Genomic DNA, 72,089 nt, shown 5'->3' on the forward strand with positions numbered 1-72,089 from the left:
CACTTTTGTTTGAGCCCCATAGTTGATGATGATAGATAAAGGATTTGTATTTAAAATACGCAAGTAACACTTAAAACTCAACAGTAAGGAAACAAACCAATTAATTATTTAATGCAATTATAAATAGTATTTATATTTTAATGTAGGACTCATTACTACTATAAAGAAATGCAATTGATGTTTATATATTGCTTTTGTACTTTGTTTCTTGCCCAAACTCACTTAATAGTTTCAGTAGCTTCTTTATACATTACTTAGGATGTTCTACATAGATGACAAATGTCATCTGAAAATAAAGAAGATTTTACTTCTTTTTCAGTCTTAATGCTTTTTATTTCTTTCTCTTGCCCCACTGCATTGGCTAGAAGCTACAGAACAATGCTGATTATTGTTAAGTGGTGAAGGTAGAGAGCTTTGCCTTGTTAGCTGTAGCTTTCTTGGTAGATGATCCTTATGGGATTGAAAAAGTTCCCTTCAGTTTTACTCAGCATGGGCTACTATAACAAAGTATCATAAACTGGATGGCTTATAAACAATAGAAATTTATTTCTCACAGTTCTGGAGGCTGGAGTCTGATATCAGAGTGACAGCATGAGGTGCTATGAGACTCCTTCAAGGCTGCAGACCGCTGACTGCTTGCTGTGTCCTCACATAAAACAACGAAGACTAAGAGCACCTGGGTGGCTCAGTCCATTAAGCGTCTGCCTTCAGCTCAGGTCACAATTGCAGGATCCTGGGATCCTGGGATCGCATCGAGCCCAGCATCGAGCTCAGCGTCAAGCCCTGCATTAGGCTCCCTGCTCACTGGGGACTCTGCTTCTCCCTCTCCCTCTGCCTGCAGCTCCCCCTGCTTGTGCTCTCTCTCCCTCCCTCTATTCACTGTCAAATAAATAAAATCTTTTAAAAAACAAAAACAAAGAAAACAAGAGAACTCTCCTTAGAGAACTCTAACTCTCTGAGAACTCTTCCCTCCCTTTTATGAGGGCAGTAATCCCATCCCTGAGGGCTCCACATTCATGACCTAATCACTTCCCAATGGCCCCACCTCCTAACACCATTAAGAGTTAGGATTTCAACATATGAATTTTGGGAGACACATTCAGTCCATCACACCTTCCATTTCTAGTTTTCTGTGAGTTTTCATCATGAATCAATGTTGGTTTTCTTCAAATGCTTTTTCTTCATCTACTGAGATGATAATATGTCCATTTCTATTTTTAGTCTATTAATAAGGTCAACTACATTGACCAATTCTTAAAGTTTCAATCTGCCTTGAAGTCCTGGGATGAACAAATTGTTGTGATGTATTATCATTTTTAGATATTGGTGGATTTGATTTTCAAAATGTTAAGCGATACTAGCTTGTGTTTTTCTTTATCTGCAATGTCTTTGTCTGGTTTTAGTATGAATAGTGTTGGCCTCATAAAATGACTTATGACATAAGTCACTTATCTTCTATTTTCTCAAAGAACTCACGTAGAACTCGTATAGTTTCTTCCTGAAACATTTGCTGAAATTCACCACTGAAGTTATTTGCTCCTGCAATTCAATTTGTGAGAAGGACTTTACCTACAAATTCTATTTAATAGAGTGCTATTTGATAGGTGTATTTCTTATTTTAAAGATATTATTTATTTATTTGAGAGAGAGTGAGAGAGAGCATGAGAGGGGAGAAGGTTAGAGGGAGAAGCAGACTCCCCATGGAGCTGGGAGCCCGATGTGGGACTCGATCCTGGGACTCTGGGATCATGACCTGAGCCAAAGGCAGTCACCCACCCAACTGAGCCACCCAGGCACCCTCGATAGGTATATCTCTTGAGTTGCCTTTGACAGTTGTGTCTTTCAGGGAATTTGCCCATTGTCAACTAAGTTTGTCAAATTTATTGACATAAACTCAGAGAAAGACAAATACCAGATAATTTCACTCATATGTGAAATTTAAGAAACAAAACAAATGAACAAAGGAAAAAAGAGGCAAACTGAAAAACAGACTCTTTAACTATAGAGACCAGCAGGGAGGTAGATGGGAAAAGGGGCAAAATAGGTAAAGGGGATTAAGAGTACACTTATCATGATGGGCACTGAGTAATGTATAGAATTGTAGAATTGTACATTGTATACCTGAAACTAATATAACACTCTATGTTAACTATACTGGAATTAAAATTAAAATACAAAATAAAATAAAATGGTAAAAAATTTCATACTTTTTAAAAAATCTATTGCCATAAGGTTGTTCTTAATATTCATGTGTTACTATTTTGATAATTATTGAATAGACAGTGATGTTAACTACCTAATTCCTAACATTAGCAATTTATGCCTTCACATTTTTTTTTATCACTCTGGCTAAAGACATCAATTTTATTTATCTCAAAGAATAAGCTTTTACTTTCACTGATTTTTCTCTATATATTTTTATTACATGTTTAATTTCTTTGCACTATAATCCTTGGGATTTCCTTTCTTCTAATTACTTGGAGATTGTTTGCTATTTATTTTCTAATTTTTAATTTGGAAGATGAGTCATTGATTTGAGACCTTTATTCTCTCCAAACCTAGGCATTTGACATTATAAACTTCCCTCTAAGTACTGCTTTAGCTTCTTGGATGCATAGGCTTATAAATTTCATCAAATTTACAAAAATGAGGGGCACCTGGCTGGTTCAGTCAGTAGAGCACACAACTCTTGATCTCAGGGTCATGAGTTCAAGACTCATGTTGGGCAAAGAGATTACTTTTAAAAAATTTACAAAAAGTTAAACTTCTTAAAGATATTCCACTAATCACTGATGATCTGTTAAATTTTTTCCAGTCTTTCTTTTTTCTCCCGTATTCCATTTAAATACATTCCACTGTTGTGTCATCAGGTTCATTAATAGCTTCTTCTGCAATGTCTAATGTGCTATTATTCCCATCTAGTGTATTTTTCATCGTACACATAGTGATCTTTATATCTGGATGTGCAGCTGGAGTCTTTAATAATCTTCCACGTCTCCACTTAAGATGTTTAATCTTTTCTCTGGCTTCTTGGATATATGGAATACAATTATAATCGTTATAGGGCCACCTGGGTGGCTCAGTCAGTTAAGCATCCCACTCTTGGTTTGGCTCAGGTCATGATCTCATGGGTCGTGAAATCAAGTCCCACATCCCACTCCATGCTAAGTGGAAAGTCTGCTTGAGATTCTCTCCCTCTCTCCCTCCCCTGACTCATGCATGCACTCTCTCTCTCAAATAAATAAATTTGCAACAATGTGGGTGGAACTAGAGGGTATTATTGCTAAGCAAAATAAGTCTGTCAGAGAAAGAAAAATACTATATGATTTCACTCATATGCGGAATTTAAGAAAACATGAACAAAAGGGAAAGGGAACGAAAAATAAAATAAGATGAAAATCCAAAGGGAGGCAAACCATAAGAGATGCTGAACTCTAGGAAATAAACTGAGGGTTGCTGGAGGGGTGGTGGGGGTGGAGGGATAACTGGGTGCTGGGCATTAAGGAAGGCATTTGATATAATGAGCACTGGATGTTATATGCAACTGATGAATCTCTAAATTCAACCTCTGAAACTAATAAAAAAAAAACCAAACTTGGGCCTTGATTTTAAGGTTTGTTGAGAAGGAGCAGATGAGTGTTTACTCTATGGCTAATTTTTAACCACAACTAGGGTTAAGATACTTTTCAATACTCTATTATATGCCCACTGAGTTAGGTTTTCCACCTTAGCTGGTACAAATAGAAATTCTTATTGGTCATTCATATAATGGGGACTCTCAGCAGATCACCAGAAATCTCTCTCTGCACAACGCTCTCCTCTCTAGTACTCTATCCTATGAACTCCAGCTGTTTGGGCCTCCTTTGTCTTCCAGCTATGTCTCTTTAATTCAGAGTTATGATGGCCTCCACATTGCTTCCTGAGTATGCCTTTCCCAAAAATTGTAACATGATCTATGCACGTAGTTGGTTAAATTACTGCCCCAAGAGTTTGCAAGCCTACCATTCCTTCTCTCCATTGTTGGTGGTTCAGAGAACAGATTTCATGGGAAACCAACTACATAATATGTCCAAACAAAGCGACCCACTATTATTACCCAATAACAAGAACTAGACAGGAAAGTCTAGGGCCATGCCGCTACCACACTTCAATTTAATTTCCTTCCCTGATAACCATCCAATGTTGGAAAGCTGTGTGATTTTATGCTGTATGTTTCTAGAATGGAAAGGATTTCTGTTCTCTGGCTAGTTTGGGCTCTCTGGCTAAGAGCATAGAAGATCAAAAAGTGATAGCAAAGCCATATGGTAAATGGACATCAGAAATCTGTTGGGATTTTCCATTTGGTAAGTGGGATTTACTCAACATCCTTCATCAATGCACTAGCTGCTGAGGTTCACAAGAACCCCATGGAGAACATTCTGTCAAAGCTGACACTTTGCAGAGTGTAACTTCAAACAGATGGGATTGGTGCCAGGCTCATATGTTGGTTTGGTTTTAACTGTATCACTGAACATATTAGGTGAATGGGCTAAAGCTGTGCAGAGACTAGAGAAAACAAACAGGAAACTACTTTAGCAAGTTCCTGGCAACATATTTAACTATCAACTGGAATTTCAGTAAGATCCTCAAGTCAGTTTCTATTTACAGGTGTACAAGTTTAGGCAGAGGTATTACATTCATCACTGCTGACAAGAACATGACCCTTTCATTCATGTGATCTTATTTCATGTGGCATAGCATTTGTAGGCATGAGAGAAGCACTGCCCAGAGAGAGGGCACTGGTTAATAGTCTAGGCCAGGTCCTGACTCAAAAACTCATGGGAGGAGAAAACGCACTTGGAACTAAACAGTATGGACAGAGCACTGTGAAAAGAACATGCTTGTATTTGTTTCAGCAAAATTCTGAATTCTAGAAGTAAGCAAAGTATGAAAGACTCATAAAGTTATTTTTAAACTTGTATCCTTGAGTAGGATGGGATGTTTAGCTAAGTGAGATGATCCATTAGAATAACCCATCTCAACTTATCAAAACAATTTTTTAAATGAACTTGGCTTCTCTGTTCGTTTCATGTACTGCTGCTTTGGTATTTTTGGAAACAGTTCGTTAGAAACTAGCAAAATATTTTAGCATTATATTCTAGAGTAAAACAACAACAACAACAAAAAAAAACTTGTTTAAATTTTGGTTCTATCATTTACTAACTATGTGACTTTGGGTCGCTGTTCCTCTATCTGCAATATGGGGACAAAAGTAGTACCACCCTTATGAGCTTCTTCAAAGGATTAAAGGGTGCCTATAAACTGGCATTATTTTAACTCTGATTGATATATTCATCACTCCCCCTCACTGAACTGCATTGCAAGCAGAATTACTCAAATTATTTTATTTTTCTTGAGCTGTTGAATTACTAGTGACTTCCATGTATTCTTCATACATTATATAATTCTTATAAGTACTTGTATCATAATTTCTTCAGTCTTCCAAATAGATATATCTGACATTCAATTAGAGATTAATTTAATCAAATGAATTTTTTAAAGATTTTATTTATTTATTTGACAGAGACAGAGAGCACACAAGTGGGGGAGTGGCAGGCAGAAGGAGAAGCAGGCTCTCCACTGAGAAGGGAGCCTATCATGGGGCTTGACCTCAGGACCCTGGGATTATGACCTGAGCAGAAGGCAGATGCTTAACTGACTGAGCCACCCAGGAGCACCTGGAAATTCTTTAAAAATATATCTATCGAGCATTGAGAAACATTATAAACACAGAAGATAAGGATAGACTAGTGAGGTATTATGTGTTAGCCCAGTGATTTTAGGATGTACTGGGAAAGATGGAAATACATGAGATAAATAGAGGCACAGGGAAGGAAGGCTAATTCCCTTGGAGTAAGGACATTTATATAACTTTTCACGGAGCAAGTGAGGTTTGAGTTGAGTGTAGATGTCCCAGGTCATTAGGAAGACAGAGATAAGAAATATTTCTGGCAGAGGGAAGAGAATTTACATCATGGCACTGGATAAAGGTATGGAAGTTTGAAAGAACTATAAGTGGAGTAGAGCTTATAGAAAAAAGATATGTGAGAGTGTGTGAGAGAGCTGAGGCAGAAGTAGGGACAAATCACAATATTTTAAGTACAAATGAAAAAATAGTCACATTTATTAATCATCCTCAGTATAAACAATGATTCATGACATTAGGCTGAGTAGTCAAAGGCAGAAACCTAAAAGTGCATGAAGAACAAAAACCAAGCACCTGTTATGTGCCAGTTTCAGGACTAAAGAGTTTTTAACATCTAATCATATTTAAGTCATAGGATATTTGATGAATTCCATTCTCATCCACACTGTCACAGGTCTAGTCCTATGCAAAGTTTCTAGGAGGAACACTGGAAATGAAGAGCTATGCCTGTCACTGAGGCTGAGTAAGCTGTTTAAGAGTATCAGGTCTCCTGAGGACATGGGTGGCTCAGTTGGTTAACCATCCCACTCTTGATTTTGGCTCAGGTTATGATAGCGTGGTGAGATCAAACCCTGCACTGGGCTTCACACTGAGCATGGAACCTGTTTAAGATTCTCTCTCTCCCTCTCTCTGCCCCTCAGGTTGCTCACAGCCTCTAAATTAATTAATTAATAATCAATTAAAAATTTTTAAAAGAAGATAATGAAATTGAAAATTAGGGAAAAAGGGAAGATGACAATTAAATTTATAGGAGGCATGCCTTTCATGGGATGAATGCATTTAACCTGAGGAGTTTAATAAAATTCTACATGCCTGAGGTTTTACCTCATAAAAACAGAGTCAGCAAATAATCTCCATAAAATGGTCAAATGTCCACTGTTGCTTAGGACAACATGAATATCAACGGGGCTACATTATGGGTCCAGAACTGACACAGAGGCTGAAATCATGATATGATAAGTGGTAAAAGAGTCTTGACCTTTGACTCAGTAATTGCTAGGGGCTCCGATGTATCCTCTTAGTCCCTGTGCAATCAAACTCAAGGCAAATATATGTATTTATACTATTAAATATATTTATAAATATATTTATACATTGACTTACACTATATTATATATTATGGTACATATTTATCCTATTCTTCCATAGAGATTGTTGACATAATTTTATATTTATTGTGTAATTAAAATAAGAAAGTCATCAGCAATTACCAAGTCAGTGTTTTCATGGCAAATTTAATAGTGACATGGGTATGCAGGAGCTGGGATTACATGTTCACTGTTTGGTACACATAGTGTCCGTACTGTGTGCCTTCTTCCAGCTTAGGAGGTGTCTAAATAAATCGTGAACTTTCAGTAATCTTTGTCTCTCTTCTTCTGGTCTGTTCTCAGTTTTGTTGGGGAAAATGACTTCATCAGACCCTGTTACACAAAAATCCACTTAAAGGATTTTCTGAATATTAAAGAGATATACATTTTTTTGTTGTAAATCATCTTTCCTTTGTCGTTTCTGTTTCTTAGCTTTTTTCCCATAGTTCAAAATGGAAATGGAAATGTCTAAAATACATGTAGGATGAAAAATGGGCATTGTTCTGCTCCATGAGTTTTAATGTTTATTGAGGTTTTCTGTCTTGGTTTCTGCTTTCCTGACAAACTCAAGTACAGTCTCTTTGTCTTGTGCAGAAAAAATATTATGAATAAAATATAGCTGGTCTAAATAATTTTTAAAGGAATTTGATGACTCATTCTTTACATGGTATTCATTTTTAAACCAGCAAACCAATCATGCTTTCCTCAATTGATATGTTCTGTCTGAATCAAATGTATCTATTATGTATCTATTATGCTTCTAATAAGAGAAAACTACAGGATTTTCTTTCAAACAATGGTAAAATGTCCTGATATAAGGGGTACTTCTGGGTGTCTGGGTGGCTCAGTCAGATAAGCCTCTGTCTTTGGCTGTCATGATCACAGGATCCTGGGATTGAGCCCCAAGACAGCTCCCTGCTTAGCAAGAGTCTGCTTCTCCCTCTCCTCCCCACTCATGCTCTCTCTATATCTGTCTCTTGCTCTCAAATAAATAAAATCTTAAAAAAAAGTCATGGTGGATCCATAAACTGAAATATTACTCAGCTATTATAAATCATATTCTCAGTTACAATTAAGGACACTAAATACATGGTGATTTTCCTTAAGTGTAATTCTGTATGTAGGATACAAAAATAAACGATGGAAAAATAGCAATATTTTAAGCTTTGTAAGCCAACTGGTCTCTCTTGAAAGTACTCATGTATACTACAGTAGCATGCAAATATCCAAGACACTATGCAAACAAATGAGTATGGATGTGTGCCAATAAAACTTTATTTACAAAAATAGGCAATGCACTGGATTCAGTCCATAGGCCATAGGTTGCTGAACCTTCTTCAGACGACAACTGGAAGCTCTTCTATCATGTAGAAGTAGCCTTTTCTCTCTCTCTCTCTTTTTTTTTTTAAAGATTTTATTTATTTATTTGACGGAGCAAGAGAGAGAACACAAGCAGGGGAGTGCCAGGCAGGCAGAGGGAGAGGGAAAAGCAGGCTCCTGCCTGAGCACGGAGCCCAATGAGGGGCTCCATTGCAGGATCTGGAAGCAGACACTTAACTGACTGAGCCAGCCAGATGCCCCTGCACCATGATTTTTAAAGGTCTCAATTTTTTCCAATGATTTTGTTACTGAAAGTGATGAGAGATGAATACTCTTGAACATAAATATTTGTTCTCTTCTTCAGTTACATTCTTTAACATTCTTTAAGTTCAAAAACATTAAGTTAATTTTATTGAGTTATAATTTACTCAGAAAAAAATGTACCCATTAACATTCTATGGTTCCATCAGTTCAATGAGTTTTGACTCATCTTTACTGAGGTGTAATTTACATAAAATTAAATGTACCCATTTTAAAAGTACAATTTGGTGAGTTCTGCCTAATATATTTATTTAACTATGACTCTAATCAAGATATTGAACATTTCTCCAGAAAATTATCTCATGTCCTCTTGTTATTAATCCTCCAACTCATATTCCTCCCTGAGCAACTGCTCATCTAATTTTTAATGCTATAAATTATTTGCATCCATTCTAAAACTAAATATAGAATATAGTCTGTTGTGTCCTGCTTCTTTTACTTGACATAATGGATTGGAGATTTATCTATTTTGTTGCTTATATCCATTTATTCTTTTTGTTGCTGTGTAGTATTCCATTGGATAAATATACCACAGGTTGTTAAATGACTGCTCTGTTGAACATTTGGGGTATTTCCTGTCATTAGCTTTTATGAATAAAAGCACTAAGAACAGGAATGGACAAATCTTTTTGTGGACATACATTTCATTTCTCATGGGTAAATACCCATGAGTGATACTGCTTGTTCAGATGGTAGGTAAAGCTTTAACCTGATAAGAAACTTCCAAACCAATTATAAAGGTGACTATATCAATTTGCATTACCACCAGCAGTGTATAAAAATTTCAGTTGTCCCACATTCTGGACAAAACGTGGTACTATCAAATTTTTTTAATTTTTTTTTTTTACAGAGTAGTTTTTTTGTTTTGTTTTGTTTTTTTGTTTTTTGGATTTTTTTTAGATTTTTATTTATTTATTTGACAGACAGAGATCACAAGTAGGCAGAGAGGCAGGCAGAAAGAGAGGAGGAAGCAGGCTTCCTGCGGAGCAGAGAGCCCAATGTGGGGCTCGATCTCAAGACCCTGGGACCACGACCTGAGCCGAAGGCAGAGGCTTTAACCCACTGAGCCACCCAGGAGCCCCAGATTTTTTTTTTAATTCAGCAATTCTAGAGGGTAGAGTTTCATTTTTATTTTATTTTGTATTTCCCTGACAGTTCAAGATGTTAAGGACTTTTTAATGTGCTTTTTGGCCATTCTGTTCTGAGTCACTTTTCAAATCTTTTGCCCCTTTTTTCTTGGATTGTCTGTTGTCCTATTGTTGAGTTGTAAGAATTTTGTTATGTCCTAAAACACAATCCTTTGTCAAACATATGTATTGCATATACTATCTCCCACCTATAGTATGCCCGATAATTTAATTTTATCAAAGATTCATTTACCATTTTTTTTTTGTGGTTTGTGCTTTCTATGTTCTTTAAAACATATTTTCCTAAGCCAAGATCCTGAATGTTTTCTCTTCTCTTTCCTCTTGCAGGTATTTTAATTTTGACTTTTACTTTTTCTTGTTTGTTCATGAGCCTTTATAAATAAATTTTTTAAATGATTTTATTTATTTGAGAGAGAGAAACAGAGATAGCAAGAGAGAGCACATGTGGTGAGAAGAAGGGGAAGCAGGCTCCCTTGGCAGGGAGCCTGAGGCAAGGCTCGATCCTAGGACCCCGAGATCATGACCAGAACCAAAGGCAGATGCTTAACCGACTAGACTACCCAGGTGCCCCTATAAATTAATTCTTATCTAAGGTATGAAGTTGGAGTTAAGGTTCATTTTTTCCCCCATGGAGATATCCAGTTATTCTAAAACTATTTATGTAAAAGGATTTTCTTTCCCCATTGAGTTATACTAACAACACTGGAAAACCAATGACTTCTGTGTAGGTTTATTTCTAGGTGTTCTATTATGTTCCATGTATCTATAGGTCTATCCTTACATCAGTAAAATGCTGTCTGGAATATTGTAGTTTTCCAGTAAATTTTGAATCAAGTAGTGTTAAGTATTCCAACTTCATTCTTTTTTCAAAATGTTGTAGATATCAATTGTAGATGGCAATTTCATATAAATTTTAAAATCTGCACCCAACAATGAATCCTTCATTGGGATCATATTGAGTCTATAGATCAAATTGGGAAAAAATAGACCTCTTCAATTTATTGACTTTTCCACTCATGAAAATGTTGTAATTCTCCATTTGTTTTGATTTCTTTTTTTTTTTTAAGATTTTATTTATTTGACAGAGAGAGATCACAAGTGGGCAGAGAGGCAGGCAGAGAAAGAGAGAGGAAGCAGGCTCCCTGCAGAGCACAGAGCCCAATGTGGGACTCGATCCCAGGACCCTGAGATCATGACCTGAGCTGAAGGCAGAGGCTTAACCCACTGAGCCACCCAGGTGCCCTTGTTTTGATTTCTTAATTTTTTTTTTCAGCAATGTTTTGTAGTATTCTGCATAAAATAGGCTCACCACTAAGGGCAATGAAAAGAATTTTGTAGAAATCAAACTGGGGGCTTGAAAAGTAGTTACAAGTCTTGGATAACCAATGGAAGGGACATGATATCTCACAACAATCAGTGCTATTAAAAAAAAATTAAGTGTAGCAATAGTGGCCTAATTGTGGTTAGAGAGCATGCCTTTGGTTTGGAACTAATTCCCTTTTGTGACTTTTTTCATCAACAAATGGTGGCTTGGAAGCAATAAATAGATAACATATATTATGGAGGTAAGCTAGAATTAGAAATGTAATAGCAGGGATGCCTGGGTGGCTCACTTGTTAAGTGTCTGCCTTCAGCTCAGGTCATGATCCCAGGGTCTTGGGATCCGGCCCCACATCAGGTTCCCTGCTAGGCGGGAAGCCTGCTTCTCCCTTTTCCACTCCCACGGCCTGTGTTCCCTCTCGTTGTCTCTCTCTGTCAAATGAATAAATAAAATCTTAAAAAGGAAGAAAGAAATGCATCAGTAGAAATTCTAGAGGGTGAGGAAGTCTTGGGTGGCTACCACACTGAAATGGGTGAAACCAGTGCCTCTAATTCTTTTTGTGGTCATACACCAGAAGATTTAGAAAACAAAGGGAGGAGACAGAATAATTTACAGACTAACTTTATAAACTAAGAGCAGAAAGGAGAGATGAGAAAGGAAATAAGCAAAATAGGGGGAAAAACAGTTGTGCTTCACTCATGTAGATGAAAGATGCAACCTAGGTTAAATAAATAACTCAGTGAATATTTATCAGTGGGTTCTTCATCAGACTTTGCCACCAGTGCCATTTGTCCTTTAAGGATTTCTTTGGGCTACAGGGATGATAATCTTCTCTTTTATTATTGAAATATAATTGGCATATAATGCCCTGTTTCAGGTGTACAACATAATGATATTGTCATACATTATGAAACGATCCCCCACAATAAGTCTCGTTACCCTCTGTCACCACACAAAGTTATTACAATATTATTGACTGTACTCCCTATGCTATATATTACATCTCCATGACATACTTATTGTATAACTGGAAATTTGTACCTCTTAATCCCCTTCACCTACTTCCCCCACCCCTACGCCCCTACCCCTCTGATAACCAACAGTTCGTTGCCTGTATGATTTACTTTCTGTTTTGTCTTATTTGTTCATTTGTTTCATTTATTTGGATTCTACGTATAAGTGAAATCATAGGATATTTGTCTTTGTCTGACTTATTTCACTTAGCCCTCTAGGTCCATCCTTGTTGTTGCAAATAGCAAGATTTCATTCTTCTTTATGGCTGAGTAACAGTCTATTATACATACATACACACACAGTTAGAGAAAGAAAGAGAGAGAAAAACCATACCCCATCTTTATCCATTTATCTTTGAATGGGTACTTAGGTTGCTTCCAAACTTTGGCTATTGTAAATAATGCTATGATTTGCATAGGGGTGCTTATATCTCTTCGAATTGTTATTTTTGTTATCTTCAGATAAATACCCAGAAGTAGGTGTACCTGGGTGGCTCAGTCAGTTGAACCTATGACTCTTGATTTCGGCTCAGGTCATGATCTCAGGGTTGTGAGACTGAGTCCTGTGTCGGGCTCCCTGCTTAGCAGGGAGTCTGGTTGGCATTCTCTCTTTCCCTCTGTCCCTCCTCTACCCCTGCTCACTCTCTCTCTCTCTCTCAAGATAAATAAATAAAATCTTAAAACAATAAATAAACAATGCAGAAGTAGAATTGTTGGATCATATGGTAATTCTATTTTGTTTTTTTTTGAGGAAACACCATTGTGTTTTCCAGTGACTGCACCAATTTACATTCCCACCAACAGTGTCTGAGGGAGGGTTCCCTTTTCTCCACATCCTTGCTGACACCTGTTATTTTTGTCGTTTTGATAATAGTCAATCTGACAGGTGTGTGGTGATATCTCATTGTGGTTTTGAGATGTACTTCCCCGATGATTAGTGATGTTGAGTATCTTTTCAAATGCCAGGGATGGCATTCTTTGTTCCTTTTATATATCACCCATAATTCCCTTTTAGAGCAATGATAAGAATTTTTTATGTCATTGTCAAATGTGACTGTTTCCCAGATTAAATGCCATTATTCTTCCTTTGAAAATAACGCGTTTGCAGATGGCTCGTTGACTGTGACTGTTTTATTAGTATTCAAAGAGTTGTACATCTTTTTTTTTAATCCAAAAAAAGGGGTGCAGTTTGTTGCTTGCCTTAAAAAGGAAAGGGAGCCTTGATCTGTGCTTATGAATTTGCCAAAGCACCTGAGGGTAATTCAAGCGCGTGCTTTGTGGAAGTATCATTTAGACTTCGCTCTTCAAATATAGATGCGGCTACATTGACAACACTGTTTTCCCCCAGGCCATTCACTGTTGTTGGATGCTATAGGCAGTTTGAGACTAACATTCTCAATTGATATTTCTGGCATGGTCTTTACACTGTTTACAAATGTCCTTAGGCAGAAATGGAATGTACCACGAAATGGGGCAACATATTTCTCATGACTTTCTTGCTTTTCTCAACCTCCTGAGAATTCACTTGAAAGACTAAACCACTCTCAAATCGCAATCAGGAAGACAAAAGCCATTGGATATATTCGGTAAACATCCTTTTGGTTTCCACTCTATCAACCATTCTACTAATTTTACTATTCCAACTTCAACCTATCCTCAACACCAGAACTCAGCAAACCAGGGCTCACTTATGAAATCGGTGATGTTAAAATGCCCTTATTTAGTTTTCATCAGTTTAATTATTACAAACCTGCTCAGATATACAGGCTCAGAGATCGGTTTAAGGATGTGTGATAGAATCTTCAATATCCCATTAAACTAGTACAATGCTTAATTTTTTAGCTGGAGGAATGAATCACCATAAATCAGGGGACTTGGGCATATAATTAATAATTCTATTTGAGACTATATCTGATTAACTGATTAATAAGGAACTTGAATGCTGCCAAAATAAAATCAGAGGTTTTCTTGCAAGCTGTGGTGATGATCAAAACAATAAGATTGCAATGTCTAAAGTCAAAAAAATTGTTTCAAGATAAAATATAAAATATGACTTAATTCAACCTCTTCTAAAAATGCCAGTGTTCAGACTATGTACTAAATTTTCTTCTAGAGAGATTCAACAGCAAACGAGGAGGCAGATTAATTATGAAAGTTCAAAATGAGGTTACCAAGAAAGTGCCAGCGTGGGCTGAGTGTGAGACATATAACTAAGAGGATAGAAATGCACTTTGAAACCAAATTGCCTGAGTTTGAATCTGACTCCACCAGAATGTAGCTCTGTGACCTCTGATGAGTGACTTAACCACTGTGCCTTAGTTTCCCTGTCTGTAAAATGAGGATGACTTAGCACCTAGCTCCTCAAGGTATTATGAGAATTACATGAATCTATGTGTATAAATAATTCACAGCAGTTTAAATGTCATGGAATTACTTGATACTATTATTCTTAAAATTATTTTTTGGGAATACCAATATTCTACTCATTGAAATGTGCCTATTTTGAGACATGTTTCAAATTTTCTATTTTGAGACGAGTTTCTGGCTTTCAATATGAGAAACACTATGTGATCCAGGTATTTGAACTGGGATACAATGATCTGCCTGTACAATCAAAGAGGGGATTTTGTCTGCCAATTTCCTTGGGAACCGGTTAGGTATGAATTGAAAAGAAGATGCAAATATGACTCTTCATCCACCTTACATAAGTCATAATTTCTCAGTTTTTCTACTGATTATTTATTCCCACATCTGAGTATCCAACCTGCCAGTGCCAAGAATCCAACAGAGCATCACTGTGAGGAAGAGGGTAACAACCTACTAAGTAACAAGCTGACTATAGATAATTCCATATGTCATTAGAAGTGATCTGTCCTACTATTACCACCATCAATGGACTTACAGATTCCCTCATTCATTTACATGGTACACACACACACACACACACACACACACACCAAAATCTATTTCACAACAAATAAAGTAAAGGAATTTTGTCCTGCTTGTTCATGGATTTTACCATGTTTCACAACACACGGAAATAAGCTAAACTCTGAAAGAGCCTATTGAAGGCTTTACCCTTTGGATGACAGCACATTGTGAGTTGGGGTATCTGCATTTAAAGGTTCCGTATGTGATCCGAACTAATGACCAACATACAATATGTCATTTGTTTCCTAGCCAGAACATACAAGGCAATGTGTAAAGAGGTAAAAATGGAAATATCCCCTTTATTACCAGTGATAACACATGAATAAAAACGTGGGTTCCAGGCACAGTAACTCTGTGCTTTCCTGTTTAGAGTGTTAGTTTGCCCTTCAAAAAGGAACACTTCTATCAGAGTCACAAGAATTCTTCCAATAAGATGAAAGTTGAAATTGCCAGCTGTCCTATTTAGGATTCAGCATTCTAGTTAATGGAAAGACAAAAAGATTACCCTATTGGTTGTGTTCACTGATCCGGATTATAAAGGGAAACTAGGGTGACCGCTCTACAGTTGGATTAAGGTGGATACACACTATGTATGGAATTCAAGTAATTCTCTGAAGAACTTCATTGCAATTCTGAGTCTAGTGGTAGAAGTTGGTGGAAGTGTAACAACATGATGCAGACAGAACTCTTAAGGATTCTGACCCTTCAGAAATAAAGGTTCTGGTCACAGCTCTAGTTAAAACAACTATGATCAAGCTGAAAACAAAAATACTAAGGAAGGAAGAATAAAGTTACAAATGTCAACTATGTCACTGTGTCCAGTTAGAGAAATCAAGACTTTAGAATCTAAGCAAGTTTCATTATGTTTGCTTTGTTAAATATATATATATTAACCAATTTATATTCCTTATCTGCTGTTCGCCTATTTTCTTTTTAATTTAGTCTTATTTTACTTTAATTCCAGTATAGTTAATACAGTGTTATATTAGTTTTAGGTATATAACAATTCAACAATTCTATACATTACTCAGTGTTCATCTTGTAAGTGTACTCTCTTAATCCCCTTCACCTATTTCATCCATCCCCACACCCACCTCCCCACTGGTAATCATCAGTTTGTTCTCTAGAGTTAAGAGGCTATTTTTTGGTTCTCGTTTTTTAATTTGTTCATTTGTTTTCTTAAATTCTACATATGAGTGAAATCACATGGTATCTGTCTTTCTCTGCCTGACTTTTTTCACTCATCATAATCCCTCTAGATCCACCCATGTTGTTACAAATAGCAAGATTTCATTCTTTTATGTGGCCAAATATTGCTGTATATATATACCACTTCTTTACCCATTCATCTATCAATGGACACTTGGATTACTTCCATAATTTGGCTATTGTAAATAATGTTGTTGTATACACACAAGGGCACATATCCTTTCGAAAAGTGTTCTCATGTTCTTTGAGTAAACAGTAGTGGAATTATTGAACCAAATGGTAATTCCATTTTTAATTTTTTGAGGAACCTCCATACTGTTTTCCACAGTGGCTGTATCAGTTTGCATTCCTACCAACAGTGCATGTGCATTTTTTTTTAATTTTTAATAAACATATAATGTGTTTTTATCCCTGGGGTATAGGTCTATGACTCGCTAGGTTTACACATTTCACAGCACTCATCATAGCACATACCCTCCCCAATGTCCATATCCCCACCACCCTCTCCCATCCCCACTCCCCCCAGCAACCCTCAGTCTGTTTTTTGAGATTGAGTCTTTTATGGTTTGTCTCCCTCCTGATCCCATCTCTTTTTTTCTTTTCCTACCCCCCAAACCCCCCATGTTACATCTCCATTTCCTCATATCAGGGAGATCATATGATAGTTGTCTTTCTCCGACTGACTCACTTTGCTAAGCATAATACCCTCTGGTTCCATCCACATCATCGCAAATGGCAAGATTTCATTTCTTTTGATGGCTGCATAGTATTCCATTGTATGTATGTATATATATATATATATCACATCTTCTTTATCCATTCATCTGTTGATGGACATCTATGTTCTTTCCATAGTTTGGCTATTGTGGACATGCTGCATGTGCATTTTTTTTATCTCCACATCTTCATCAACTCTTGTTGTTTCTTGTGTTTTTGATTTTAACCATCCTGATAAGTGTGAGGTGGTATCTCAAATCAAAACCAGGTGTGGTTTTGATTTGCATTTTCCTAATGATGAGTGATACTGAGCAACTTTTCATGTGCCTGCTGGCCATATGGATGTCTTCTTTGGAGAAATGTCTGTTCATGACTTTTGCCCACTTTTTAATTGGATTATTTGTTTTTTTGGTGCTGAGTTACATAAATTCTTTATGTATTTCAGATACCAACCCTTAGCTAGATATGTCATTTGCAAATATCTTCTCCCATTCAGTAGGTTGTCTTTTAGTTTTGTTGATGGTGTCCTTTGCTGTCCAGAAGCTTTTTATTTTGATGTAGTCCCAATAGTTATTTTTTATTTTGTTTCCCTTGCCTTAAGAGACATATTTAGAAAAATGTTGCCATAGCCAATGTCAGAGAAATTACTGCTTGTGTTCCTTTCTAGACTTTCAGGTCTCACGCTTAGGTCTTTAATTAATTTTGAATTTATTTTTGTATATGGTATAAGTAGTCCAATTTCATTCTTTTGCATATAGCTAGCTGACCAGTTTTCTCAACACCATTTGTTGAGGAGACTGGCCTTTTTCCATTGTATATTCTTGCCTTCTTTGGCAAAGATTAATTGACCACATAATCATGGGTTTAACTCTGGGCTCTCTATTTTATTTCATTTATCTATGTGTCTGTTTTTGTGCCAGTATAACACTACAGCTTTGCAGTATATCCTGAAATCTGGGATTGTGATACCTTCACTTTTGTTCTTCTTTTTCAAGATTTTTTGGGGCATTTGAGGTCTTTTGTGGTTCCATACAGTTGTTAGGATTCTTTGTTCTAGTTCTGTGAAAAATGCTGTTGGTATTTTGATTGCATTGAATCTATAGATTGCTTTGGGTAGTATGGACATTTTAACAATATTTGCTCTTCCAAACCATGAGCATGAAGTATTTTCCATTTTTTGGTGTGTGTCACCTTCAAGTTCTTTCATCAATGTTTTATAGTTTTTAGAGTATATTTGCCTACTATTTTCATTAATTCACTTACATAAATTTATAATTTCATCTTAAAACTAAAAAATATCAAAGGGAATCTGTGACTGAGGTAGAAGAGGAAAAAATATTACCTAGCAATGGATAGTCTATTGGGAATTACTATTTCTTTTTGGGAGTAGAGGGGAAGGCATTTTCTTGGTATCAGTGATAGTTATTTCATGTTAAATGAAAGCCAGATTCATTGTTACTTTTGTCACTTGAAAGTTAAATATGGGCAAAAAGGTCTTTATGGATATTGAATTGTCAAAGGGGTAGACTGTCAAATTGTCCATGCCAAATTCAACATGATCCACACCCCGATTTATACTTGCTTCTGTACCACAGGAGGATGTTTTAAAACCATTATTTCTGAGACTCCACTGACAACAGAGTTCAGGGTTAAATTTTTCCAATGAGAAGGATCCACATGTTATTTGAAAGGCAGAAGAGAAGCAGAAGCTGTTATTACCCAGTAGCATTAAAAAGAGACTCTTGGGAAACTGCCACCATGAGTTTGCATTTGACTTAGAGTGAGCTCCTGTGAATCACTTGCTTTAGTCCTACTGGTAGCTGAGATCATCAGTGGCTTCCACGTGATTCCTGAATTTCTAGGCTTCTCAAAAGCCAAGAGAGTCAAACAGATGATTTTTTCCAACACATGGGAGCAGGTTGCTACTTCTTTAGTTTAGCACCGGATGAAATAAAGGGCTTGCTTTTCGAAGATACATCATATGAAAAACACACATCTTTACATGCTAGAATCTCACTCAACACAGACAGATGCTCACTATATGGGAGCATGCTGTAACTGGGACCAGCCAAAGAAAGAGCAACAGCCAGCACAGGTTTCTCTCACCGTATATTCTCTGTAGGCTCTATGTGTTTACTGATTTGAATAGCGGACTGAATTGGTCAGATTATTTGAATTTTTATTCTCTCTCTTTTTCTCTTTCTTACCTCCTCTCTCTCATCCTCATTATCCCTCTTTCTAGCACTCTCTCCTAAAAACATAAAATTGCATTTACCTAAGTGAAATGTATGTATTATTTATGTTCACTGAATTTTCTTTTGTTAATTGCCCTTCTATGTATGCTCTTGAATCATTCATTTCTAGATATCAATAGGAGTAAATTATAACCTAGATATTGAATAATTCAAGTTTTCCTGGGAAATCTGTTGCTCAAATTACAATTTATCCTTTATTTTCAGTTTAATAATTTGAATGAGGCAATTCAATTCAACACTGTCATATGTAAATTGTTAATAGCATTACTTACACAACATAGATCTTGGGATCTTCGTTAGTAATAAAAATTTCTTACTACTACAGGAGGAGTGCCTAAAGCGAAAGTGATTTAGAATGACAAATAAGCTGAGATATGAGATGTGGACTATTGTTACCAGTGCGGCTATGTCAATAACTGCAAAGGGTCTCGGATTTACCTTGCATATCAGCTAATAAGCTAGCCTCTTACTGTTTCATAGGTACTGGCATAAAACATTAAGACTCCTGGGTCAGAGATAAATCTCTTTATTACTCACAACACAATAAGCAGCATAATCATCAGCGTATTTGTGTCAGGGCTTCTTGCCTCAGGTTCCACAAGGGCAACACAGATTAGCCCAGATAGTTCTCTTAACATACAGCGGGCTGAATTTCAGAAGAGCAACCATGAGTTTACTTAGTGAACCTGAACCTCTTTATAATGGGCAGTAGGCATGCTTTCTTTCCCTTTGATACAGAGGAGGACATTGTCATTATTATAGTGGAAAGTAACTGAACCTCTTCTTTAACCCAAAGGAAGACACTACGTCTATCTTCCAAGGCCAGTCTCTGTATAAGCAACCTTGAAGAAATAATTTAAAAATATATATATAATGCCTTTCTCCACAAGAAGTCCAGGCACATGAGAGTACCAGAGAAAACTGTCTCCCAACAGACTGATTTTGCAGCTTATGGCTGATATCTTCACTGTGACTTGCTTCCTGGGAAATGAATTATCAGTGTATTGTCTCCTGGAAGATTTTTGACTTGAGGTCTTTATGTTTGATCAAAGGACTAGAACAAAACATGTCCCATGATTTTAAGTAATAAGAACTCTCAGAACTCAAGTCAATAAAGAACCAATGGTTCTGATAATCACTTCCTGAATGCAAAAAACAAAATGGAGGAAACAAAAGACCTTAGCCAAGATCTGCTTTATCTTGAGAGGGGAAAAAAAAGTCCTATTCAATAAAAACCAAATATAAAAAATGCCCTTCTTCCAGAACCAGGAATTTTTTTTTCTTCCAGAACAGCAAGTTATATAATGTATAGCAGTCAGATCTCAGAGCAAACTTCTGTTTCTTGGTCAAAAAAAAAAAAAAAAAAAAAAGAGTTGGGAAAAGAGAATACCCTACCCAATCTTGTTTGGAAATTAAGTAGAAGAGGTGAATTCTTATTTTGTCCCAAGACTAAGAGAGAGAGAGAGAGAAAGAGACAGACAAAGAAGCAGAGAGACAAAGAAATACAAAGACCAAAACAGAGACAGAGACCAAAGAGTGTGAAATCTTGGAAAAAACATGCAAGGGCTTTATGCAAAGATATGCCTGAGTTTCAGTTCTGTCCCTTACTAGCCATATGCCTTTTATAAACTGAGCTTCTCTGAGCCTCAGTTTTCTTACTTTTTATATATAGTGTAATCAATAAATTAGAAATAGCTTATATGAAATACTTAGCCATACCTGGTATTCAATCAGAGTTAGCTATTCATTACAGAGAGTTGATAATATATCACTGGGGGAAGAAGTCTGGTGAAAGAACTGAGATTTATCCCCATGAGGGATAGGTAAGTCATGTAAGTGGATGAACTCTCCAAAGAAGAGAATATAAATGAGTCAGCCAGATGCCAGAGATTAAATAACAACACAAGAGGTAGTCCATGATATTGGCTGTCCCCAGTAAATTCTTACCCTCAGTAGTCATCTTCCTTTGATCAGGGATGGCTCAATTTCTTGATTCAAGCAGTAGAATATGGCAAAAGTCATGCTATTCCAGTTGTGGGCCTGACATGAAAGCTACTGGAAGCTTCTGCTTTTGTGCTTGTGGACACCTGGGTAGGAGTCCTGCTAGAGAGATCATATAAAGAGAGCATATAGAGAAGGCATATGGAGAGGTAGAGGTCCTGGAATGAGAGACAGACAGACAGACAGAGACAGAGAGATACCTAGTCATCCTGGATCTCAGCTGAGCCCAACCTCCCAAGAGCTAGACCTATAAGGAAAACATTTTGGATGTTCCACAACCTTGCTGAAACAGCATGAGAGGTTTCAAGTGAAACCAGCAAAAGAACTGTCTAGCTTAGTTCTAGTCATCCACAAAACTGTGAGAAATATTAAAGTAATTGGTTTTAAAGCCACTAAGTTTTGAAGTGGTTGGATACACAGCAACAAATAACCAAAATAGACATTAAAATGTTATATCAAACTTGTCTGTAGTTCATCTGGCCTCAGCGTTTTTCTGCATCAAGGGATGTTTTTTAGGAGCATGATATCCCTGCCCATATTATTCTCACAAATACACAAATAAATGATGTATTAGCATCCTCAATTTCCCCACCGTGGATCTGTGACCTTGCAATTCATCTAAACTGTGTTTAAATGTATTTATATCTTTCATATGCATAACTTTGGGGGATAAACATGGCATACGTAAATTTACAATCTATCATGTCAATTGTCCATCCTACAAATTCTTCTTAAAGAAATTATTTTAAATGCCAAACAATAATTCCACTTTGTTTTTTAAGCCAACATTCTCCAAAGTAAAACAAGGGAGAGAGATTGAAGGAAAATTAGATAATGTATCTCTAACACTTCACTAAAATATCTCATGATTTATACATCTGAATTTAACTCGATTCCTTATTGATCTTCTAGAAGTCACAAAATAATATCCATGACGAACGGGGATTTGCCTAGTCTTTGATGAACTTCTCAATGTGTTCATTTAGCATGCTGGTATTGGTAAATTTCATCTAAAATTATTTCAAGACATATACATGTAAGTGCCTATTTAGCCAGAGCGATACCATCTGGTTAAACAATGGCCTTGTTGTTTATGCAGTAAAACTTAAACTGCCCCTGCCCCCCCTTCCCCCAGGGGACTTACTTAAAACAAGTCTGGGAAACTAGTCCCAGGTAACAAAGCCCAAATATAAGGGTTGGTCAGGCCAGGTGGAGGAATTCAATCAGTGGGGGCGCATACTGTCTCCCTAGCTACCAAGGAGTATGGGCCCTGCCCTTTGGGTGCCTTTTGGGTGCCAATTCTGACCAAGGTGATAGGCTAGTTCAAATATCTACTATAGGGTAAATTATAATTCAATTGGTCACTTATGTGTGACCTAGCAGGACTGTGCAGCTTTCTCTGTGTTACAATCTCACTGGCCACCTGTGTGTGGCGAGGCCCAACCACATGGCCTTTGCCCTTAAAAGCTAGTCTGTAAGGCAGAGAGAGGTCGCCTCGTTGCAAGAGACGGCCCTGGCCGGTCAGTTTGATTCTCGATGCTTGGCACAAAATAAAGCTTTGCTTGACCTTCACTTTGTATCAGTCTCACTTCTTTGACCATGGACCCAACAATACACAGTATATGCAGTTCTTAATCCTTTTGCCCTAACTTCAGGGAAGGGAAGCCTCTCCCCATTTACAGGCATCCATGGTGTTGCAGGAACATAGGTTTTTATTCTGTGATTTCTCTGTCTCTTTTTTTAAAACTTCTACAAATGTGGCTGGAGATTGGGAGGACCAGTGTAGAACAAGGGAAGAAAAGGTTAGAAAAGATGAGGATACTTAGGGCAGTTAATTTTGTCCTGAGTTTTACTGAGAAAGCTAGTGGTCTAGGCTGAGAAGTTAGGGCAGTGTGGGGCAGTTAAACACAAAAGCTGGAACTTCCATGATGCAAATACACGTATGTACCAACCAAAGGATGAAGGAAGAGTCCAGAAGTCTGATGGAGAGTCATGCGGTGGGTGCATTACGTGGTGTCAAGGAAGATTCAAGGAAGATGTTAAGGAAGAAGGCAAGCAGTGATTCAAAGTCCAAACTCATTTGTTCAAGTGTCAATGGGCAAGTATACCAAAGAATAAGAAGGACATCAAGTCATTGCTGGAGACAGTCAGGAGATTCATGGAAAGTGATGTAGAGAACAAAGGCAAAAGGAAATGTGGATAAAATTAAATTTCCTTATAACCTGCAGCCCATTGACAAGTACTTGAGGCAGGCAGAGTATAACATTCTTCCAGGAACTCCCAACTATCTTCATGTTAATGCCTTGCTAGAATTAAAAACAACCTTAGCTTGACAATAACTAGGTCTTCAGGATCCCCTAAGTCTTCTTTAGCATATGAAAGATCCTTTTGGAAACTTCCTTTGTCTTTACCTCCACCAACTCCTAAATACAGAATGGACTGCTCCACACAATCCCAGGTCAGCTCTTTCTGCCCTGTCCCAGTGCTTTAATAAAACCACCCCTTTTGTACCGAAAATGTCTCAAGAATTTGCTCCGGACCCACATCAAATCATCAGAGACCAAAAGAGTTAATAAAATAAAATGAAATTAAGTGAACTAGGGAAGATCAAGCAAGGAGAGATGGCTCCCCTCCTAGACTTCCAGACTCTCACCCTGATCTCTTCTGTTAGTTATGGGCCCATTTTTGACTCACTCGCTTTATAAAGGGCATGAGGCCTGACTGTGATTTTCACATACCTTGTTCAGCTTTCATTGTCCTAGACACTGTGAATTGGAATGCACTGTCAAATACTCATTTTTAAAGGTGACAGAGAACTGTGCTGGTGGACAAAGGCATGTCATGGAGGCACTTGTCCTCCCTGCTCAGCCTCAGCATAAGAAATCATCTTTTGTTCTTTCCAAAACCAGGATAAATGGTATTTCGTAGTGGTGAGAATTTTTTTTTTTAAATCATACTTTATATTCTATCCAAAGAGGAAATTAAATCACAACAGAAAGGTATCACACCATCAGCTAGAAGTGCGATCTAAAATTGGGTCTCAAGACTTGCTCCTTTTAATAAGTGAGAAAAACTACATTTTCACCAGCTGTTACAGTCCCAGTGACCGAGGCATGACAAATGTGGCAGGGAAGGTCATTTCTCAGTCTTTAAAACATGGCTTGGCCAAAAGGCTGGACTCCTCCAAGAAGCTGCACATATGGAGGAAACGACTGTGCATATCACGTGTCATTTGTTCAAGTATGCTTGGACTGAATTTAGATGATCACCATGACAACTGTGAGCCAAGGAGAATTTTTGGTAGTGGGGGTACAGAAATCATTACACACCACAAGAATGGGGCCCTGTTGTTGATAAGGCCAAGTGGACCTAAAGCAACTCGACTTCATTTATTCCCACTGTGAAGCCTTTTTTTTTTTTTTAATCTCCATCTAACAATAAACGTCAAAAGCAAAGAGCTAAATGGCAGTTACTACACAAATGTCTTTGCGGATAATCTTCCCTTATTCTGTTCCCAGCTTCAGATAAACATGTCAAGTGTGGCTTTGCGGAAGTCAGCATAATTAAGAAAAACATATATAACTTATTAGTGCAAAACCATTTTGCAGCTCTGCCTACAAAAGTGTTTTTGTCCACCGCTTCGTCATTTACTTCTTGTTAAGGAACGCTTTTGAGTATCACGTTTCAGAGGGGCTGGCTTGTTTGACAAAAGATAAATGGCTATGAGAGTTTAGTCACTTGCTGATCAAGCTGCAGGGAAGAAAGAAACAGAGACAGAATAGTACGGGTGATGTTGAGACTCCTAACGATTTCATTAAAAGCTCTTGGGTCCATCTTTAGAAGTAAAAATCCATACACAAAATACACCTGATAGGATTTAATTCTCAATGCTACATATTACATTCCCACACACTGGTGAATCACTGTCATTTTCCTCCAAGAATGATACGGATATGGGATTCCCAAAGCTCTAAATGCCATGCTCCTATAAATTACATATATACTACATGTACTTTTGTAATTTTTCAATAAAGGATACTGCACAAGGTCCTCTGAGTTACTCTTGGTTAATCCCCAGTCTCAGCTGAGTGGAACAATAACTAGGCATGCCATTTGATGAATGGATCCCACACGATTCCAGCAATCTCCATCTCCCATGCCTCACGTACCAGCCGCTGCTCTTCACTATGGAATGGCCTATGGAATTACATATTCTGAGAGATAGATAGATAGATAGATAGATAGATATCTCTCTCTCAACCCTACAAGCCTGTCTTCGTGTTCATGCCAGAGAAGAGGTGTCAGAGATGCTGAGCATCTCTAGACCAGAGACTGGATGGGAAGCTGGAGTTGAGGTTTAGAATAGAGATGACAGAGAATTGGAATAGGGGCCAAAATGGAGCCTTTATGGATTCTAAAATCAGTGGACCACAGCAGGGAGTGGTGAGGTTAGTCAGAAGGATATTTGGGCATGGACACCTGAGCCAACGGAGGACTCACGTGACCAGACTGAACGACAGGACAGTTCAGAGGGCTGGGTCTAGTGTCAGAATCCCTTTCAGCAAAAGCCAAAATCAAATGGTTGCAGCTCACACAGAAAGTACCTTTATTTCCCAGTGACTATAAAGGCTGAAGAACTCTTCTCTGTATTGGACTGACTGCTTAATATGAAGATAGGACCATTATTATGAAAGGACTGGATTACTGGCAGGATATTGTCCCTTTATATGAAAAAACCAGGAAAGATAGGGTATTCTCTTAGTTATTCCAATAATATGAGACAACTACAGTTATATACCCCTTCTGTGAACTGCAAAATTCTTAGTGTTCTTTGCTGTTATGAATTACACATTTTAAGGAGCTCTCTCTGATTAACTTTAGTGGCAATTACAAGGAGTGAGATTCACTGACAATCACTCGATTATGAAAGCATGAAGCCCACTGTTGCTTCAGTATTCCCTATATTATTATATTATCTATATTACTGACAACACCCACGGCACTCACTGGCCAGGCCATGATTCACCTTTCTTACTCCCCATTGTTGTTCATGGTGCTATCTTCTGGACTTGAAATGTCAAAGTGACTTTACATGTTTCCATCTCCAATATCTAACTGCACATTATATCTAGATAAAACCTTTTCATCTGAACTCCTGGGCCCTTCATGATGTGACATCTGCCTCCCCTCACGGTAATTATCATCATTATCATCATCATCATTGTAACGGTTACTTAGCATTTATTATGCAGCACACTCCCTCACATATCTTTATTCATCATAACAATGCTATAAGGTAGGCTACATTATTGTCCTTAGCTTACCAATAGGAGCTTAGTGACATTAATAACCTTTCTCCAGATTGCACAGTGTATAGTGGAGCTGTCAGCTTTGAAACCTAGAGGTCTTGCTGGAAATGCACTAAAAACACAAGAATAACCTTTATAATACACTTGTATACATAGCCAATTTTTTCAAACAACAGGAACTAAGGAGGGTCATTGAAAATTAATCTCAAAAATAAAAAGAAGATATGCATAAATCAGAATATTCTAATATAGAATAATCTTGCACAAAGAACAAAGAAGTAAGGAAGGAAGACAAAGAAAAGACTTGTCAGGGACAATGGTAGCAAAAAGTTGTTTTTATGGTATAGGTAGTTGCAACTAAAATTCTAGGAACCTCAGTGGTTTCTGACATGCAAACTAGCTTTTGAAATAATAGATTTATTTTGGACCTCATTTCCTTATATGGTTCCTAGACAAATTCTCTTCATTAGTTGATAACAGATATGCCTGAGAGCTCTTAACCTTGTATTCTCTCCTCTTCCACCCTTTCCTTTCAGGAATCCCGCCTAGATCTTTCACTTGACCTTCTCTTGGGGCTGATTCCCTGAATACACACATGCAGAGCACCTCTCATCCTTACTTTCTAGGAATCTAGGTTTGGATCCCCTTCATTTGGCCTTTTCTCGAGCTTTCTTCCAAAGAGAACACAGGTAGGCACCTTCCTACTCCCAAATTTTAGGAATTCTGCAGTGGAAGCATGACTTATTTTCCTTCTTAAAAACAACCTTTCTACCTACGAGGGCCTGGAGCTCAGGCAGTGGGGAACAATTCTCTGTTATTTTAATGTAGTACCCATTGACATATTCTGAAAATTTGAAATCTGAATCTCCCTCTCTTGATTAAGAACCCACCTAGTTCTTCTCCTTGCCTTAGGAATACTTCTAAAATTCAGTACAGGATGTCCAGAACTCAAATTCTAGAACCGCATTTCCAGTTCTACATGATCTGGACATCTCAACAAGTCTCAGAGGTCAGAGACAAGGAATGATTCATTATAATAAATAGTGTTGTCTCTTGAACATCTATCAAGTTATAAGTAGTTTGGTGAGTTATGAAAGGACTGATTCTATGGAAATAGAGTTCTTTAACTCCCAAAGTCAAAGATTTACAATGTGGTCTATATGACAAAATTTGTAACCTCAGACCTTTGCCTCAGAGTTAGAGGACTTCCTGCAAACCAGCTCTTCTTCAATCTCACTAAGCACAAACAGAATGTCCTGTCATTGCCATAGTAAAATACACATAGGACGCTGTGGGGAAAGGGAAAGCAAGATATACAAATAAAAACTGACCTTGACCAAATTTATTCCAGGAGATCAGTAGCTCACCATTCTTCTGCCACGTGGTCCCGGAAGGCTGTAAGACAAAACAAGAAGGCATGGCATGAAACAACGCCTCTAACAGCAGGATACAAACCCTGCCATTTGTGAACTCAAGCCTCATTGATTTGGGGCCTTCTTTACCTTGTGTTGCCCTCTTGTTAAAATGGCATTTTTTAAGCAAATGGATAGTCTGTCTCAACGAGAAATGGGATCATTACTTTGCTAGCTGGTGACAACTGGCGAGGTCAGTTTCTCTGTGAGTAAAAGAAAGTCAGCCCTGCAGACGTCCATGTGCTGCTTCAGAAGACTTGGAAGTTATGAGGGAAATCACGACCCTGCCAATGAGATGAGCAAACTGTGGAAGTACATTCCTATATCAGTCTGGGGATAAAATTGTGGTATATTCTGTGATCATCAATTTCCTTCTCCACATAGCAGGCAGCATTATTTTTTCTAATTTTAACTGTAACAGGAAAGCCCTCTTCACATGCTAGGGGTGCAACTAAGGTCACAATGGGGTTTTAATCATCAATCCAACATTTCTGTGAGTTCCCACAGAAGAACGGCAAGACTAGCCACCCTTCTTCCCATAGGCTCATCACCAGAGACCACTTTCTGGAATATTGTATTCTGTGAGGACTATCTCATATTTGGCGTTGAAACCCAGCTAGAAGTTAAGCAATTCCACACCCACCCCTGGACGCAGGTGACAGGTAGCTCACAGTGAAGCCAGAGACTGATGCCCAAGCACAGAAATCCAGGGAGACCTTTTCCAAACCTTCCTTTCCCCCTGCCTTCCAAGGTGACTCATCATAAGCATATCCCAGAGACTCAGATTTGACTCCATATGGCCCCTACCTCACAAAGTCACTGTTAAAAACCAGGTGGTTTCAATAGTCCATGTCATTCCTGTGTACTGATACAGCAGTATCAGGTACAGGTTTTCTTTTGGTTCCTGTTGTCATCTGGGAGTTGAGAAGTGGGGAGGGTATGAGAGAGTGGAGAGAAAATGTTCCCTCTGGTCCCACTGTCACAGTCGGTGGTGGCTGCCACATACCACCCTAGGTCATTGTAAACTATGTTACAAACGGCATTACAACCTGTTCTTTGACCATTAATATACAACCTTTAATCTCAAAGCCATCCCATAGTGTTCAAGTTATTCACTCATGGGAAGTTTTCAGATTCAGCCTGTGATGCTTATAACCCTACACATCACAGCCACTGGATGGTTGTTTACCAAACCCATTTCCTTTTATTCATACACACGCTGTCTGACCTGCCTTGCAGCAGATGGGCCACGTGGATGGAAGTGGGGGCCATGTAGGTTCTCCTGCTGAATATTTTCCTTCCATATCCAAGCTAACAAAGTATCTCTTAAACTATCTTCCACTGTCCTATGGCAGACAGAAGAAAAATAACCTGCAGGAAAACCTACGGTCCTATGGGGTAGCAGTGCTATAAGGAGGAAGCTAGTCTCAAGACCCTTCCACGGAAGGTCACCCACCAAACAACTAAATGAGCCAGCACTAGATTTGCATTGTATCAAGCCATTACGATCTGGGGACAGGTCACTACAATAGTTAACCTTCCTGGTCTAATATATCCTGGTAGTTTAAGGCCTGATTTAGGCTTTAGTTGCACTCTGAATTCCTTCTTAGTGCTCTCTGACCAGTTTTCGTTTATAAAAGGTTTTCTAAGAATGTGGAATCCCAAATAGGAAAGAAGCCAGATCCTATGCAGATCTTTTCTCAGAAGAATATTTGGCCCCTTTGCTAATTCGTCTGCTGGATCCTCCCTGACAAACAGCCTCTTCCTTCAAAAATATATGGGAATTAGAATCCACACAACCTCTGTGGCTGAATACATCATCAATTACTTAGCAGAAATAAAGGAAATTATCTCTGAAAGACTGAACTTTAAAGTCCAGAAATCACACCAGTTAAATTTACACAATATATAAGACCACAATAACACACCCACCCACCCACACACACACACACACAAAGACTATAAATGGTGACAAAAACATAAAACTACAGTATCAGATCCACAAAGATGCAGATATTAGAATTATCAGACACATATTCAATGATTACAGAAACAGCATATCATGAATATGACTATACCAAATTGTATTATTTATCAAATATTATATATTAACATTATATTATTATTTTGCAAATATTTATCTCCCACCCCTACATGTGAATGTATATGAGGATGTTTGCTATGTCTGAGCTAGGCAACTGGAATATGACTGGGAATGTTTACCGGGTCCTCCTTGAGAAGAGGACTTCCACATCCCTACTGCATTTATGCTGGACTTGGTCATGTAGCTTGCTTTAGCAGATAGAAAATGGAATGGAAGTGACAATTTGCCAATTTCAAACCTATGTCAGATGAGGCATTGAGTGTTTCCATGGAATCTTTGGGGAAATTACATTTCCACCATAAGAAGAATACATATTAGGGAGCCATTTCCTTTCTATTTGTATCTAAAAATGAGACACATGGGAAGACCTGAATTTGACACACAAATTCAAGCCTGAAGCAGGGCTTTTTCTAATTGCACAAAAGTATTATATTAACTGGTAATTGTATTATTCACTTCATTATTCTTTAAATGTGCCTAAGTGAGTTTATATGTATAAGGTGTGATGATGATGATAAAAGCACAAATCCTTATATGTCTCAACAGTGAAGTTATTCATATTCTTTCACTGATGCAAAAAAGTTGAGGCATTTTAGGCTGACCAGCTTGAGAAATCAGTGTACAGAGGAATACTCTATCTCTGTGTGCTAGTCCCCTTCAAGGAAAGGAGGAAAGTGACTATTACTGTATCAGCACAAAGCTCTGAGTTTACGAGTCAAAGTCATCTATCTCCTTGGCCAGACTATTTTAGCTAGCTATGGTTTTAGAATGTACATTTCAAGAACAATATAAATAAGATGTCTGTGGTACTCTTGGATTAGATCCTAAGAATTAAAAAAAAAAATAAGTATATTTCCAGTGCTTGCCTAAACTAAATAGAATGTATGTGTATGTGTGGTTTCCTATGTGTCTGTGACTGCACATGTGGACCTTCACAGACTCTGAACAAGGCTGCTGGAATATGGCTGATACTGTTGACTGTCTCCTCCCCGAAGGAGTTTCAGCTGAGTCTTGTCAGAAGCTGGAAAATCAGGGTTACACTCTGAAAATAAATATTCTTCTGGAACACTTTCAGGAAAAGGAGGAAATCTGATGATCCAATTTTTGCCTACACAGCATTGCTGAGGAGTGACTTTTCCCTGCAAGTGCAAGTCAGCCAAACCCTAATTGCACTGCGTCATCCACACTGGAGGCCCTTGGGTGGCTCTCATTTCTTCTCATACCAGTCCTCATACCAGAATCCAAATTAGAAAAGTTTATCTTTCCCTACTTAAAATCTGATTTTCTTAACTTAATACAGGAACAGTCACTGTTCTAAGACTGATTTGAAAAATCTAGAAAATAAGTGAAAAACTAACTGCATTTATTCTCCAGGTCTCTGACCACACAGTGCACATACTGACCTTTGCATGTGGCGTCAACATATTTGCCTTACCATCGTCTTTCTTCTGAGTGTACACAAAGGTTAGCATTCCAACTGTCAATGGGTTTTTATCATCACAAGTACAAATTGTAAAGTGAAACATAACTACTCAAGAACCAAGCTTATTGAGAATTGTGCGATTAAAACTAGTGTATAGGGGGGCAACTGGGTGGCTCAGTTGGTTGAGCAACCGACTCTTGGTTGTGGCCCAGGTCATGATCTCAGGGTTATGGGATGGAGCCCTCATTCAGCTCTGCACTCAGTGGGGAGTCTGCTTGACAGATTCTCTCTCTCTCTCCCTCTCCACCACCACCTGCAGACCCTTCCCTGACTTGTGAATACTCTCTCTCTCTCTCTAAAACAAAGTAAATCCTTTTAAAAAAAAATAGTTTATAGGATAATCAGCAATAAATCTATAATTGATACATACAAGGCATGACCTTGGAGAACTAGACCACTTGTGAGTTTTTTAAAATAAGCATCAATTTGAACATGATTCGGTTTTTATAATTTAACTTTTTATTATAAAATAAACCTAATGAAATTTATCATTCTAACCATTTTTTAACTGTACACTTCAAAAGCATTATGTACATGCACAGTGTTGTACAACCACTACTACTGTCCATCTCCAGAACTTTATCTTTCCAAACTGAAACTCTATCCAAAATAACTCCACATTCAGCCCTCCCCACAGACTTTGCCAACCACAGTTCTACCTTCTATCTCTGAATTCTGTTTCTTCCCAAATCTCATATAAGTGAAATCATACAATCTTTAACTTTTCGTGACATGTCTTCAAGGTTCATTCTTCTATGTTATAGCATGTGTCATCATGCCATTCCTTTTTGAGACTAAATAATATTCCACTGTATGTATATACCACATTTTGTTCATCCATTCATCTGCCGACATGAATGTAGGTATACACATACTGTTTGAATCCCTGCTTTCAATTCTTTTGGGTACATACCCAGAAGTAAAACCACTGGATCATATGGCAAGTTTATGTTTCATTTTTCAGGGACTCCCAAATTATTTCTACAGTGGCTGCACAATTTTATATCCTCAACAGTACATTAGGATTCTAATTTCTCTGTATTCTCATCAATATTTTTTATTTTCTTTCATTGCCAAATCCACTGTCTTGAAGCTTTCCTCTTAATTTTTCCTATAAAAATATTATAGTTTCAGCTCTTATGTATAGGCCTTTCGTACACTTTGAAGTTAATTTTTGTATATGGTATAAAGTAAGGGTCCAACTTCATTCTTTTGCATGTGAGTGTCCAGTTTTCCCAACACTCTTTGTTGAAGACTCTCCTTTTCCTGTTGAATTGTCTTTAATCCTTGAGGAAAATCATTGGACCACAGATGCAAAGTTTATTTCTAGGCTCTCTCTTCAATTTCACTGGTCTATATGTCTGTCTTTACGGCAGTACCACAAGGATTTAATTATATTAGCTTTGTAATAAGATTAGAAAACAGCACATTTGAGTCCTCCAACTTTGTTATTTTTAAAAGTTGTTTTGGCTATTCTGTGCCCCTGAGGTTCCATACCAATTTGAAAATGGATTTTTCTATTTCTTAAAAAAAGTCATTATAATTTTGACAGAGATTACATTGAATCTATAGATCACTTTGGTAATATTAACATCTTAACAATACTAATTTTTCCAATCCATAAATGCAGGCTATCTTTCCATTTATTTATGTTTTCTTCAATTTTGTTTTGTTTTGTTTTTAGTGTATAAGTCTTTTGCCTCCTTGTTTAAATTTATTCCTAGGCATTTTATTCTTTTTAATGCTACTGTAAATGGCATTTTTTCTTAATTTCCTTTTTATATTGTTCATTGTAAATGTAGGGAAACACAATTAATTCTTGTGTGTTGATTCTGTATCCTCAAACTTCACTAAATTCATTTATTAATTCTAATAACCATGTGTGTGTGTGTATGTGCGTGTGTATGTGTAGCCATTAGAGTTTTCTATATATAAGATCATGTCATCTATGAACAGAGATAATTTTACCTCCTCCTATTCAATTTTAATGTCTTTTATTTCTTTTTCTTCCCTAATGGCTCTGGCTAGAACTTCCCAAATTATTGGGAATAGAAGTAGCAAAAATAGGCCATAAAACAGTTTTTAACACAAACCAAGATCATTTTCACTGAAGAGGAAATCTATAGTCTCAGTTTATATTAACTGTCATTGACTGATGAAAAAGAAAATAATTTGGGGATATTTACCTTACTTCCAGTAATTAGAAGCTGGGAGACCAACAGAAACTAAACTGGATGAGTGGGATGGAGAAAGGGTCAGAAAAAAAATAGTAAAGTTAGAACAAAAGCTAAGAGGTCAGTAACAATGGTAATGGCAGCTCCAAATCTTGTGGGATCTAAAGTTTGTACAGTTTGGGAGTGTTCCTTTAAGGAAAAACCCCAAAATTTTGAATATAAAGTTGGTAAGAAATTGAATATTTAATATAAGAAATGAAATGACAACAAATGTATGTAATCTTGGAAATTCTGGTCCCTTTCTCTGAGAAACTTTAGGAAATTAGTCAGCAATGACTATTTAGACAGGTTTCCTGATTGCAATCTGGCTTCTTCTCCCAATCAATTACACTCCACAACTCCCTGAAACTCCTAGCATTCCAAAGATCCCATTCAACTGAAGAGCCCTGGTGATGCTAAAGCATTATCTGACTCCTGAGAAGCCCACCATCTGATCTCTAGAATGCCTAAATACAATATCTGTTTCCCAGGTATTAGCCCTGAAGAGTAGGACTTGAAAAAATTACATTGCATCATTTTGTACAGTTACTCTAGGACTAAAACTTAAAATATCTGTATGGCATCTATATTTGATTTTTTGCTTGAAATGGACATAATCTGTAGCCTTATTATAACATCAGGCAATAAAAAGCATGATTTATTCAACCAATTTGTCTTGAAAATTCTTATCAAGGAAGCTTGATTATTGAAAACCATAGAAGGATTTGCTGACCACTCTGATGCATTCATAATATAACCTCCAGAAACACACAACTCAAGATTGTGGCAAATTTTCACTGTTCTTAAAAGCCCTGTATGTGTGTCTGTGCTAAAAAACTCATGTAAAACTCGTGCTAAGGACTCTGATTTTTAGTTTCTTAAAAATACCAGAAAATTCTGCATTTGTGTTTTCACAACCTCAGTAATGTTACCTATTCAGTAATAATAAGGAGAGAAAACACTGATATTGTGGTAATTGGGTGCCAAGCCATATTGTTATATTTACCTATTTGATTCTCACAATGACCCCATGGGGAAAATTCTATTATTATTGTCATTTTATATATGAGAAAGCTGAGACACAAAGAGGATTATTAACTTCCCCAGGTAACAAATCTAATAAGGTGTGTGTTAACTCTGGAGGCTGTGTGCCTAACAGCAACATTTTACTACCTCACCAGGCTTCACCAACTACTGATGAACTAGGTGGTACTTACTTGTGAGGTGGATGTCCTCCGCTATTACCGGCTATTCTTTCACCCCAGTGGAAGACCAATTATTTCATATTCTATCCTAATAGTCATAAGAGCATGTGGCTGGAAGTGTATTTGCTTTTTTGACCTCTCGCTAATCTGTTTTCTAGGAAACCTTCTCCAGCTTGTGTATTAACATTCAACTCTGTCTTTTTTTAGTTTCATGCTTTCCCAGTTAGAGTTTGTGCTTCATGAGGCCAGGAACAGTGTTTTGGGACTCTTCTGAATCTCCCAGAATCATACTTCATGGTGTTAGACTCGTAGGAAGGTAAGGACAAACACGGATTTATTCGCTGATATTTTTCTAATAATAAGCCACTGCTAAAAATCAATTATCTGTAATTTGCATTTAAAAATCACATGAACCATGCATTCTTTCAAATAAGATATATGCAGGGTCCATATGTTATAGGGCTATAAGAACAAAACACAGTCTGCTGCCATTGAGGGCTTGGTGGTATAATGGAAAGACACAAATCTAAATAAATATTATAGTGCTGTGTTATAGAGATATTGTTAATTCATTAAATATGAGTGAATTAGCTTCAGTGAGGATGGAGTGATCTAATTCCACTCTTGGCCAGAGATTTCTGACCCATACACTATTAGAACTGAAATAAACTTTGAGGGATTATTTTTATCTAATCCCTTATTTATTTAAGATTTATTTATTTATTTTAGAGGGTGGAGGGGCAAAGGGAGAGGGAGAGAAAGAATCCCAAGCAGACTCCCTGCTGAGCGGCAACTCCCCCCCGCCAACTCAGGGCTAGATCTCATGATCCTGAGATCATGATGCTGGTGGAACTTAAGAGTCAGACACTCAGGGCATCTGCATGACTCAGTCAGTTAAGCATCTGACTCTTGATTTCAGCTCAGGTCATGATCTCTGGGTCACGGGATGGAGTCCCAAGCCGGGCTTCAAGCTCAACACAGAGTCTGCTTGTCTCTCTCCCTCTGCTCCTCCCCCCCTCAGTCATTCATTCTTGTTCTCTCTCAAATAAATAAATACAATCTTAAAGGAAAAAAAAAGTGTTGGATGATCCACTGACTGAGCCACTCAGGCTTCCCTCCCTCATTTTTTAAAAGGTTTTATTTTTAAGTAATCTCTACACCCAACATGGGGCTCAAACTGACAAACCCGAGATCAGGAGTTGCATGTTCTATTGACTGAGTCAATTAGGTGCTCCTAATCCCCCATTCTACAGGTGAGAAACCAGAGTGAAAGGATGTTGAGTGGGATTTTCCCTGTTAGTCTAGGCTGGGCTATTAGGAAAAAACAGCTGATAATGAAAACCCCTACAAATCCATTTAAAAAGAGCCTTTATATGAACACCATCTTCTTGAAGGAATTTAGAGGAGAGTAGAAGAGCTCTACTGCCATCATAAACCCTCCCATCCCAGAACTGGCAGAGACCCAGAGATGAGAAGAAGGAGAGTCACCCCTGACAGCTTTTGAAGCATGCACAGTGCTCAAAGAAGGGCTCCTTCCCTCCCTTTACAATTTTCTTTTCCTAAATCCAAATGTTGACCCAAATGATGGATTTAAGAGAATCAATCATAAATTTTAGCTAAGTCTGTAAGAAGAGGAGAATGAGATCTTATTACCTATTTTCTCATTTGGATATCCTGTTTCAACAACCAAAGGGAAATCATTAAAATAGTTTGTTAGGTGTTCTTTGGAGGCTGGTGGCATAGTGAATAGGAAAGCCTGATGTCAATCTGTTATCTGGAGATTTTTGAAGAACAGAGTTCCACTGCAGTGGTCCAAGCCAGCAAGACTTCAAGAAAGCACAGTGTCATAAGGCCGGAAAAAATACAGAGACGACTTTAGCCTATCCCAGTTTTCCACAGTCCTTGGAGTAGAGAACAGAAGTTCCCGTGCCTCCAAGAGGAGCTCTGGAGTTTCTCAAGTCACTGGCTGGCCAAACACTGGAACACTCAACCCACAGAAGAGACTGGGGGTATGGAGTATTAGCAGAAGGTCAGAAAAGGAGATACTACATTCCTTCTCTGTCAGGGTCCTCAGTGATGGAGTGACCCTTTGGTCTAATTCTGTCTGTTGTTACTAGTATGTAGATGGTGTGGGTGATACTCAGGGGAGGATCAGCCTTACCCAGGATCACTTCATCACTGGCTAATATCCCAGAACCTGACACCACCAACACACACACACACACACACACACACACACACACACACACACAGTGCTACACTGAGGGGGAAAAGGTATGAGAAGGGGAGTCCTCTTTGGGCACAAATCCAGCATTAACTATAAGAGCTATAATAAACAAATGTGATGTTTGAGTTTTAAATAGGACTAGATGAAATTTTAATATCCATAAAGGATTTGCCCAGTATCTTATTAAGGGATCAGAAAAAGGAGACTTTGAAATTTCTTGGTTGAATACAGTTAAAATACAGATCATTTGACATTTAAAATTTAAGCAGTTCACAGATGCATATCAAAGCCAGGGGTGGGGAAGAAGGGAACATTTCACTTTGACAGGGAAAACTATTTTATTACTGATGTTGTTTAAAATTACTGGGCCCTGGGGCACCTGCGCAATTTAGTAGGTTAAAGGTCTGCCTTCGGCTTGGCTCAGGTCATGATTCTGAGATCCTGGTATAGAGCCCTAGGTGGGGCTCCCTTCTCAGCGGGGAGTCTGCTTCTCCCTCTCCCTCTGTGCCTCCACTTGTGCTTGCTATCTCTCTCTCAAATAAATAAAAACCTTTAAAATAAATTTATTTTTTTAAGATTTTATTTACGTATTTGACAGAGATCACAAGTAGGCAGGGAGGCAGGCAGAGAGAGGAGGAAGCAGGCTCCCTGCCGAGCAGAGAGCCCGATGTGGGGCTCGATCCCAGGACCCTGAGATCATGACCTGAGCCGAAGGCAGAGGCTCCAACCCACTGAGCCACCCAGGCACCCCCAAAAAACCTTTAAAATAAATTTAAAAATTAAATTAAATTACTGGGCCCACACTACCAATAAAAAAATATACCAACTTTTAGTTGATTTTACTTTTTTTTTAAATTTTATTTTTTAATTAATATATAATGTATTATTAGCCCCAGGAGTACAGGTCTGTGAATCGCCAGGTTTACACACTTCACAGCACTCACCATAGCACATACCCTCCCCAATGTCCACAACCCAATCACCCTCTCCCTACCCCGCCACCCCACAATCCTCAGTTTGTTTTGTGAGATTAAGAGTCTCTTATGGTTTGTCTCCCTCAGGATCCCATCTTGTTTCATTCGATTTTACTTTTTTTAACTTCTCCAGAGACAGTGCTCCCTGACTGCTTGCATTTGGGGCATTCTACTAAACCTCCCTTGTCACAGGACGCCAGTTGACGCTCCCCCCAAAGACATTTACACTAGCTTAGGAACCAGCCCAAAGAAACAAAACTTTTCCCAGGGAAGGAAAATTTATTAGGGGTAGAGAATTTTACAGACATTCTACAATCTCTGGCTTTGATTTAAAATCATTGCTGTTGTCCTTGAAATTAGTTACAGGTGTGCAGACACGGTGGGTCATTGAGGTCCTCTGGCAAGCCGACGCAGAGACAGGAGTCATGAGCACAAGAAGATTCTTGTGGAATAATGCTAGAGAAAGGTAAGCAGGGAGGGGCAAGACTGAGCAGGGAGAACCTCTGCCCATGATACACATCTGACAAAGTCTCAGCCAGCTCAGCAGGGAGCTGGGGAAGAAGGACTGCTTGTTAGATTTTTCTTGTGTTGGTGAGGAGTGGCCATGCCTTCGTAATCCCACTTGTCACAGCCATTGGCTGGGGGCTTCCAGGAAGAGCAGGGCCTCAGCTAGCAAGCTGGGGTGGACCCACCGGCAATGCAGCTGAAGGCTGTCAGGCAGCCACACCTCTTGCAGCTGAACTGCACGTTCCTTCTTGACAGATCTAAGTCTGGCACATCCGGGCTCCCACACCTGATCACACACTAAATTTCTGTATCTCCAGCTTTTCTATTAATTTTGAAAGTGTAATAAGTGTTTTTGTGACGCTTCATTAGATAGCCACCAGCCACTTCTATGGTTAGCTCCAACCAAATAATGTTTAGCTCTCCAGGAAGTTCAGCTGTTGAAAGAGTCAATTTAGTAAACATGGAATTGGAGTCATTGTGTGACTTGACTCAATTCTGTGTCACACGTCAGCTTTTTTTTTTTTTTTTTTGACTGAATAAAGTGCAGATTCTCTGGCAAAGAGAATCTTTTATTCACATTTCTATCTTCTCAGGCACCATACACACACAAAAATACAGAACTTGGCAGGGTACCTGATGCCTAGGAGGGTCAGAATAAATACTGTGTTTAATAGAGTCACTGATTAGGGAACGTCTTACCTTCTCTCACTTTATATCCATATAAACAGGCTTTGTGTCACTTGTTATTGTTGGCTGCCATGACTCTGGTTTTGAAATCAATATATTTTGATTATGTTCTTCTTTACAAAAGAAGCAATAAAATCCCCAGTGGCAAAAGATAATGCGATTAAAACAATGCTAAGAAGTAATGCTATATTTTCAAAAAGTTGACTGGAGAATCATTTTCTGGGACCTGTCATTCCAATGATATCTCCAGGAAGGTAGCTTTCTTTCCAGCACACCAGAGAGCAAGGATGGGAGAGCAAGATGTGTTATTATAATGAGGGAGCCAAGAATCCATATGTCAACACAAATTTAGGAAGGAAGGGAGGAGGGCTACAGAAAAGCATTGTTTGCACAAATACGACCATTGGAAGGTTCCTCTGTTCAAATTTAGTAACAATTTTCATTCTGCCAGTGGACTGAGGATAATTTTACAATTGTTGGAGACTTACTTCCAGGATCAGGACATCTACATACAATAGTGAGGTCTAACTGGTAGCTGGGATGAAACATGAGTGTCAGGAAACCTTAGTAGTGGCCAAAGGGGGACCTGCCCTTTGTAAGCTTTGGAAAAAGGAAGCAAATGATCGCCGTCAGTCTGTAGCATCCCCTGGTGGCCATCCACAGGGTAAGTTCGACGTGCCTTGAGGTTAAACCTCAGTAAGAATCATAACTTCCAAAGGATGTGGCTTCATTTGCAAAGTCATCTTCGGATGGGTACTTCTGAGTGCTACGAGACAGCCATTGACTCCTGACTTCCTGAAGGTACCTGGGGAGAGCTGCAAATGGGGAAGCTAAAACAAAGCCACATGGGGGCTTCCTGAAGATTCTTTGATGCAACTGATTATGATGTTCTGCTGGATAATTTGCTTGTTTCAAGTGCATGATTAATGGAATTATTATTCATAATTAGGAAATGCCCAGAGAGCAAAGAACACAAACTGTTCTGACTAGCTGTCAGTAATTGCCAGGCTCACACTAATAATGCCCAGGAAATGAAAAGGCTCCAGCACTTTCCTTTAATTTTATTTAGGAATGTGATGTCCTAATGGCAATCGAGTGCTGTAGGAAATGTTTATCCTTCAGACTATGTCACCTCGAAGTGCCATTCCTTATGACATCTCTTGCAGAGTACAGAGGAAGCCTGTCAGATAGCATTGCTTAATGAATTAGGGCCTTTCTAATAGTAGCCTGTGCAGACAATACCCCCTTTGCTCTTCCTCCTCCTCATCTCTTCCTGAAATCACATGTGCTGCTGGTTCCTTGAGGAGACAGGATACTGGAGGAACAGAATCTGTCAGGTGCCAGCTTGATCTCTAACAAAAAGCTCTGTAAGGCTAATCAACTCAGTTTTTTAATGAAATGTCCTTTCTTCTTATAGTGATGGGGGAAATGTCTTAGCAGCTTTCCAACTATAGGAACTGCTCCAGTTTTTATGTTGTTTGTTTGTGGCAGTTTTTTGGTCTTCTTTGCTACAACTAATCGAAATACTGCCCTGCTCAATAGTGCAGAGTCCTGTAAACTCCAATGAGCTATAGAAAGACCCTGGTCAGAGGGAAGGACCATTTATAGAGGCAGTTGCCAATTTTTCCAGCGGACTATCCTTTGGATGATCAGAAAAGCCTGGGCTCCCATGGGCAAAGGTTCAAAGAAATTAAACAGGAATGAGAACAAGGCAGACGACAGGCCTCAAATACATTTTGCAGTTTGTATCTCCTTTTGGGTGCACCCTACAGGATTTTCAAGAGAATGTATGGTGGCCATGTTGGAAGCAGGTGTTTGAGTTCTTTGCAGGTCTGGGAGCAAAAGAGGGAGGAGGCTAAAAGAGCACCAGTCAACTCAATGCAAGGTAAAAGCAAAAGGCTAAATGTGGCAATTTAGGCTACAGGAAAATGCAACCGAAACTCTCTGCGAAGTTCACACACCCATGCACACATGCGCCCATGCACACACACATGCACACACACACATTATCTTTGGTTCCACCTCAGAGTACCTAAAGCTTTAGGTGAACTCCACAGTTTTATCACAAAGTGGGTTACCTATGCTCATGCCAAGCTAAAGCACAAAATGTAAAGGGACAAGGGTTAAAGTCACTCATTACTGCCAGGGCTTTGGGCAGAGTAAATCTGTCCCTTCAGTGTGTCTATCCACTCACGACTCAAAGTATGATACATGGTGTAGCACCACCTGGGAGCTGGATGGAAATGTAGAATCTCGGGCCCCACCCTAGACACACTGAATTAAAATCTGCATGTTACCAAGATAGCCAGGGGATCTCTAAGCACACTGCAGTTTGGAAAGCCCTCATCTAGAGGGCACTTGGTGAAGCTACCTTTGCAGTTTAGAAGAGATGAAGGTGCATACTGGGCTTCATGAAAGAGAAACAAACAAACAACAACAACAAAAAACCAGAATAAACCTGTTTAATATCTTATGTAACTTTCTACAGGAACTGCATTTCCTTTTTAAAACTGAATTCCCAAACTTTTGAAAAGATGTTGTACTATAGGAATGACAACGGTGGGCTTTTCCTTACTAGGCAATATTTTTAGTGAACAATAGGTTATTTTTAGAGCAAATGCTGTATTGTCAAGTCTACAAATAACCTGAAATATTATTATAGTGGGATTCTTGGGGCAACTGGGTGGCTCGGTCGTTAAGCATCTGCCTTCGGCTCAGGTCATGATCCCAAGGTCCTGGGATCGAGTCCTGCATTGGGCTCCCCACATGGCAGGGAGCCTGCTTCTCCCTCCCCCTCCACCTGCTGCTCCCCCTTCTTGTGCACTCTCTCTTTCTCTGTCAAGTAAATAAATTAAAAATCTTTTAAATAAATAAATAGTGGGATTCCTTTTCTATCCAGTAGAGGCAGCACACAGACAAATTCATGGGTGCTGCCCACTTTATCTCCTAGGGCTGAGAATTCTTTTGATCACACTAAGGAGAAATGGTTGGGGTTCTCTTCTATTTCATTACAACTTTTACTATGTTACATACCATTTATTGTCTTAAAATTTATTTATTATCTTCAGTGTTTATTTTATGTCTAACATACTTCCCACTACAAGAATATTAACTCCATTAATATTGCCATAATCCCCCTCAACTGTTTTACTTACATTGCTTGAGGTTTATGCTCACAAAGTAAGTTAACGTACAATTTGTTTTCAAAGCTGTCTAGAGAGTGAAAAAGGAATCTATGGATTGGGGCCGAATATATCTCATCTTTGCTTTGTTAGACATGATGGTCTCTGGGGAAACTATCCCCCGTTAACATTAACAAATTGGCTTCTCTTTCAGGTAACAGTCCCATGTTATTTAGTATCACTCCACTGCAAAGTGACGAGTCTTTTGGTGTTGAGTGTATTAGCTGCATTCATTTCTCTGCCTGAAAAGCTGAGACCAGATGCTGGAATAACATGACTTACACATGTGTTAATCCTGAGAAGGGGACCAGTTTGCAGCTCTTCGACCTCTCCCTTCCCCCACAGATATGGCAGAAACTGTAAGCAAAGAGACCTAAGATTTATTATTCTGCAATGTTACCAGAGGCTGGAAGTCTTATATTCTAATTAACGGCATAGACCCCCACAGCATGGTGACAGACTACACAGGTTTGGAAAGTACCGTGCAACCATGATGGATTCAAGCTATATAGAGTTGTTTCTTGCTTCTTCCTCTTTCTGCCTCTTAACTTTGGAGAGTCCCAGAGTTCAGTCCTTGGTCCCTTCTTTATATTATATTCATACACACATTCCTGCTCAGCGAACTTAACTCCCATGGCTTTAATCACTATCCAGTTGCTGAATGCACTGAAATGGAGAGCCTAGCTTTGAATGATGTCCTGGGCTTTGTACTTGTATACATACATACATGCAACAACTGTTACTTGGATGTTTAACATGCAATTCAAACTGAGCATGTTTCAATTTGAATTCCTTGTCAAAAATCTTACTCCCAGAATCTGCTCCGCTCGTAATCTGAGTTGAGGGCAACTCTATCATTTCGGTTGTTCAAGCCAAAAATCTCGAGAGTTACTCTTGACTCATTTCTCCTTCTCAAGCCTTGTCTAAACTGTCAGGAAATTCTGTGAAGTGTACTTTCAAAATACATCCACTACTGTACACCCACTTTTCTCCAGCTTTACTGCCGTCCTGGTAGGAGCCACAGTTATTATCTGCTGCCTGGATTACAGCAACAACCTCCAAAGTGGTCTCTCTGTTTCCAATTTCAGGCCCCAACAGATGATTTCCAACAAAACAGCTGGAGATAATCCTTCTAAAAACTAAATCAGATTATATCAGTCTGCTCCAACCCTCCAATGCCTCCCTAGTCCATTCTGAGTAAAAACCCAAATCCTTACAGGGCCTGGCCCTCTGTCACTGCTCCAACTTCATCTTCTCTTCTTATTTATCTTCTTCCACTTCTGCTGACTGCTTCCGTGTTGCTCTTAGAGCATACCAGACACGCTCCTGCCTGGGGATTTTGCTCTGCTTCAGCTTGGAACACTCCTCACTGCAGATAGCCACATAACATGCTTCCACTCTGTCCTTCCTATCTGCGAAGGTCACCTTTACATCCACCACCCTTTCTGGAGTTGCAACTCACTTTCCTGACCTGGCCCTCCCATCTGTTCTCTCCATATTCTTTTTTATCATTATTCAATTGTACTTAGCACTCCCTAGCATGCCAATAGTTTAGTTACTATTCTTATTGTTTATTGTCTATATCTCTGAACCCAGACAAAAGCCCCATGAGACTACAGATTTTGTCTCCTTGGTTCAGTTCTAGATCTTAAGCATCTGAAGTCGTGTGGGTTACTTAGCAGGCGCTCAATAAATTCATTGAAAGTGCTAATTTTTACTAAGTTCTACTTTTACACTGATTGAGAATTTGCCTCCCTACTATCCTGAAAAGTTGACTCCTACTTTGTCCTCTAAAAGAACACAGCAAAAACTTACTCTTTCTCAGGCTAATCTCTGGCCAAAAAGTATATGTAGCCTTCCCCCACATGAGATGCAATTTGCCTGGAACTTTTCCTTTATTGCATTCCTGTATAATTTTATCCCAGGCCAAACCTGCTATATTTAAGGTAAGTGGGAATGTTTTCCTAACTTTATGATCAATACACAGGCCTGTCTTCATGACTATGATTATAATTTTTGATCCAGCAATCTATAGTCATTAGCACCAAAGCCAGGAAAGATTGAAATGAAACTATTTGAATAGTTTTACCCAATTGCTAAGGCCATCAGAGACAAGTAGGCCCCAAATATCATTAAGTCCAAGGGCATTTGCAAACACCTTGTGAGTTAATATTTTATATCTCACATTTCCTTCTTCTCCTTTTATAATTGATTTATGCAGTCAAGTTCCCTGTGAGTTGAAAGCTCACACCTAACTGAAAATGATCCACATGCAAGAATCTTGGGCTCTATCCAAAATACCCCAAGACAATTTAGAGGTTTAGTTGAAATACCAGAAATATTTTAACTAATTATCAACTCGACCAGCAACAGGCATGCCTGGGAAGGAGGCCATTTACCAGAACATTAAAAGCTGTTCATGCAGAGAGATGTTTGCGTCCCAAATATTTGAAAGAGCTCTTTAAGGAGGTTAATTATTTGAGGTGTTATTTATATATCACACCCTGGTGTCTTCATTCAGTAATACTGTAGAATTCTGGAAGAAAGAAGTAGTTGGAAGCTCATGCTAGAGAACAGGATGATAGCTAACATCGTTTATAAACCTTAAAGTAGCATGCATGGCCATTCTATCTACGAGGAAATAATAGCATAAAATACACTGAAAAGAATGCTCTATCACATTATATCAGATTCCTATCAGTAATGTCATTTCCGTGTCCAAGTATTGTGAACCTAATCCCAGAATATTCTTATGACAACAAAAACCACTGGAGTTTCAGAAGTCTTTTACATTTCAGCTGACACAGTATTTCCAAATACATAATTTCAATAATCTCATTGGAGATGACTTCATCCTTGTTTTTCATACAAAGATAATGAAGGTAACAAGGTGAAATAATCTGCCTGAGGACCAATAACCAGTATGTAGCACAGCCTTGTTCTTGGTGCAATATGTCTTTTTCCACACTCAAGTGCCATTATTTGCAAGTACACAGCAGAGTTCTGGGGGGAAGAGGTACCTGGAAGTTCTTGCTAGAGAGAATGGAGATGACAAGCATTATGACAGCAAATATTAATATGTATTTCAAAATCTGCCTTCCCTATTAGATGGTAATCTTCTCAAAGTGCCTACTTAAATCTGTGTCCCCCATAACTTGCACAGTCTATAGCATGGAGCCAATATTAAAAATGTTGATTTAGGGGCGCCTGGGTGGCTCAGTGGGTTAAAGTCTCTGCCTTCAGCTCAGGTCACGATCCCAGAGTCCTGGGATCGAGCCCCGCATCGGTCTCTCTGCTCGGCGGGGAGTCTGCTTCCTCCTCTCTCTCTGCCTGCTTCTCTGCCTACTTGTGATCTCTGTCTGCCAAATAAATAAATAAAATCTTTAAAAAAAATGTTGATTTAAAAAGGCTTAATAAATATGAAAGTGAGTCTCTTTCTCTCAGGTACACTTTTTCTTGTCACTAAGAAAAGGGACCCTTCCCCAGACCTGGGGAAATGGGAGAAGGAGCATGAGAACTGTGGAAAGGATACATTCATCCATTCACTCATTCAAAAATGACGTACTGCCATTAAAAGGATTATTCACCACGACCAAGTGGGATTTATTTCAGGGCTGCAAGGTTGGTTCAACATCCGCAAATCAATCAATGTGATACAATACATTAATAAAAGAAAGAACAAGAACCATATGATACTCTCAATAGATGCTGAAAAAGCATTTGACAAAGTACAGCATCCCTTCCTGATCAAAACTCTTCAAAGTGTAGGGATAGAGGGCACATACCTCAATATCATCAAAGGCATCTATGAAAAACCCACCACAAATATCATTCTCAATGGAGAAAAACTGAGAGCTTTTCCGCTAAGGTCAGGAACACAGCAGGGATGTCCATTATCACCATGGCTATTCAACACAGTAATAGAAGTCCTAGCCTCAGCAATCAGACAAAAAAGGAAATTAAAGGCATCCAAATCGGCAAAGAAGAAGTCAAACTATCACTCTTTGCAGATGATATGATACTTTATGTGGAAAACCCAAAAGACTCCACTCCAAATCTGCTAGAACTTGTCCAGGAATTCAGTAAAATGTCAGGATATAAAATCAATGCACAGTAATCAGTTGCATTTCTATACACCAACAACAAGACAGAAGAAAGAGAAATTAAGGAGTCAATCCCATTTACAATTGGACCCCAAACCATAAGATACCTAGGAATACACCTAAACAAAGAGTCAAAGAATCTGTACTCAGAAAACTATAAAGTACTCATGAAAGAGATTGAGGAAGACACAAAGAAATGGAAAAATGTTCCACACTCCTGGATTAAAAGAACAAATATTGTGAAAAAGTCTATGCCACCTAAAGCAATCTATACATTTAATGCAATCCATATCAAAATCCCATCCATTTTTTTCAAAGAAATGGAACAAATAATCCTAAAATTTATATGGAACCAGAAAAGACCTCGAATAGCCAGAGGAATGTTGAAAAAGAAAGCCAAAGTTTGTGGCATCACAATTCCAGACTTCAAGCTCTATTACAAAGCTGTCATCATCAAGACAGTATGGTACTGGCACAAAAACAGACACATAGATCAATGGAACAGAATACAGAGCCCAGAAATAGACCTTCAACTCTATGGTCAACTCATCTTTGACAAAGCAGGAAAGAATGTCCAATGGAAAAAAGACAGCCTCTTCAACAAATGGTGTTGGGAAAATCGCACAATCACATGCAGAAAAATGAAACTAGACCATTTCTTTACACCACACATGAAAATAGACTCAAAATGGATGAAGGACCTCAATGTGAGAAAGGAATCCATCAAAATCCTTGAGGAGAACACGGGCAGCAACCTCTTCGACCTCAGCCGCAGCAACATCTTCCTAGGAACATCGCCAAAGGCAAGGGAAGCAAGGGCAAAAATGAACTATTGGGATTTCATCAAGATCAAAAGCTTTTGCACAACAAAGGAAACAGTTAACAAAACCAAAAGACAACTGACAGAATGGGAGAAGATATTTGCAAACGACATATCAGATAAAGGGCTAGTGTCCAGAATCTATAAAGAACTTAGCAAACTCAACACCCAAAGAACAAATAATCCAATCAAGAAATGGGCAGAGGACATGAACAGACATTTCTGCAAAGAAGACATCCAGATAGCCAACAGACACATGAAAAAGTGCTCCATGTCACTCGGCATCAGGGAAATACAAATCAAAACCACAATGAGATACTACCTCACACCAGTCAGAATGGCTAAAATTAACAAGTCAGGAAATGACAGATGCTGACGAGGATGCAGAGAAAGGGGAACCCTCCTACACTGTTGGTGGAAATGCAAGCTGGTGCTACCAGTCTGGAAAAGAGCATGGAGGTTCCTCAGAAAGCTGAAAGCTACCCTATGACCCAGCAATTGCACTACTGGGTATTTACCCTAAAGATATAAACGTAGTGATCTGAAGGGGCATGTGCACCCGAATGTTTATAGCAGCAATGTCCACAATAGCCAAACTATGGAAAGAACCTAGATGAACCTAGATGTCCATCAACAGATGAGTGGATAAAGAAGATATGTGTGTGTGTGTGTGTATATATATATGTGCACATCTATATATATATGGTATATATCACATCTTATATATACATATACATACACCACATATATATATCACATACATATATGTATATATATACATAAATATATATATATACACCCACACCCCCCCACACACATACACAATGGAATACTATGCAGCCATCAAAAGAAATGAAATCTTGCTATTTGCGACGACATGGATGGAACTAGAGGGTATTATGCTTAGCAAAATAAGTCAATCGGAGAAAGACAACTATCATATAATCTTCCTGATATGAGGAAGTGGAGATGCAACGTGGGGGGCGTTGCGGGTAGGAAAAGAAAAAATGAAACAAGATGGGATCAGCAGGGAGACAAACCATAAGACACTCAATGTCACAAAACAAACTGAGGGTGGCCAGGGGGGAGGAGGATAGGGAGAGAGTGGTGGGGTTATGGATATTGGGTAGGGTATGTGCTATGGTGAGTGCTGTGAAGTGTGTAAACCTGGCGATTCACAGACCTCTACCCCTGGGCCTAATAATACATTATATGTTTATTAAAAAATTTTAAAAATTAAAAAAATGACATACTGAGTATCTACAAGATGCCACACACTATAGTAGGCAAAAGTCATAGTAATGCAGAAGACAGACATAGTGCCTACACTCAAAGAGTGCCCACAGACTTGGGAGGTGTGCTTTTAACTCTTGTTACAAAGAATGGAACAGTGCATCTCAAATTTGAATGTGCATACTAATTACCCAGGGATTTGGCAAATTCTGATTCAGCAGGTCTGGGGTGGGGCCAAACAGTCTACCTTTCTCAAAGCTCCCAAGTGATGCTGATTATGCTGTTTCCAGGTTCACCATCTGAGTAATAAGGACCAAGATTATAAAACTTTATTCTCTTGAAATATTACCTGTATTCTCTCCCCACAAAGATTTCCTCAATGTTATTTGCCCTCATTTGTGTGTGTGTGTGTGTGTGTGTATTTACTTCTACGCAATTCTGTCACATATGTAGGTTTGAATAGCCAACATCACAATAAAGATACAGAGCAGTGCCATCACTTCTAATCCCTCTCCCCACAACACTACTACCCTCTGATCACCACTAATCTGTTATCCATCCCTATAATTTTGTCATTTCAAGGATGTTATATAATCATATGTAACCTTTTGATATTGGTGCTTTTATTTCATATAATGCTTTAGAGAGTCATCCAGGTTTTTGCCTGCATCAATAGCTCATTCCTTGTAACTGGAGAGAAGTATTCCGTTGTAGGAAAAGTACTGGTGTGTTTAACCATTCACCAGTTGAAGGAAATTTGGCTGTTTTCTATTTTCAATTATTACAAACACAGCTGCTCTTAATTTTTGTCTGCAGATTTTTGTGTGAACATAGGTTTTCATTTCTTTGTGATGAATAACCGAGATGGCAACTGCAAAACAATATGGTAGTTTTACGTTTAGTTTTGTAAGAAACTGCCAAATTGTTGCCCAGAGTGCCTGTACAATTTTACACTTCCTCTAGCACAGTCTATGTTCAAGTTTCTCAACATTTGGTGTTGTCACTTTTTTTTTTAAATCTTAGAAATTCTAACAGATATGTAGTGATAGCTCAATGTGATTTTCATTTGCATTTCCTTAATGGCTACTGATGTCAAACACCTTTTTGTGCTTCTTTGTCACCTGAATATCTCTTTGGTTAAATGTCTGTTTATGTGTCAACCTGATTTCTGATTGGATTGTTTCTGTTATTTCTGTTGAGTTTTAAGAGCTCTTCACATATTCTGGATACTGCTTTGTCATATATGTTCTTTAGAAATAGTGTCTCTTCTTCTTGAGCTTGCCTTTCATCTTTTTCACAGGGTCTTTTACAGAGGCAAAGTTTTTAATGTTTGTGAGGTCCAGATTATCACTTTTTCCTTTTACAGATTATGCTTTGGGTATCAAATTGAACAACTGTTCACCTAGACCAGATCCTGAAGATTTTCTCCTGTTGGTTTGTTTTTTCATAAAGGTTTTATAGTTTTAAGTTTTACATTGAAATCTGTGACCATTTTCGGGGCATGTGGCTGGCTCAATCAGTGAAACATGTGACTCTTGATCTCGGGGTTGTGAGTTCGAGCCCCACATTGGGTGTAAGAGAGTACTTAAAAATAAAATCTTAAAAAAAAATAAAAAATAAAAGTACATAAATCCGTGACCATTTTCAACTATTTTTTTGTATAAATTGTGAGTTTTAGATTGGAATTTATTACACCTCTCGAGGCGTAGCATGAGGTCCCAGTGGGTGTTGTGTTCAGTTTCCCACTAGATCCCAGTGACATCACCCCTGCAAAGTGGAGCGCAGCACTCACATCTCCTTCATTGCAGTTAAGGTGGAAGCTCAGCTAGCCTTTCCCTCTGCTGATGAGTTCTCCACAAATGTGTGACCTTTACTTTCACTGCCTGGTTGAGGCTGAGTGATTATGTAAGTTCATCACTAGGCCCCTCTACCACTAGGAAAGAAGGAAGTAGAGGGCTGATCTACAATATTTTGTTACTAGAGGGTTGGGGGGGGGTCTCAGATGGTTGTCGCCTGTTTCCATGGTGCAGTGGGGAGGAAGAGAGTGGAAGTTTAGCTTGCACTTGGCCCTCCGGGAGAAGTGGAGGAGGGGTACAATTTTTCCATTGTTCCACGGAGTTTTGGCTGGAGTAAAGTGGCTATTACCAAAACAGTTTCCATTGTTAACATACCCCGTTTCTAGGCCTTTACCTAGGAGAAACAGGCTCTTTTTTGTCTGTGCTTGGTGGTGGTTCTGGGTTGGAGGCTTTTGTAAGCATCCCATATGGGATACACAGAGGTGATGAGAAAACCCAGGGAACTCTCTGCCAAGTTGTTCCTCAAGCCCCATGCAATTTAAACCCGCAAATAATAGAGGACTACAGGATGGCATTGGCTTTCTGAGAACTGGTACTGAGGACTGACCCTTTTTCTCTGCCCTAGATATTGTAGTCTCTGAACCCCGAGGGCCCAGTAGCATACACTTTCCCTGTTGTCCATTAAATTGCTCTTTAATAATGATGGAAAGGAGTACGCTTCAACTCTGAGAGACACCCTGATGGCTTCTAGGCTCAAGAAGTGCTATCAGTGGGGCACCTGGGTGGCTCAGTGGGTTAAAGCCTCTGCTTTCAGCTCGGGTCATGATCCCGGGGTCCTGAAATCGAGCCCCGCATGCATTTGGGCTCTTTGCTCAGTGGGGAGTCTGCTTCCCTCTCCCCACCTGCCTCTTTGCCTACTTGTGATTGCTGTCAAATAAATAAATAAAATCTTTAAGAAAAAAAAAAGAAGTGCTATCAGCATCTTGGGGAGGGGGGAGGTAGTCAGATGGGATGACAGCAAAGGGAGCTCTGGTTGTGTCCTTATAGCTCAAACACATCGGAGAAGAAAATGAGCTCCTGGCTTCTTCTATTTCCAAATGTCACCTTTCCTTACACTCTCATGAGTCCAACATGCCTCATGTTTCTTGTTACTTAGCTAGTATTTTCAAATGCTCAGCTCCAGAAAGGTCCTGGCAATTGATGGTGGGGCTTCATAGAAATTATTCTAAACCTCTACCCCTCAGTGTATTACATGAGGGAAACGGAGGATCAGAGAGTTATTAAGTTATTTGCTCAGGACACACACTCAAGTCTGACTCCAGAACTCACTATCGCTATCATTCATCTGCTTCAATTAATGCCAAACTCATCTGATTTAAGGCAAAAGCACTCTCTTAGTCTGCTTCAGCTTCTAGAACACAGTATCATACACAGGGTGGCTTAAACGGCATTTACTTCTCACAGTTCTGGAGACTAGAAAGTCCAAGATCTGGGATCTAGCAGATTTAGTATCTGGTAAGAACTCACTTCTTGGCTCATGGACACCCATCTCCTGGTTATGTTCTCAAATGGCAGGAGGACGAGGAATCCTTCTACAATCTCTCTCATGAAGGCACTAACCCCACTCATGAGGGCTCTCCTCTTGTGACCTAATCACCTCCCAAAGGCCCCACCTCCAAATGCCATCACATCAGGGATCAGGATTTCAATATATGAATTTTGGGAAGACACAAACATTTGGTCTCTAGCAAGCACATTACTGGCTGAACTTACTTCTATAAATGTAGCCAATGATAGTGACACAGTCTTAGTGCTTGTGGGCAACTAAGTGGCTGGTGGTCCTGGGAAATTCAGACCTCCTAGAGGAAGGGAAGTGGCTGGGAGTGGAATACTTACTATAGATCACTATATATATCACACTAAGTGTGATTACTTAACTATAAGGATTTAAACACAACCACCTGACTCAGTGTTCATGCTAGAGTATGGAGTTCTTCCCTCATTTAGAACTTCGGTCTCATGGGGCACCTGGGTGGCTGAGTCAGTTAAGCGTCTGCCTTTGGCCCAGGTCATAATCCCAAGGTCCTGTAATCAAGCCCTACATCAGGCTCTCTACTCAGTGGGGAGTCTGTTTCCTCCCTCTCCTTTTGTCGCTCCCCCTGCCTGTGCTCTCTTTCTCTCTTTCAAATAAATAAATTTTTAAAAATCTTAAAAAACAAAAAGACTTGAGTCTCATTGACACTGTTTCTTGCTTTCAGAAATGTGAACAGTTTTTGTCATTTATGTGCCTACAACAAATTGTGAAGCTTAATGAACTATCAAGAGCTTTTAGATGATTGTTCATTTATAGTAGCATATGTCTCTAAATAGTTCTCTGTATTACACATACATATTCATACACATTATGAGTAATTCATATGCAGTTATGATCCAGTACTCAGAAATCTAAAAGTATAAAACACCTATATGTGTCAAATAAAACGCCCCCCAACATGTCTTATGAAATCTCATCCTAAACTCCTAACCCTTACATTACTCTAACAGTTATCATATTCTGAGACATAATTGATTTATGTGGTGTGATAATGTGTCTCTCTGATTGTTTGTGACAGACACTATACTCTGGACTTTCTATGATTAGCATAGAATAAAAAGCAAAAAGCCAAGAAGAGCTACCTGAAAGGAAACTTGGCAGTTACAGTACTATCTTTCCACTGACTTCTGGCTTTCTAAAATGTAATCCTGGTTTACTTTCTTCAGGTTTATTAATTTGGGATAATTATAAATAGTTTCAGGAAATTTTGTGAGTTGACAGCTTTTTTTAATCTAAAATCTATGAAGAAAAATAGAAACATCTACTTTGTGATGCTTTTTATATTAAAAATATGACATCCAATAGATTGTTAATTAGTGTATGAAAGGTGCTCAACATTACTAGTCATCAAGATTCCAGGTGTAAACCTCAATGAGATATCACTAGACTACCACCAGAATAATTAAAATTAACAGGACTGGCAACACCAAGCATGGGCAAGGATATAGAGTAACTGAAACTCTTGTACACTGCTGTTTGGAGGTAAGCCGGTAAAACTACTCTGGAAAACCATTTAAGAGCAAGTAATAAAGCTAGAATACAAATGCCCTAGGATCCAGTAATTCCACTCCTGGCTACATACACAACAGAAATGTGTACACATGTATACCAAAATGCATGGACAAAAATGATCTTCCCGGCCAAAACCTGAAAACATCACAAATGTCCACCCACCAGCAAATGGATAAATCCATGTGACATAGTCATACAATGGTATATAACTTAGCAATGAAAGGAAAATATATATGATATATGCAAATACATGCATGAAACTCACACACAAAATATTGAGCAAAGGAAAGCCAAACACAGGGAGTACAAACTATGTAATTCCTTTTTTTTTTTTTTAGATTTTATTTATTTATTTGACAGAGAAAGAGAGATCACAAGTAGGCAGAGAGGTGGCAGGGGGTGCTGAGCCACCTGAGCAGGCTCCCCAGCAGAGAGCCCGATATGGGGCTCAATTCCAGGACCCTGAGATCATGACCCGAGCCGAAGGCAGAGGCTTAACCCACTGAGCCACCCAGATGCCCCAAAATTTGGGGGAGTTTTTTTGTTTTTTTTTTTTTTGTTTTTTTCTTTTTTAAGATTTTATTTATTTATTTGACAGAGAGAGATCACAAGTAGGCAGAGAGGCAGGCAGAGAGAGAGAGGGGGAAGGAGGCTCCCCTGCTGAGCAGGGAGCCTGATGCGGGACTCGATCCCAGGACCCTGAGATCATGACCTGGGCCGAAGGCAGAGGCTTAACCCACTGAGCTACCCAGGTGCCCCAATTTGGGGGAGTTTTAACGAGAGGGCACAAGGGAGTTTCCTGGCGTGCTGGATATGTTCTATATCTGGATGCCAGTATGTAAAAATTCAGGTTGCTTTACACTTATGATCTGTTTACTTATAAAATATATTTTGTTAAATAGAAACAAAAAGACCTATCCAAAACCATCGCGCTGTTGAACTGACACTTTTGGACAGGCTGATTTCAAAGTGTACAAACTTGGTCCCAGAGAATGAAAGATTTGCTGAGTTACCAGGTCATATTTCTAAACATTCTACATGGGCAATATATTTTTAATAAAGACTGTGTTCAGGAGCAAGTATGCTTAAATGTAGATTTAGTAACATGTCTTTTTATTATAAAATGCCACATGAGAAGTGGCAACATCTCATGACCCACATTTTAAGTTGAATACTCAGTCATACAACACCTAATTTCCTATTCTTAACCATATAAGTTAACAACTTAAAAACAATTAACAGCCTGAATACACCCCTTCTTGCCATAATAACTTACACAACTCCTTAAAGGCCATCATTTAAGTAACTACTAGATTCATCCATTATTGGAAAAATTTTGCTTAATACTCATCTTTTTTTCCTGAGATTTAGGAAAATAAATGTCTATACATGTCTTATTTCATAAGTTTTTTCAGATAATTGTCTTTTCTTTCACACATCCTCTATCACTGTGTCAAAGAATTATATGCAGGCTCAGACAAAAGGTATAGCCTCTATTTTCAAGCCATACTCTGGATGGGACTATTTTCTACCTGGAATGAGCTATCCTACAAAGGCGCACAAGATAGGAGGGTGCTCTAGACTCCCAAGAGATTCTAACCATGAAGATACCTGCTGAGATATAACATTTTGCTTTTGCTAAGGTTTTGCACGTCCTCTGTTGTCCCAGATACAAAATGACACAGAGAATTAATCCCCAGGAATAAAACTGAAGTCATGGGTTTTGTTTATCTTTGGAAACCTCAGAATGCTTTTTCAGTACTGCCTTTCTGACCTTCGAAATAGAGCAAACCCTTGTTCCTGGAGTTAATTTTTATACCAGAAGACATTCTTGAGTATCATTTTTTAAAAGGATTTTATTTATTTATTTGACAGATTGAGAGAGAGAGAACAAGCAGGGGGAACAGCAGAGGGAGTGGAAGAAGCAGGCTCCCTGCTGAGCAGGAAGCCCGATGTGGGGCTCTATACCAGGACCCGGGGATCATGACCTGAGCCAAAGCCAAACGCTTAACCCACTGAGCCATCCAGGCACCCCAAGTATCATTTTTCTTTTGAGAAGTGTCTGCCCTTCACATTGCAGCGCTGACATATTATTAAATGTGTCATCTCTGCCATTAAAACATATGATTACAAGCCAGATGCCACTCTCAGCATTGCAATGGCTGCATCAAGGTAGAATACAGAAGATGTTTCATGTCCATAGGAATGGCAGAGGCAGAAAATGAATTGGATCCCCTTAAAGATGAATCTTTCATGGATCAGCAGATTTATTTGTAGTTACTTACAAAGGAGTTATTTCATTAGCAACTAACTTTGATCTGGGTGGACAATTAAGACATTCTTCGGTCATTTATTTCAGTACAAGAAGTCACTGCAGAAGAAATGCTATTATTGACTAAAAAAGGAAATAAATATTGTGTCAAAACTAAGACATTTTTAATAGAATTACAGGTATTACACTTGATTCTAAGCTTAATTTAATCAAAGCATTTGGCTATTTTATTTTGGTGAGTAAGTTTATGATAAAGGAAGATGAAATAATTATTTTTTAAAGAACACTATATCTAATATATTTTTGCAAAGTTTATAGCAACAATTTAAGTACAATTGCTGGGAGCTATTTTACAAAGAAGTATGGGAGATGCTGGCTGCTCAGCTGATATTGGACAAAGAAGCAAAAGCAATGAAATAGGGAAAAAAATTACCTTTTTAACAAATCATGCTGAAGCACTTGGATACCTAGAAGCAAAGATCAAAAATGAACTTCAGCCTAGGTCTCATACCATATATAAAAATCAACTCAAAGTTGATCACAGATTTAAATGTGAAATTTAAAACTGTAAAACTTTTAGAAGAAACAAAGGAGAAAATCTTTGAGATCTAGGGCTAGACAAAGAATTCCCAGACTTGACACAGTTGAGCACAATCCACTAAAAGTACAATCTATTAAAGAAATCCATTAAAGAAAATACAGGTAACTCAGACTTCATCAAGTTCAGAAGCTTTTGTTCTGTGAAATACTATGTTAAGTGGATGAAAACACAAGCTTCAGATTTAAAGAAAATAATTGCAACCAAACCATTTCTCTGCCCAGAGGAGTACTATCTGGAATGTATTAAAACTCTCGAAACTCAACAGTAGAAAAACAACTGGAAAAAAAAAATCAGTCTGATTAGAAAATGTTAAAAGACATGAAGAGACACTTCACTGAAGAGGATACTCAGAAAACAAGCATATGAAAAGATGTTCATCATTAGACATTATGGAAATGCAAATTAAAACCACAATGAGATACCACAATACCCCTATCAGAATGGTACAACTAAAAATAATGACTATAAAAATGAGGTTGAAGACATAAAGAAACTGGATTACACACACATTGCTGGTCGAAATATAAAATGGTATAGCCTCTCTGGAAACAATTTGGCAGTTTCTTATAAAATTAAACATACAACTCTCATACAACCCAGCATTTGAACTTTTGGACATTCACTCTGGAGAAATGAACATTTTTGTTCACATAAAACCCTGTACCTAAAAGTTCACAGTAGCTTCCTCTGTAACTGTCGAAACTGGAAACAACTGAGATGTCCTTCAACAGGAGAATGGTGACACAAACTATGGCACTCCCACACCACGAAATACCACTCAGCAACAGAAAGGAACAAAGTATTGATACAGGAGCCTGGATCAATCTCCAGAGAATTGGTCTGAGTGAGAAAAGCTAATCCCCAAAGGTCACATAATGAAGATTCTGTTGATATAACATCTTGAAATGATATAATTATAGAAATGGAGAATAAACTAGTGGTTGTCAGAGTTTAAAGACAGGCTAAGAATGGAATGAAGTAAGTTTGGCCATTAAAGAGCAACATGAGGGGCGCCTGGGTGGCTCAGTGGGTTGAAGCCTCTCCCTTCAGCTCAGGTCATGGTCTCAGGGTCCTAGGATCGAGCCCCTCATCAGGCTCTCTGCTGAGTGGGGAGCCTGCTTCCCCCTCGCTCTCTGCCTGCCTCTCTGCCTACTTGTGATCTCTGTCTGTCAAATAAAAAAGTCTTTAAAAAAATAAATAAATAAAGGGCAACATGAGGTATCTTTGTGATGATGGAAACGTTCTGTATTTTTACTGTATGAATGTCAGTATCCTGGTTATGATGTTCTACTATAATATTGCAAGATGTTATTAATGTGGAAAACAAAGGCATTTTCTATAAAAATGTAGAAAAAAATTAAATTTCCTTTGCAGCCCACTGACTAGTACTTAAGATAAGCCAAGGTGAACTTCTTCCAGGAACTCAACTGCCTCAATGTTAATACTCTGCTTAAGGCAAAAGGCAATCTTAGCTATACATTAGCCAAATCTCCAGGACCCTGTAAGTCTTCTTTAACATAAAAAATTGCTTTGGAAACTCCCTTTATCTCTATCCCCCAATAGCAATCATCCTCCTTTAAGCAGATTGTCCACTGATAAACATCTGAAGGGTCTCCTGACTAAGGTTTTAGTAGTAAGTGACCTTATCCTAACAGCAGCTAGCCTGAGGTCCTGGAATACTTGCTTCCAAATTTCTTAGAGGCTTCTCCCTTCGCAACTTGAAAGTGTATAATCAGTCACTCCTCACAACCCCAGTTCAGTTCTCTCTACCCTTGGGTCCTGTCCCCATGCTTTAATAAAACCACCTTTTCTGCACCAAAGATGCCTCAAGAATTCCTTCTTGGCCGTTGGCTCCCGGACCCCAACATTTCACATTAGTTACCACTGGCAAAACTGGGCAGAGGGTACTCAGACTCTCTCTTTTTTGTTTTTACCACTGCATGTGAATCTACAGTTGCCTTAAATTTTTTTTAAGTTTATTTTAAAAAATAATATTCACAATGCATTTAGAATTATAATACAAACTGTGTGTAGAAATATTATGAATGAGTAATATCAAGATTCTCTTGGCTGAAAATACCATAAAACTCTACTAAACAGCCCTTCTCTCAGATACATATAAAAAGGACACCACATAGATACCTGTTCTCTCTATATCTGGTTATATCCTTCATCATCTCACCCTGACTTGGTCTGACTTTGAGGCCATGAAACTTCTGTATCCCTTACCCATACACCAGTGTTCTTGTGCTTTCTCTTTAAACAGATCCACAAGAAAATCTATCTGGTAAACTCATTCAGAGTAAAAGAATTAGTGCCTGAAGTTTAAGTATAAAGGAGAAATCTGCCAGAAGGATGACGGTATCACACATGAAACCCAAGGACAAGCAATACAGACAGACCTCCCCATAATATGAACAAGCCACTGGAAGGATATCAGTAAGCAAGACATGCCATATCATCTCTAGTTTGTCTCTTTCTGTATATCTGCCTTATTTCTCTATCTGAAGTAGGGCCTTATTAATGTTTTTCATCATTCACTGATGCCTACATTGCCATCTCACAGCTTCCAAATTCATCTGAGTAGTTAATACCCAAATAGATTCTCCCATCCCAATGTCAAATTCCTAGAGAAAGAATATACTGTTTTTTCCCCTAGGTCAGTTTCCTGCCCTTTATCCAACTGACTATTGGGTTATGCAGGAGGATGAACACAAATATTGAGGACTCAGATCTAGAGCTCAGTGATATTTATCTTTTGAAAACTATGATGCACTACATAAACAAACCGGTAAGGAGAGAATTATAAGCACGAATGAGGCAGATGACTTTAGATGAATCCTCTCTTGGTGTCTGAAAAATACCACTACCTACATAGTTTACACATGGAGTAAGGATGGCCTTCTCTCTCTCTCTCTCTGTCTTCGTTATACAGATGTCAAAAGTTTCTCTATCGGTAGTAAGGGGTGAGAATGATTCATCAGTTCCTGTTAGTACCTCCCTCATACTCCTTCAATATTCAATCTCCTGTCCCTGACAACCATGCCCCACTGCAAATTTCTGCAGTGAAAAAAAAATCGTTAGAGAGGGGTTAAGGTCCTCAGCCAGATGATGGAGCAAGATCAATAAACAGACAAGCTGAGTAAGACTATCCCCTTGAAATCTTAGCAGATGGGAAGACAAAGGGAACAGGGCACTGCTGCCTAGACATGGGATTCCCAACCTGCGGTCAGTGACCTCGGGTGTATTAGGGGAACTTCTTAGCTGAGGTCCGCTGGTGTTAATTAATCAATATAGTCTTCATTCATTTGACTAACTACTAACTGTGGCCTTACTCTCAAATTAGATCATTGGCTGTTTTGCCTTAGATTAAAGAAGTGCTGCTTCTAGTAGAAATATCTCCTTGTAGATATAATTTTAAAATAAGGCCTCAGTTTAAAAGCTCTATAAAACACAATATATTAAGTCTTTACAACATAATTTTACTCCAGAACATGTTAATTTATAAGCAAAGATATAAAGACCAAAAATTTAATATTCAGTGAGAATAGGTTAGCTCTGGCAGAAAAGAGCATAGCAAATTACTTAACTAAATCCTAAAATGGAGACCAAGGCTCTTCTCAGTGATAGCTGATGAGAAAGAAACAGTTTCAATGTCCTTACCTAGTTGATTGAATTGGAAATTTTTACATGACTCTTTAAATGTTAAGTGAAGAGGCCCCTTTTAGACAACAGATCTGAACAATGGAAACCTGTTCAAGGCAGAAGGGCCCAAAGTGGCCCCAACCCCCTCACTAAATACAGACAGACAGGTGACCCACCTCAAAATATCCATAGACCCTAACTAATGGGCTACTTAAAACCAAGCACACTTACCACAAAAGGGGAAATTACCATACCTCCTCACCTTCCCTCTTTAAAAACAGCCCCCTGCCAGTGCCTTGGCAGACTGTCTCTCCTTTGCCATCCTGCTCACAGCTCCCTTGCAGTGTATTCAGTGACCTCCTATCTCCTCTGTTCTGCCTCAGGTGAATTCTTTTCCCCTCCTGATCAATCCTCACCCCACATTTGGGGGCCTCATCCAATTAGGAGACACTGCATTAAGCATCCCCTGAACAGAACAAAAATGAACTTAGTAACTGATCATCATCTATGTGTCAATTTCTGGAAACTCTATAGCCATTTCCACTTGAAAGTGGTTGGATTTCCTTTATTAATTAATTTGGCAAAACTCTAATGGGATGTGTAGTAAACAATTAACCCAGAGATACCAGTAAAAATAACACTATGTTCCTACTTTGATGTACCCTCTTCTCTTTTTTAAATTTAAATGCAATTAGCCAATGTATAGTACATCTTTAGTTTTTGATATAATGTTCAATGATTCATTAGTTGCCTGTAACACCCAGCGGTCATCACATCACAGGCCCTCCTTATTGCCCATCACTGAGCTACCCCATCCCCCATCTACCACACAAACCCTCAGTTTGTTTCCCCAGAGTCAAGAGTCTCTCATGGTTTGTCTCCCTCTCTGACTTCTTCCCATTCAGTTCTCCCCTCCCTTCCACTCTGGTCCTCTGCACTATTCCTTATGTTCCACAAATGAATGAAACCATATGACAATGGTCTTCCTCTGATTGACTTATTTCATTTAGCATAATACCCTCTAGTTCCATCTATGAGCGACAAACTTGGCAATCATGGATAAATTATAAAATGAAAGAATCCAAAAAACTTAACTAAGATAAACCTATTCATAGGCCAGAGACAAAACAGAAAACTGGAACTGTAAATGGTGTTGAAGATCCACAATCCAAAACTGGTAGTGGGAGATATAAATTCAACCCCTTTGGGAAAAGAAGGACAAGAGGCTTCAGTGTGAAATGGAAAAATGGACTCGGCCACAGTGCTTAATTCCAGGGGATACGAGTCATAAAGGTAGGGTGAAAAACACTGACAACTACTGCCTGGGGCAACAACTTCTATGGAGCTGCCAGGTGCTGTAAGCCTGAGGATATGGACATGGCCTCAGGACAGCGCTGCCTGAGGCTCACTCACCAGTTCCTACATCCTTCACATCCCCACCAGGGAGGAGGCCCAAGCCTTCATTATGAGAGCCGCTTCTCAACTTCTCAACAGCCACTTCTCAAATGCCCCAGGACATTCACAGAAGTAGCTTTGGGACCTTTGTTAGGGAGGAAGGAGCCTAGTAGGTGAAAACAGAAACTAGGTTTGCCAGAGATAAGCCTATGATCTACAATTCTAAAATGCAGAAAGAAATTTGATGCTAAGGACGAGCCAAAAAACCCACATCAGGACAGATGTTACTTTTTAATGATGATCAATGTCATGGAATAATTACACAAATGTATTAAAATAAACATGGTTGGGCATGAGAGCATAACATTCATGAAACAAGCAATAAAATATTGAATAAGAGGTCACATACATAAAACAAGGTGAGTATAAAAAGGAATCATATTGAAATATCGGAAACAAAAAATATAATAAAAATAAAACACTGGATACATTCTAAACAGAACCCTACTGAAGAGATTATTACTGACTGATAGCACGGAACTCTTCACCCACCACTGCAAAAGGATAAAAGAAATAAAATACATGTAGAAGCAGTTAAGATTCCCACAAGACCTACTGAGATTCTTTACACTTAAATTTCACCAATCTCTTTGAAAACATGTTTTAGGATATAGAGAATGCAGGCAATGGCCGGGAAAGAATATATGATCAGGTATTACCCAAGAGTTTTTTGATATTAAAGAGAGATCTGAGTATTCAAATTAATAGTGCACTTTGAGTAACAAGCAGAATATTAATGATAAAATAATAATAATAACATAATAGACCCGTAACTAGATACACAATAGACAAATCTGAGGAAATCAAGGACAACAGAAAACATTTCTTTTTTTAAGAGAGGTGGGGAAGGAGGGGCAGACTCCTTCTGCCCCTAGGGCCCACTTCGGAGCTCTCCCCTGGAGAGTGAAAATCCTAAGCTCCTAAGAAGGCTCTACAAGCATCGTGGAACTAGATGTGGGGCTGGATCTCACAATTCTGAGATCATGATCTGAGAGAAAATCAAGAGTGGGATGCTTAACCACTGAGCCACCCAGGAGTCCCTAAAAAAAAAAAATTAAAAAAAATTAAGTTAAAATGAACTCAGTTTATTTAAACGTTTTTTTAAAAAGATTTATTTATTTATTTTAGAGAGTGATATAGAGAGCCTGAGTTGGGGGGGAAGGGGTAGGAGGCACAGAGGGAGACAGAGAGGGAGAGAATCTTAAGCAGGCTCCCCACTGAGCAGTGAGCCTGATTCAGGGCTTAATCCCAGAACCCTGAGATCATGACCTGAGCTGAAATCAGGAGTCTGACACTTAACCAACTGAGCCACCCAGGCGCCCCAGTTAATCTGAATGTTAGCGACAATTTGATAAACAGTATATTTCTCATTGTCCACAAGAAAGGGCAGAGAAAATAGGATAATAGCTTCAAAGTGTTAAGACAAAAAACCAATTATGAACCCAGAATTATATACCCAGCAAAATGTAATTCAAAAGGACAAATTGAAGACATTTTTAGAAATAAAAGGACTAACAAGGTTGCCACAAACCTTATAATACTGACTTGTCAGAAGAAAGACCCTAAATAAATGCCAGTTTTTCTTACTGCAAGTATATGTCAATTAAGTGTTTACAGGGGAATTAGATAAAAATCTCAGAACTTTCCCCAGACTCCTTACAGTCTCCCCTTAACCAGTCCTTTCCCAGGGGCAAATACTTCACCTTGTCCAGTCTGTTTAGAGTCTATGACTCGCTGAGGTTGGCTCAGCGGAGGCAGCACCCCTGACAGCTAGACCCTTACCTCAGGAACAGGATCTAGATATTTCTCCTTCCAACCAGTTCCTTCTCAGTTTCCACCACCGCCTCTTCTCTCCACTCACTGCTCTTTAAATGTTTGTTTTTCAGAGCTGTATCCATGCCCTTCTCTTATTCAATATTTTGTCTTAACATGTGAATCTCTGAGTCACCTGGAGTCCTTGTTAAAATGTAGATTCTTGCATCTAGCCCCAAATATACTGAATCAGAACGAAGGAGAGAGAACCCTATAACTGCATTTTTTGCAATCAACTCCAATAACTTTAATGTACACTAGAGTTTGAGAACCACTGCTTTTACAAGCTTCCTATAAGCATTATCATGTTTAGCTTTGCTTTTGACTTGTAACAACTCACCAATAGGTCACAAAATTTATATCAGAATCCAACTTGTGTTCTAAATTCCATATAACTATTTCTATCCCTGAACTAAGAATGTCAACTACTGAACCTCCTCTGTTCCCACTTATATTTGTTCCCATTTTTTTCCTGTCATTCCTCAACCCAATGAGCTCTAGCCATTGCTTACTGGTTCCTGGGCATGCCAGCCTGAGAGTTCATACTTTCATTCTGTACCTGGAAGACTCCAACTCCATTAATATCCTGATCAAATGGAATGCCTTCCTTAAATCTTTTCCTTGCTCCCCAGCTAGATTCCCACCTCTGTGTTTCCACACCAAGGTCTCAATTATAACACCTTCTAGATGGCCTGAAAACGATCTGTTTACAGTTGTCTTCCCCACTAGTCAGGGGGCACTTGCAGGGAAGATCTGATCAGGGATCATTTGTCTTTTATCTCAAAGTTGGGTACAGTAGCTAGCTCAGAGCAGCACTTAACACCTATTTATTAAGTAAAAGGTATAAACATGTGAGTGAATTAATAGATACTTGACCAACGTTCAAAGAATCTACAAATTTCAAATCATCACACAAAAAAAAAAACCCTCAAAACAGCGTAGGTATTATCTTAAAGGATAGTGTAAGTTTTATGTAAAATACCCAGATTTCCAGAAAAATCTTATCTTCCATTCTGCAGGGAATTCATTTGCTAGTAAGCAAATTGTGGTCCTCAAATAAGAAACTCCTAGTAAAATTTTTTATTGCTTTTTCAGATTCCTTTTACCATATGAAGCTACAAATGTGAATACTATATAGCATGTTCCTTGCACTCTAGAGATAAGGAAGAAGTTTGTGGACATTATTAGACCTCTTTCTGTTTACTCCTCCTCCTCCCCATTCAACTTGCTCTACTCTCTGAAATGATTTCATGCCCTTTGATTTTATGAGCCACTGATATTCACAAGTGCTAGACTAAGAAATAGTGGAAAGACTATAGTGTAATAGTTTCCTCCCCCAGAATCCTTTTCCAACACCACTGGATTCTTAAAGTAAAATAAAATAATACAAAGACTGGTTGTGCTTAGAGAATCTTCAAGGATTAGCTGATAGTGTTTATCCACAGGTTAAGAACTAGGACCATAGCTATAAAATGACAGACATTCTGACCAATGTTTCTATGAGAAATTGAAACAAAGAGAAACTGCCAAAGGAAAATTTTAAACTCTGGATCAAATTTCAAATCCCCTCTAACATTAAAATAATCCACAAAAGATAGGGGGAGCAGAGAGCATTTGACATTATGACCTTGCCTTGTGTCTTCTTGACACCTTTGGTATCTTGTGACTGACCGGAGGATTCAGATATTTCTTCATATCTGACTACACTGGGGACCATTTAGACAGACAAATATCAAATTTATAAACTAGAGAAATATAAAGCCCAAATATTCTAAAACAAATAAAGATTGAAAGATATTTACAAATTGTTCTAATGATAGATAGCATTTGAGAATAAATATTAATTAGAACAGCTTGTACTTCAAATGCCTGCCAGTGGAGAGAGGAATCCAAAATCACCCTCCAAGTACAACAGAAATTCCCACCTTTTTAAAATTATGATATTGATTTACTTCTCTCCCTTACTGCCAGATGCTGTTGACACTGAAGTTGGCCAAATCTCCCCACATCAGTCAACTCAGTGGACTATTCTGGAATTCAAGAATGACCCTTGTATATTGCCCTTATAAAACAGCAAAGAAATTTAAAATACTGGATATTGAATATGTAAAAACAACGTGTACTATTTATTCATCTTCTCGATGAATACTTTGAAAATGCCACGTATATGTATTACAAAAATCACCTTCATAAGATATACCTCACAACCGATTGACCTATCCTACTGTCCTGTGTTCTCTCAATGCAACATGACTGAAAATTGATTGATCATATCTTGTCTATAAAATAATCACTCCCTAGTGTATGCATAGAAGGGTTCACTAGTGTCAGATCAAAATGCAAAGATCACCAGTGCTGATAAAAAACAAGCAGAATTTATTGCTCTGCAGGCCTTTGTCTGGAGAACCAGGACTATCCCGCAAGAGACAAGTTTACAGGGTCTCACCAAGTTAAAAGCAAGACTGGATATTGCATCGGAAGAGAAATTTCTTCCCAAATTAAGGTTACAAGGGTCATAACTTGGATGAATAGGGAGAGAACTGTAAAGTCTCTTTGGGATTGGATATTACACTGGTTTACATCACAAAAGTGTAGGCAAAGAGATCATACACTGATTTATCAAAGATCATCATTTTCCACTTGCAGAGCAGACAGCAAGTTCATGAGCCAGAACTTTGTTTCAATTGTCTCTGTATACCAACACTAGACACCTTCTGTTATGCTGGGTACATAAAGATTGTAAAAAAAAATTTTTTTTTGAGTAAACGAATGCACCCAGGCTATGTAAAATAATAAAACTGCCACAACATTGCATGATCCTCAGAAATCTTTGCCTCCATGAATGATTATTTCTCTGTTCAGCACACTGCTGTGCTTTTCCATGTCAACCCTTTATCTCCAGGAGATTTTCTACTTTGCTATGGATCTTTACATGGTTTATAACTGATTCTTTGTCTTCAATTTATTTTCACACTCTGTTCTCTCTGGACCCATATATAAATCCAGTACAAAAAGGTCTTTTAAATGAAAATGATGTCAAATGTCAAAAGAACGTCCCCTGAGGACATACCTTCTAGACCACCGGATTAAGGGTAGAATTTCACTCTGTTTCCATCCCTTTGTCTCAATCCCCAACTTGTTTCTGTTTTAGTCAAGGATGTCAAGGCTTCTTCATCTTTCTCTCACATGTTCATACAGAAAATTAAATGCCCACTGTTCATCCTTTTCTCTCAGCAGCTTTTCTATTAAAAAGTTGCTACTGACAAATGCTTTCTGGGTACAGGGGCTAAGTGCAGGTATGACTGATGCTGTCTGGCTTAACAAGCATCTCTAGGAATCATATCATCTCTGTGTGCATGATAGGAAGTTTAGATGCCTCCCTCTTCTTACTGTGTCATCACTCCTCTTTAAGGAGTGTGGATGTGCTGGGAGTAAACCAGTGTGGTATAAATGAACAATGAAAACTGGGGGATGATGTCAAAAGGAGAAATAAAATCAAGAGCCAGGCGGATGATCGAGGTGTCCGTTGGAAAAAGCTATTCAAAGCACAGAAAGGGAGAGGCCTGACAGCAACAAAGGCATTAGCAAAACCAGACAAGAGTGCCTATTTGAATTCCTTCCACGCCCAAGTGGGGGAGTGGCTGGGAGTTGGATAAAAGAGGTCATTCTCAGACGATTCACTGAACCACTGAGGCAGAACTGGGGGACTGGGTGGGCTCACTTCATTCAGCCTGTGTTTGTAGCCCACCTGAGGAAAAGTGGGGTAAGACAGAGAATCAAACTAGGCAGAGCATTGGTCCCAGCTGAATTATGAGCAGTGCTTTTATAAACATATTTAAATCTGTGGTAATATCCTGGGAACTACTTTTACTAGTCCCAACTATGTGGTAGGTAGAAAGAGCACTGAACTATACTAATAAGGAGACATAGTCCAAGAGTGCGTATCCTATTCTCTTAGGGCTTTTGATGCAAATGCTAAATCCACTTCAAGTAAAAAGACAATTAATGAATGCTATGCATAAGGAACAACACTAGGTAATGTGGTGGATGCAAAGATGATTAAGTTCCTGTCTTCCAAGGGCTCAGAAATAAAGTGAGGGAAACATTCATTCCCAAGTGATAATGAGACAGTGGGACAACTACAGTGATATAAAGCACAGAGACAAAGAACTGGTAAAGAAGAAGTTAATTCAGATGGAAAACATCTGACATCTAAACAACTTTCTGCTGAAAGATTCTGAGCAGTTTTGAAAGGTGGAACGTGTGTTGCTAGGCAGGTGTGAGAGAAGTGTCCTTTAGGCAAACTGAACTGCACAAGCAAAGGTACTGGCGAGAGACTGACTGTGACCCAAGTTCTGGGTTTCAGGCAGATGGGGGCAAAACTGTGGAGATAAGATGGTGCATGGAAGGGATGAAGACTTGAATGATTTGGATTTCAAGCTGAGGAAGACATGATCTCCACTGCAAGGGATGAGAGAATCTCCACAAGTCTGTTGAATCTGCCTGATACGAAGAAAAACAAACTGAATGCACACGAGGGTAAAAAGGTACAGCAATCCAGGCATGCTGTGTCTGACCATGGCAGGTGCAATGGGCCTAGAAGGGAAGGGATGGTTACACATAATTTGAGAGGATGAATCGGCAGGATTTGGGAGCGGGGGGAATCAGAAGGGAGAAACAAGTACTTTTTGGAGCGCTTATTAAGTCTGAGGCTGCACTGGGCTTGGTTCCATCACTTGTCTCGTGAATCACGTGGTATTGAAGAAGAGGCTCACGGTCGGGCTTCCCTCCAGAGTCCAGAATACAGTCAGCAGGAACCACGCCCCATTAATGCTCTTGGATACTTTTCACCTGTCTCTGTCCTGATCCCCTCCCCCTCCACCCCCCTCCCAGTCGTAGGAGGACCCATCTCAACACTCTGGGTGCTGCCGCAGAGAAAGAGGTTTCTCCAGCAGCATGGTCTGCCGCTGGGGAAGCCGGGCATCCTTCCCCACCAGGAGAGGGCCCAGCCGCCTTGCCAGGCGCTAGCAAAGTGCCTCTTACCCTCTCACTGCGTTCAAAGTCGTTCTTGCTGAGCTCCAGCTGAGCGGGGAATCTCTCCTCGGGTCCTCAGGAGACCAGGACTTGCACGAGGGCTGAGTCCTCCATGACACGTCCCAAGTCAGCGCTTCGCAGGCTCCTGCTGGCTCCCGGGGGGAGCCATGGCCAGGCCCATGCACCTCTAAGCCGGTGCAGGGGCCGGCGAGACGATCCGGCCCGCTCGCCCACCCGGGCCCTTGCCGCAGAGTTCTAAATCTCCCAACTTGCACAGAGGCACTTTGTTCACCGGTGGATACCGAATTTTAGTTGTTACAACGACAGGCAAAAAAGGAGAGACGACCTATGCCGTCACTATGCTGACCAACTCAGCTGTTTCTGTTTTTATTTTTTATTATTATAGGGGCTTGACCTTTATTTAAAGAATCAAATAGGGTGAAAGGATCTGTATCTAAAATGGAACTGGAGGCTACCAAACGAAGACTCACGCATTCGCCCTCACAGCAACAGAACTTGAGACCTTAAGGACTGAGGTCCCTAAGCGCCTGATTTATGGAAGACTCGGACTTAGCTCCTGACCAATGAACATCCAGCAAGAATCTCTCCCCATTGTCGAGCCAATGAACTTACTGCTTGGACTCTAGCTGAACTCCTCCCACCACACGCACACACCTTTGCGCTCCTTACCGGTAAATACAGCCTCCGCAAACCCTCGTTGATGAAGCTCGCTGCAACACGTGTTCCCCAGGCTGCGGCTCTTCGCTATTTCCATATAAACTCCATTTCTGGTAATTGGCGCTTGCCTCAGTTTAGCTCTTTTACTTAGGTTGGCAGTACCTTATATTCCCTTGATCAAAGTTATTTTTTCAGCAGTAGGCATCCGTTTAAAGCAAAAAGAAAAAAAAAAGGAGTCAATTTCAAGATTTTTGTAGGAAATGCCAGCAAAAAGAAATGTTCTCTTTGTGCATTACTCATGTTTTTTTGTTGTTGTTGCCGTTATAAAATGTTTTTTTACTTTCTGTATTTTATCGTGTTTTGACATCTAAAATCTTACTGGCCAGTGAGTGACTCGCCCTCCCAGTGCTAGCCCTTTCTTAGGGGTAGCAAAGTGCTCCAGCCAAGGGCATACCTTCCTTATACAAATCAAATAATCCTGAGTCTATGGTCTCAACCACCTTCTTATCTGATTCTCACACAGAAGCCAATATTTCTTCTACCCTAAATCATGCCAGAGCCATGTACCAGATAACTAGAGATCTCCCTTACAGCCCAAATCCTGCCATAATTATTCAAAGTAGCCAATCTCAAACTATTTTCTCTGCCTTGCCTTCCTTTTCTCTTGTTCCTGTCTTTTGCCACCTGACCAAAATCTGGAGCTTCCTCTGTGGCCCTGCATGGCAAGCAGTGACACCCTCTCTGGGATCTGTGAGTATAATAAGCTTTCTCTTCTCAAGCCTCAGAGTTCTCATGTCCTCCTGTGGCCACACTCACTTTACCATACTATATCCAACATTTATATTCCTTTTCTTTCTTTCTTTTTGTTTTAAGATTTATTTATTTATTTTAGTGGGAGTAGGGGCAGAGGGAAGAGGAGAGAGAATCTCAAGCAGACTCCCCACTGAGCACAGAGCCCAGCACAGGATCCATCCCACAACCCTGAAATAGTGACCTGAGCCAAAATCAAGACCCGCAGCTTAACTGACCGAACTACCCAGGACCCCACCAACATTGACATCCTTAAAACATTTTACTTGTCTGCTTGAAACTAAGAGGTGTAGCAAAATACCCCAGGAAGGAGGAAACTGGAGCTGCTGGGCAACATTGGGTAACATTCAAATGGAGCTTACACATGGCAAGCAAGTGATAAAAAGAAACTCAGTCTTGATGACTTTGTTTTTATTCTAAATCTAACCATAGCTTAAACTGCTTCTTGTGTTTACAGTAACGTGAGCTAAAAATACACTTTGTTAATTATTCTAGTCTGATTTGGGTCTGTTGCCAACTGCAACAGAAACTAACCTACCTTGTCCCCAATTTAGTACCAAAATATGAATGTGATGGTCCTAAATTATTCAGTTATCTGAGTAGAAATTAAGTGGAAACCAAGAGGAACTGATATTTTGGCCTTGGAATTGGGCAAGGTTTTTTAGAATAGTAGTAAAACAGTAAGTTAACATGTTGCCTGCAACTTGGAAAATGTTGTCTCTTTTTTTAAATCAATTTCACCTACCATGTACAATAAAGAGCTTAGCTGTGACATCTAGGCATATGTATATACCAATATAAATCTTTAGTTGTCACTTGTTGTTTAAGTCCAAGCTACCAAATATATTCTTCTGGATGTCTCAGCAAAAATAAAGTGAACATACTCTAGATAAATAAAATCATTACCTGCTTCTCTGTTTCTGACCTTCATTAATGGTACCAACATTTTACAACTCACATGGCTCAAAAATGTAGAGACAGTTTTGGCTGCACTCCTTGCATCAGTCTGCATGTACATTATTGTGTCTCTTATTGTTACAGCCTCTTCATTCCTAAGGCTCTCCTCTGGTTGCTGCTTCATTATCTATTGCTTCTAATAACCTATAAGATGAAATCTCAATCTCTATTAGGTGTCTCTTTCTCACATTGATAATATACTCATGTCATAGCCATGTTAAACTTCCCTAAGGCACAAGTTGCTGAGCATAGGGCTGAAGGCAGGGCTTGATCTCACAACCCTGAGATCATGTTGTTCTTTTGTTGTTGTTGCTTTTGTAATAAGCAATTAATGCTCTCCTACTTAAACATCTTTAGTATCTCCCCACAGCCAGCAACACCAAAAAAATTTGCATATGTACATTACAGTCTGCCATTTGAGCTTACACATAATATGCCCGCAACTGAACTAGTCTCCTCTACTCCCAAATACAGATACCCAAAGAGAAATATTCACATTTTGACACACTCACTGCATAATTTTCCTGCCGCTATGTATGCTGTTTCTGACTCACACATGTCTGTTTTTATCAATCTCTTATCCTTCAATATCTAATTTGTGTTTATCTCCTCCAGGAAGCCTATTCCATTTCTATCCCCACTATGAGTGGCAGTTTGTACCTCTGTCAATGTTGGCTGTCATATTCTGATTTGAAATTAAATTTTTTTATTAGCGCTCAAACTATAAATATCTACAGCATAAGGACTATAAGAACTATGCCTTTAGATCTGCTTCCCAACTGCTAGTTAATGTTTTAGAAATATTGTAGCATGTAGTTTTCATATTTTATAGGCATTTTTAAGTAAAGTAGGCTCTTGGTAATTTCAAAACTAAGTTAGGGCTCTAATATAATCAGTTTAATTGCATGGGTTTGTTTATATATGCATGTGTGTCATAAACTGATTCTGAATGTTAGTTCCAAAAGTGAAGCTATATATACTGTTTTGAACAATAGAAATATTACTGTAGGTATTACTGAGTGTATAGCAAATGCAATGCCAGAGAAGATCATGATTTTCGTCAGAGCTTCAGAAGGAGAGTATTCAACAGAGGCTTCATTACAGAGACGAGTCTTGAAAAATGAGTAGGCTTTGGATAGGCAGAGGGGAAATTGGAAAAAAAAAGTGAGGTGAGG

The sequence above is a fragment of the Lontra canadensis genome, unplaced genomic scaffold, assembly GCF_010015895.1.
Source record: "Lontra canadensis isolate GAN:19392208 unplaced genomic scaffold, GSC_riverotter_1.0 scaffold86, whole genome shotgun sequence".
Lineage (NCBI taxonomy): Eukaryota > Metazoa > Chordata > Mammalia > Carnivora > Mustelidae > Lontra > Lontra canadensis.